This window comes from Pholis gunnellus (assembly GCF_910591455.1).
Source record: "Pholis gunnellus genome assembly, chromosome: 5".
NCBI lineage: Eukaryota > Metazoa > Chordata > Actinopteri > Perciformes > Pholidae > Pholis > Pholis gunnellus.
The window spans coordinates 22127692-22196311 of NC_136531.1; the positions used below are offsets into that span (position 1 = coordinate 22127692).

The following is a 68620-nucleotide window of genomic DNA, read 5'->3' on the forward strand; positions in this document are numbered from 1 at the left end:
GAAGTCGGAGCTGACTTGGCTTTTGGGACGGGCGGATCAGTCCAGGTGAAATAATAGACGCAGATAAATGAAAAAGGTGTGCGCACTCCAGTTAGTCCCAGCGCGCTTCCACATAGAACGGGCAAACAAATCTTCACCAGCGGGGGGGGGGGGAGTTGATTTGGTGATAGTTCAGATATAGTTCAGGGCTGTGAAGTCCCTTAGCGGTCTCACGCCACCGTCCGCCTCACCGTTAAGTCAGCATGTGACAGAGGTTAGTGCGGGAGCTGGAGAGGAGCCTGGGGCGTATTTTGCTCTCCGCGAACAGAGAGGCAGCGGTCCAAGTTTGTGAAGCGGCTGCATTGGGGACGCACGTTTGCAGAGCGAGTCTCGTCACCCGGAGAGACGCGACGACAACGCATCAGCAGCGGCGGCGGCGGCGGCAGAGCGCAGATCCATCTGAAAGAAATAATGACATCATCAGACACTGCCGACAACATGAGACGTAGCACAGAGATGACAACCCGGACTAGATGGCGCGCGGAGTCTCATATGGCTGCTCCGTAGGGGAGCCGCTGCAAGTCGAGTAAAACAGCGTGGGCACCGCCACATGGCAAAGAGAGAAGTCTCTTGTTGCCCCCCAAAAAAATGTTTTGGTGCGTCATGATACCTGACACGCACGGGGGGGACAGCCGTCTGCTTTTCCCTGGCGCGTGCCGACAGGAAGCCTCAAGGGAGAAGGGCACGGGGGGGGGGGGGGGGGGAGGAGTAATATACCGACCGCCTGCGTTGGGACGTTACTCGGTTCAGCTCCAGGAGACTTCGGCACTCTGCTCCAGCCGCATGCGTCCCTCCAGGCACAGGGGGGAGAGAGGTGGAAAGAGGGGGTGGGGGGGGCGGGGAGAGAAGGGAGAGATGGGAGGCAGGGAGAGATTTGGCCGGCGGTGAGGGAGGGGATCACCAGCCCCTCCCGCTCACGGGGTTTCGAGGAACTCCGTCTCCCATGGCTGAACAGCTCTCCGTCACTGCCTCAGAGGTTGACTCGTGTGTGCATGATGTTGAGTTGCAGCAATTATTACACTGTCTAATATTCAATAATGTAGCCCCTTCAGATACCACTTTTTTTCAATAAGGCACGCTTCATTGAGAGTTCAAAGGGTTTACTGATAAATGGTGAATACATAATTTGCCAATATTCACGAGAGGATGAGGAATGTTTCGTCATCCCTTTGGTTTATTCTTTCTGTTTGATATAAATGTTGGTAATAAACCATTAATAAAGGGACATGAGTTCCTCACTTTCTAGCAAGCTATCTTTCACATACATATTCATGTATTTGGTCCAATGACTGTTAAGTAGTCTCATGGAGGGGGCTTCCTAAAAGAAAGGGATTAGTTAAACCTTAAATGCATTAGAGATGGTGTATCACATTAAAGTGGTCAAAGGTGTCAATATTCTACACTGTTTTTCTTTTTACTAACTTCTCAGTGGCGTTCATTGACATTTAATGCAATCTCATCTCGTGTAATACATTATTATTCATCATGTCTCACAAAAATAACAAACTCTTTAACAGTGGTTAAGGAAGTATAGCCTATGCAAAAACAATACTGTAGTAAAAGTACTGACACCACCCTGTAAAAAATACAAGTAAAGTCCTGCAAAAGTATGTCAAGACAATTTCAGTTTTGCAAGTAAACATACCCAATGCAGAAAAAACCTCAAAATGATATTACAAATATTGATAAAATAAAACAATTAAAAGGAATAGCATATATTTACATTTGTGAAGCTGGAACCACAAAATAGTTTTGCATGAAAAAGTTGCCAGTATAATTTCTGTCAATCCACATATTGATCCAGCTGTACTTACATATACTATTGGGTAGTTTGATCTAAACAACACACTATGTTACATGTTCTTCATATGTTTTGTCTGCCATAATCTTGTAAAGTAAAATATTTCCCTCTGAATTAGCGTAGTAGAAACATAAGTGGTATGTAACGAATAAGTACGTACCTCAAATTATTTAAGAACAGTGCTTGAGTAAATGTGCTTTGTTACATTCCACCACCGAACTTACATTGCTTCAAGGCTCAGAGAATAGGGAGTGTTCGAGGCTGTAAACTGCCCCCTCCTACTCTGCCGCTACAATCACCCAAATGATTGGGTCCCATTTCAGACAAATAGCTCCCTATCACCTCCAGAGACATCAAACAACACTAATAACAGGGTGGCAGTGATGCATGAGGAGGAGCGATGTGATGGCGGTGTGGTCTGCAGTGTGTAGGTTGAAACACCCCCAGGTACAGTATATGCGATAGCATTGCTATGGAAACAATGTTGCCAGTTGATATTTGTAAGCCTTGGGGTCGTTTCCTGATTCCCACACAGCAGTGCTGGGTTAAAGTTGGAGTCTGATATATTGTTTAAAAGAAGAGCCAGCAGCCATTCTGTACAACATGTACGCGCAGAGATCAGCAAACCAAGGCCAAATGTTGAGATTCCCTATTTTCATGTGGTCTTGTGTGGATGGGAAACAAGTTTTATGTCATTTTAGGTTATTGTGGCCTCACCCATAATTCTGACTTGTGCAAAGCCTAAAAATGATTTACTTTTACCTCTCAAATATTGATAATCATTCAAACATAAACTGACTGAATATAAGGACTTTAAGGCATTACGCTGTTGGGATAACAGATGTTATTTGCATAAAGTTATGAGTTAACCAGAATCTACATTTGTATCTTTAATATTAACAGAATTTTTCAATTGTTCCTGGGAAACCTAAAAATAAAATCCTTCATATGACATCAAAGAAATTACAGGGTGTAACCGCACTAAACTGTATGGAGAGAATGAATAATACACTGTAACAAATTGCTGTAAAAATACAAGAAATTCTCAACAGCAAGGTACTGTTCTTCGTAAATACAGTTGAATACAGTTAAATCCAGCAAAAGTTGAGGCCTTGGAAGAAAAAAAAAATTAACAGCAGCTACTGTCCAATCTTGCAGTATACTACAGTATTTTTTCCTTTTTCAGTTGACTAAGCCCGCCCCTTACTCTTCAACAGCACACGGCATCAAGTATCTACTGCTTAGTTAGCACATAGTCAACCTAAAGAAAATGAACAGAAAGCTTTAGATATCATAGACCGGTGATTTTATTCAGGATGGAAGAATAATAATAAGAGGGAATTTGAGAAGACGATTTTCAACGGACTCTGACCGAAGCACCGAAGCAGACCGAGCACCACCTGCTGCTTCAGCTCGCCTACAAACACGCAGCGGACACCGTCCATCCTGCCCCTGTGGCTCACTGAACAAGGTAATTTAGATGTTATCAAAGTTAGCATGACCGTGTTCAGTCATTTTGTGTTGAATCTACATTGTATTGTACTGATTTTTTGCCGATAACGTGACTTGTTGCATGCTAACATGCTAACGAGCGGTGCTTGCAGGACAGCGACTGCTGCAGTAGCTCACGCGGTTCACTGTGCATACGTGGTGACCCGTGTGTTAGAAAAGAATGGCATGCGATCTACCGGCGTTACCAGCGAGAGTTATTTCATTTTCATAGATACCTGATTGAATTTCTCAGCAATTGAATCAACAAGCTGAGTTAATATATATATATTTGATATGGTTTCAGAACATTAACTATAATTGTTGTCTGCATTAGTTGCTGGTGACGCTGCTTGATAAGCATTGAAGCCACGTCGTCTGTGAAGGCATCCAGCCAAGCTTCATCACGTTGCTGCTGCGGTTTTCTCGAGCTACGATGTGTTCAACTTGCAATACCAAGAGGAAGCTGCAAGGACACTGGAGTTTGTTCAAAGGTAAATCTTCTGCAGTCTTAAATATTATTTGGATATTTTTCTGAAGGTTAATATGTTGCAACATGATTGAGCTTGTAGCCTTGATGTGAGAACGTGTAGAACAAAAATCAGACCTTGTATGTTCACATTTTTTGCTTATATGAAATATTCACACATATGTTAGATGAAAATAAGATTATTCTCTCATTGTTAGTAGACACAGAGGTCAGAATACTTGTAATTTGTATTTGTTTATTCCAATGGGGTTTAGTATTAAGTGTGAATATTCTTTACATACCACACCTAATATATATATGCTTTCTCTGTTATTTAGGCGCTTCATTGGTCTCAACCTGGAAAGGGGGACAAAGGCCAACCAGGGGAAGGTGGTGTCCAGAAAGACAGGGAAGCTGGTCCAGAAGAAGGCAGGAGCTGTCAATCCCCATGTGGCCACCCTCATAAAAAACCTCCTGGACTTTGAGTGTGGCTTTATGTAGTCCACAGCACATCTCCACATAGGAGGAAGGAGAGATCGCCCACACTGCTGGTGTTCTTTTTTCCTTTTAAGGTAACAAGTTTCAAAATTGTGTTCTGTTCAGTTCTATCGAGTTGTCTCAAATGTGCAGTTCCAGATTTGTTCTTTTACTTGCTTTCTATTACACTAATGACCATAACTAAATAAAAAAGTGATACTGAAGGCGGGGTACATTTAGTAAACTATAAGAGTTGTATATAGATTGTTGCGAATCTGTTTAACATGATGCAGTGTTCTGGTCTGATTGTATTGTACAATAACGTAATTACTGACAATGTTTTTTGTTCTAATTTACTTTAATGAATACAATTTTATATGGTGCTTTTAATATTTGTATTTTGCAAAAATGTGATCACTGTAAAATTGTCAGTTATTGAATGTGTTTGACACTGCATTGGCTTTAATAAAAGCTTTTTAATGTAAGGCCATCTCTTGTTTGAGTCGTTTCTATGCTCGCAATTTTCAGGGGTTTTATTTTGAAATGTAACATTTTAAATCATTAGCTTCTAGCAGTGTCATACTGTAAATACATTCTACGGTAATGAACTGTTCATGCATTTTCTATACAGCACTGTACTGTCATACTTTTTTACAGTATGAAACCGTTGTTGTACATTACAGTAGGTATGCTGTAGAATTACAGTTAGAAGCTGGAGCCTGTAGCTGCCAGCTCTTTACTGTAATTTAACGGGGAAATTTGTTACAGTGTAGGACTGACGTTGCAAAATTTAAATCCTAATTAACAAAGATGAATCCATTAATAAATAAACCGTGTCACAGTCTCCCAAGGACAGATCACATTCCATCTTTCATATTACCAGGGAGCAAAGGGAATTATTGTCTTGTTAGCTACAGGCACCAATGGGAATTTCCATTAAAAGCAGCTAATTGGACAAAATAAGCTTTGACGTGGCAGCTTTCACAAGTCATCTGCAAACGTCAGCTGCACATGAGAGGCAGAGGAGGCAAGAGAGTGTGAACACAAAGGAGAGAAAGAGACAAGATATACAGCAGGAAGAACACCTGCTATGTGGGAAAACTGAGCTCGTGTTGACAATAAATTACCAGCTGGGGAGTGTTGCCTCTTTCTGACAGGAGTCTGTCTCGGGTGTATTTGGCACTAACTGTTCTCGGAGCCACGGCCCTTTACTGATGAACTCGGGTACTTTTACCAACAACATTAGCGATGTTTCACATGCGTTCACGTGTATTGATTGTAAGCTGGATGTTGTTAATTGTGTAGATTGTCACAATATTTCTTTTCATTTACACAATTGAACCGTCAATGCTTTGGTCCAGTTTGCATTTGTGCTACTATACACTTAGAGTAGCAGAAGCTGGACATTTCAACCATTACCTACAACTTATAGACAGTTAGTTCAACCGTTTATCAATTATAATTTTAGTTATTTCAGCCAATTGCTATACAGTAGCTTAGCTATATAACAGTTTATCAACTTCAGCCATTTATCCACAACTCATAGCTAACAATTTCAATAGTGAATCGATTACTTTTAGATGACTATTTCAACCATTACTCAATGTCTATAGCTTTAGCTGCACTGCTATTACTGTTAGCTAGCCTTTCAAACGATTCATCCCTCACTTTTAGCTAGCTGTGTCAGCTTCTCTGCTTGTGTTACAGCTGATACTCTTTGTATCAACCGCACACACACTTCTTTAGATTACTTTATACCAGTATCACCAGAAAGTAGGTATAGCGCTGGCAGGGACTTCATTTTCATGGTTAAATAGGAGTTCTCATGCAGCACAGTGTCTGACTGTCTCGCATAATTACAGATGCTCATTAGTGAGAACCAGTGGTGCTTTAAATGTCCTGACGAAGCAGCTGCACCAGATGTCCAAATGCAGTCTTTCTTAGAACTTATCGATTTAACAAGCCCAAATTACAATTGGGGGTCTTTTACGGTCTCTTGACCAGGGTACTGCTGCTTGATTGAACACAATTTTGGGTTGTGCTTTTAAAAAAAAAACCTTTGTGGGTTAGTCAGTCAGTCTAAGGTCTGGAAGTGATGAAAATTCAAGGTCAACACTTTGAGTAAACCAGATAATCCGCTCAGCCACATCCCTCGTGAAGTCCTCCACATTCCGCCCATGTTGGTTTAACTAAAGCTGCTCCAGACTAACATGCTTGTGGAGAAAAATGTCGGACATTTTTATAGAACATGGTTTGAGTAAATTAGAATCAGAATTTAAGATGTACCAGTTTTTAAATCACCCAAATTATTGGATACTCTGTATGAACTAAAACATGCTTTAAATACCATCTATGTGGGTCAAATCCATTATTAGTCCAATAATAAAAACACACTGACGAGCCAAGGGTGCTGTTGATTTACAGAGGTATCAGCTTGATGAGCACAGTTCACACATTGTAATTTTATTTTTCTTAATGAGTGGCTTTCATTTGGAGAGATAAGGCCTTTTTGTTTAAAAGCTAAATGGGTTTCACACCTTGATCATATCTTTGTACTGTGTTGTATAAATACAATAAAGATACTATATCTTAGCAGTTTCACTGCATTTTAAAGTATACTTTACATGGCTGCCACTCGTCTTGTTGGTGATGTATTTTTCAAGCAATGCTGCCCTCTTGTGTCAGCTTGTTTCTTACAATTTGAATTTACTAAATATAACCTATAATCTTGTCAGAAGAGGATAAAAAGAAAGTTGATTTAGTGGGGATTTATCAGATACAAAAGCATATTAAAGAAGCGCCGACGGTCACAAATAATTTGCAACGCTTCCTTTTCGATATTTAAAGAACACTGTCGGCATCACTGTCCCACAGCTGTTAAGAATAACAAAGAGACAAATTACCTTAATGTATTCACACGAAAGCAGGCCATTGCTTGGCTAAATTGTTAAATCTCTTAGAAACTGAAAGGAAATTCCATCACACCAGATGTCATACAGATATTTGTTTATTGTAAACTTTTGGAAAGGCAGGGCTGAGTGAAAACATCACACTGAACCAATTGCATGGAAATTAACATCTGGGGCCACATTATTGCATTTTCTGCGAGGGCTGTCAAACTTCACCAGTCTCTTTCTCAGCACTCCTGTCAATAAACTTGACTACTACTATCCCTGGATTATTGGGAGATGGAAAGCAACGTGGAGAAGTTGGCATGATGGTTCTTTTGTACAGTAAGTTGTAAAACGCTGGAATGTGATCGGAAATTCAGAAGCATGCAAATACAAAATGTACAGAGTGAATGAAAAGTGTTAAATGTTAAATATCTTAGCACACTGAGACACGCATTCACACACACACACACGCACACGCAGACGCACACACATGAGCTGATGAAAAAAGTGAGCAAGATCGCAGCAGACTCTTCCACACATCCACATCCACTGATCAAACCCTGACCTGCTGAGACGTACAAATGTTAAAAATAAAGTGTGCATCCAAGTGTTTAGGCCTTAAAAGGCAAACGGATTTCTGTCATTGTGAATATCATGTGTGATTTCATAACCATGCTGTTGAGCTACTTATACCTTTGCATTCAGTGTTTTGAGTTTGAATCAGACATGGCTCTTTTGAACAAAGACAAACAAATGTACATTCTACTATATTATATATACTATTTACACACAGTTCAGTCTAGTAAAAGCATCGGTGTTATTGCAAACCTCACGTATCGCAATCCCCATCGCAGCTGAAATTGTTCATTTCATTCAGCAAGCAACCAAACCGCTATATACGTATGCAACTCCCTCATGTTAGTCACTACAGCTCATCAGCAGCTTACCCTCATTTTAATATAAATATAGATATATTACTTTGCAAACAAACAGATTCAGGAAATTAGCAATTTTAGTACAAAATTAAATATTGTTCTGTTTTTATTCCCACGAAGAGAAATCGACAATGGAATGAAAATGCAACAAAAAAAAAAACACAAATGTTTTTGACACGTTTCCCCTTCCCACCAAAACAAAACAAAGACAGATTTTCAGTAGATTTTCATTTACTAAATGCAAGATGGACAGCCTAATGCCGTGACAGGTCAAAATAGCTCTGTATGTACCAGGGGGTAAAGAGGGTTGGACACGGGTGCCTGAGAATCACCGTGGTTTGAGCAGCACCCGGTACATGGCGAAGCCCAGCACGGCAAACACCGAGGCCCCGACGCTCGCTTTCAGCCAGAAGGTCGAGCTCTTCAGGTCTGCTTGGCTCACATGTCTGTTAGACAGAGAGAGAGACATAAATACAGAGAGGGGGGTGAAGGGAACGACAATAAAGAGTACGGAGATATAGAGACGACGCGTCGCTGGGAAGGATGATGTGAAAGTAAATAAGACGAACCAAAAGACAATATGGATGAAATGACGGAGCAGGGATGCAGCCTTGAGACATGCTGAGGAAAAAGCCAGTCGAACAGATGACGGACATGCAGGATTATAGTTATGACATGAGACAGCGAGACCAGAAATTAGCTGTGACATGTTAGATGAGACGGCGGAGGCGCAGCGACACGAGCAAAGACGACGACAACAAGGAAGTTGACACCGACCGAATGACAACGAGACTGAGATCAGAATAGAGAAGTACATGCTGTCAATCCCACTGTAGTACAGGAAGCAACATCCAACGGAAAATGAAGATATCAGAAGGCGTTCTTAGATGGGAAATGACAAAGTCAAAGGACTGAAGTCGGTGCCTAAAAATACAACAGCTTTGCAAAGAAATGGAGAAAAATGAGGAGAAATGAACGTGACAAGCGTGAGGCGACGAAGCCGACCAATCAAGAGACTGATCGGGTGTAAAGAGAGGGTTGTAAAAAAAGGTAAGAAGGACCTTCTGAGTACAACAGCGTAGAGTTTGGCCCTGACCGTCTGCAGCAGCTCAGAGTTGAGGAAGTTCTGACACAAGCAGAAGGTGCACCGGTTACAAGTGCACATGCAGCGCAGCCGAGCGTGGCTGAGGAGAGATATGGGAAGGACAAAACACCAACACGCAGTTTAGATTTAAAACACAGAAGAGGAAGAAAAGCAAGATAAAGAGTTTTAAGATGCCACCAACAATGAATGAGTAGCATGTGGCTCATCGCCAGGGAGCCAGAATCCATGGGCGACAAGGAAATCAAGTACACTAATACAATCCCTGGATTATTCTCAAAATACAGTTGAATAATGCATAATAATAATACATCTTGAATGTGTGATGTGCAGAGAGGCACTGCAACCCGTGAGCCTCTGGGAGAGATCAACATGACTGCACAGCAGGGAAACACGTTTACTCACAGAGCTAAACGCTGTGCCATCAGAGAGTGAAAGCACCGTGTCCAGAGGGCAGCGCAGTGGATTAATGTAGACTGAAGTGCATCACGTCTGGTACGGACACTTGCAGAGAGTCGGAGCTTCCCCCCAGAGGGAGCGGCTTTATCCACAGGCACTCACTCAGCAGAGCTTTGTATTTAAACTGTAAACTAGCACATAAGGTGGACTGCAGAAGAGGAAGAAAAAAGGCTTCCCATCTGCACACAGGACTTCCTGTCATTTGTGACCCAGCTGCAATACCCTTATTTACACACTATTAGGAACAATAGTGAGTGATGTACGGAAGCCCTGAGACAATTTTCAAAGTCTGATCTGAATAGTTTTCTCTCGTGCGTTTATGACTTAAGAAAAACGGTTTTGGCGAGTGATTCATGTTTTCTTCCAGGTGAGTTTTAATCTCTGCATGCGCTCTAAACACAAAGTACATATATTGTGTGCGAGAAAGTTATGAAAATTAAAACTAACTTGGCAGCCTCTTGTGGCTGAAATGAGTACTACAACAACAAACACTTGAAAGTATTTAGTCAAGTTTTTCCACACTTTTCACAGATAATGGAACAAATAAAGATTATCCTGGAAAAAAAACTATTATACTATAATTCTGAATTCATAAAACACACAAGAGAAAGCTATTTAGATCAGACTTAGATCACCAGAAGTCTTTTTTTTTTCTCCCCACTCGCCTCTCAGGGCTTCAGTAGTGATGATTTGTACCAACGGTCATACAGAATCCTAACATCATAGTTCTTAATGAGCTGGTTGCTTTACCAACAACACATGTGATCATAATAAAACACAACCTTCATGACCACAAACTACATCCCCCACAACTAAACATTGTAACCTTCATGAAGGTTTTATTGTATTACACAGCATCAGCTTTAGCTGGGTGTATACGATACATTGGCCAGCAAAGGACTGTATGTCCTGCTGTGACTCTAGAACATTTTAAACCAGAAGGTTGGGCCTATAAACAGAGAGAATGGTACAACTTGACTTCTTCTTTGCTTGGGCACCTGAAGTGCAAAAATGACATGTGCAAGTTCAACAAATCTAGATCAAGAGTCTCCATACTTACGGGTACATGGCCATAGTGGTAAGTTTGGTGTAGATGTCTCTGCTGGGTGCTGCTGCAGTGTTACAGGTGAAGGACTGGGGAGGTGGCATCTTGTGCTTCCTACAGAACTCCAGAGGACTGCAGCCGTACGTCTGTTTGATCTCGGGCAGGTCTGACTTCGCTGCGATCATCATACACGGGACCTTGCTGTCCATGAAGTATTGCTGAGGAGGGAAAGAGAGGGGCGACCGTGTTTAAGGTGTTGTTTGCCTTGTTGATGTAATGTACGCAGAGCTTTACCTTGAAGACTTTGGCGCAGTACTCAAAGGAGTACGGGTTGCTAACATCATAGACCAGGCAGACAATGTCACAGGCCAGATCGGCATCAGACAGGTAGTCGAAGTCAGGGAACACTTCATGAAGCTGAGGGGAGCGGAGGGCAGAGAGTCAGAAGACCACGGCCGAGTTCCAGCAGTTAGTCACATGTCAGATAGTTGCCAATATTCTCTGCGTTTACAATCACGGCATTTAAAAAAAAGAAAAGAAAAAAGGGTTGTCTATGAGTGTCATAGTGCTGCAAGTTGTTTCATTTTGGACGCCAGCATAGAGAGTGTGTGTGTGTGACGAGGTTATTCAAAAAGACAAAAAACAAGCGACAACAGAGAGGAGTGCAGTTGATGCGTTAGGTGCTCGAGTAAACTAAGACTATGTTTGAACTTGCTAATACTATTTCAACCATTGCTAAATGTGCCATTCAATGTTTTTGCCTAAACAATACACAAACGCATAAAAGTTGCCATATTTCATTCATGTGCTTTCAGTAGTAGTGCGCTGGTAAAAGCATTGGGTGAACATGAGAAGAAGATTAGATGAACAGCCAGGTAAGCACAGCCACCCTCAGGCTGGTGCACCACCTCTTAATAGTGATACATACACGTATGAATCATGTCTTTGAGTTGCAATTGCAAAAATAGTTTTTTTTATTAGTAATTTAAGTAACACAAGGGGTATCTATGAAACTCACAAGAAGGTATTTCTCCTGGCCGTAAACATAGGTTGTGCTGATGGCATAGTAGGATCGGTGTTCCTCTCGGATCGTTTTTTGGCGCTGGGAGGAGAAAAGAGACGTCACGTAAAAGCAGATCAGGACATAAAACGGACCGTAAACTATGATTGAAAGCAGCAGTGGGCAAATGCTGTTTGAGTCTGTATTGATACTTCTCCCAATTATACAAGAAAGAGAAGGATGTTGCGATAGTACACGTCTGTAATCCGGTTTTTATTTCCGTTTACCGTGTGGTTTCTACCCAGGAACGCTTGCAGGAAGCCGCTCTTGCCGCTGCCGATGTCTCCAAAGACATTACAGCGGAAGACGCTGCGCTGGGTCTGCTTCTTCTGCAGGTCAATCTTCTTAGCTCTGGTCACTGTGCAGGTGTGGGGGGGGGGGGGGGGGGGGGGGGGGGCATTAGAGGATCAGTTCAGACTGCTGCCGTCCACAACTCACGTCAGTCAGCAGCAACATTCAGATTTAACTGCCGTTTCAACTGTCCAATGGTTGGTGTTATGACAGTGTTGATTTACTGCGTTTTAACATCTATGTCAACTATATTGCAAGAAACTTGTCCACAGATCTGCAACTCAATTATTTAACACGAGTATGGAGAAGAAGATGTGATTCACCTGTAATTCCTGATGCGTGGGACTCCTGCTCAGCAACTATTGAGTAGCCGAGGTAACCCAAATACTCCAGGCATCGTTGGACATCCAGATACGTTGTTAACCTGAACAAACGTTAAAGGCAAAAGACACAAAACCAGAGATTAATTCAGTAAAGAAACCAACGTGACTGAGATTGTGTTGAATACATACGCAAAGGGAAATACTTGAACATTGGTGTTTTCATGATAATAACGTTGAAAGGTTCATTATATACAAAAATGTGTAACATTATTTTAGGGTGATGGCGTCATAAAAAAAGGACGACAGACATTCTAAGCTTTGTTCGAACACCTAAATAGAAGCTTTGAATGTAAAGTAATGACATCGTGCACAGCCCTAAACTCGTCGCCACTTACGTCCACTGGGAGAGATATCCCTGGTAGGTGATCCAGCCCTGGTCATTAGTGCAAACTGTATTATTGACATCTGGACCCCAGGGCATGTAGGGGAAAACATCAAACAGGTCCCTCGTCTCCTCCGGTGACAAGGCACAGTCACGGTCCTGATGAACGCAAAAGTCGGTTACTGAGAAGAACGGTTGCTCGGGCCGGGAAATATTTCCCTTAGTTTGCCGCCCGTCATCTCTACCCGAGTAAACAAACATGATGGGACTGGAGCACGCATTCACAGTTGGACATTAATCACTACAACAGAGCGCAGATCATGGTACAAGCTGACACTTTCACTCTTTTGACTTTCACTCTAACCTCGCGGCTAATTCTGCCGTCAATCCCTCCTCAGTGACAACACCTTAAGTCTCAGCAGGTGGTCAGCGCCGGCTGTGTGGGTGCATTTCTATTTCTTGTGCCGTACTGAGCAGCTTTCTGTGAAAGCCTCTCCGGGGCAGAGGGTAAAGCAAATGCAGAACCCGGGTTAACAGGATTATACCTTGTCATGTTTGTCAAAGATGCTCTGGAGGAAGAGGTAGGCATTGTGGTTGAGCTCGGTGGTGCAGTCTGGAGGGAGCTTCAACCTAGAGACAAGGATATAGATATATAAATATATATTAAAGTGAAAGGTACAGTCAATGAGCAGAACACAAGATAAACACAGGAAACATTTCTACACAAGATTAAATAAGAGGATAAATGTTATACTTTGCTTAGTAGTCCTCAGTAGAAATATTAGTAAGTGAGGTGAAATTGTGCATATTAATCCTTCCTTCCTCATAACTACAGTGTTATGTAAGGTACTGAATCTATTACCTCCTTTAAGGGCTCAACAGTGCTGACGGTTTAATCAAAATGAGCAAAAAGGCACCAAAAGTGAAAGAAGATGTTTAAATTGAACCAAAAAAAAGGGAGCATTGGGTTTGAGGAAAGTACAGTATTACCCTTGAAAGAGTAAGAGTGAGTCCCTAACCACAGTGAGGGAAATAAAAGAAGAAGAAGACTGAGACTCACGGGGGGAAGAGGTAGTCCTGATTTAACTCCAGGTCGTCGTCGTACCCAAACCTCCTCAGCACTGTCCACGTGGTTTCATGGCGCCCTCGCTGGATGAACAGGGTGTGGAGGAACAGGAAGCCTGGAGGAGAACATCACGGAAACACTGAACGACACAATCAGGACTAACGTGACCAGAGAGAGAGAGTGTGAGTGTGTGCATGTAAATGCGAGGAAGGAAGGCCGATCCGTGCATTCCTACCTTTCAGAGTGAGTCCGTTGTCGCACACTCCGTCGCTCATATTCTTCCTCACCACATTTTTCACATCCTCCAACGCCTGAGACTCCAGCGGGGTGTTGAAGCACGTCCGCTGTGAGCGATCAGACAGTCACATCATTTTGTATTTATTTGAATAAACCCATTGTTAACTCTGTCAGCTACAGCAGTCATCGGTCAACTCACCTGGAAGAAATTGAGCTCATGATCGTTGAGAATCCCATCATTGTCCAGGTCAGACACTTTGAAGATTCGAGTCAGGGCTTTGACACAAAGTGGCTTCATCTGGGAATCAAAAAGGAAAACTGTAAAGTTCCTTTAACAAAATGATTTGGTTATTCACCTGCTGACATTCGGTGATGTATTCCGCTTTTAGACATAACTCTCTCAAATGGAAATTCATACTTTTTTCTGATAACCACAGAGTTCACAGTGTATTTCTGCTCTTACGTCTTTCCTCTCCGGACAGTAAAGAGGACCTGTGGGGTGCAGGACTGCCTTTTGGGCGTAGTAGAACAGCTCTGAGATGTTCTTCAGGTTCTTTGCTGAACACTATAAACAAGAAAAATAAGAAGGGGGTTTAATAATAATGTACACATATATACAGGACTGTCTCAGAAAATTAGAATATTGTGATAAAGTTCTTTATTTTGTGTAATGCAATTAAAAAAACAAAAACGTCATGCATTCTGGATTCATTACAAATCAACTGAAATATTGCAAGCCTTTTATTCTTTTAATATTGCTGATTATGGCTTACAGCTTAAGAAAACTCAAATATCCTATCTCTAAATATTAGAATATCATGAAAAAGTATACTAGTAGGGTATTCAACTAATCACTTGAAACGTCTAATTAACTCGAAACACCTGCAAGGGTTTCCTGAGCCTTGAAAAACACTCAGCTTGGTTCAGTAAACTAAATCACACGTATGGGGATTATCACAATATTCTAATTTTCTGAGACAGTCCTGTATATACACCGTTATATACCTTTGACCTCCTTTCTACAACACTGTGTAAATACCCTTGTGGCATTAAAACACCATTGCAACCCTGTGAAAATACCGTGTCCTGGCAAAGCTCGGCCATCCCTGTCTGTGTGTGTGTGTGTATATATACTGTACATGTGTGTGTTGGAGCTAAGTCAGGGTATTAACAAACAGGATCTGTCTGAGCGACAAGCCTGGTTTAATTAACGGTCAGGTCACGGCGGGTGTTAAGTATTTAAATCCTCTTGGACAGTTGTTGTGCTTCCTCGTTGTAAACACTGAACAGGAGCAAAAAATAAAAAGCGTCTTTCATGGAAAGTAGAAACTAGAATCATCGCCTCGGTGAAGTTGCAGTTTACATCCATGTCTGTCCAAAATGTCATTACTTCATCCTATTTGACATTTGGGGCGAAATTGTCATAATTATCATATGAAGTCTTGCGTTATGGCCCCAAACAAGTGACCTTTGACCTTTTTGGACAACTTCAAGAATCACATTACCGACAACAAAAACGTTGTCGGTAATTGTACCGACAACGAAAACGCCATAAAGGGCTTTGATTGTAGTTAAAAACAACTTAACTCCATTTATTGAGATATTCATGTTTTTACACCAACTTAAGTTGTCGTCAGTAAAACACCACCAATAAAGTAAAAACAGTGTCTGGGTGTTAACTCAAAAACAATCCTGTTACTCTGGGCTCCTAAAATGTTTACACCCAACAGTTATTGTTGAACAAACTTCTTCCCCTCTTTATGTTCCGTTTATTAACGATGGAAGATATAGATTTCCATTTGTGTTTACGTCCCTTTCGACTTTGTGTACCGAGCAACACATCGATAGTCCGTCTGCGGTCTGAACCAACAGCGTTGCATTACTTGAATATTTAAGCATTCATCAGGCAAATGTAAACAGACCAGCACTCTCGCAGCATTAACTGCAATGTTTTACTATTCAGGAACAGTGGGAACAGTAAACAGAGCCACCGCTCTCTCTCTCACCTCGACGCAAGTCTCTATCTCACTGTGCCGGTTCATGATGGGCAGTATGGTCTCCATACTGCTGTGTTCCACCAGGTCAGACTTGTTCCCCACCAGAATCAGAGGAACCCTGGCGCGCGCGCGCACACACACACACACACACACACACACACACACACACACACACACACACACACACACACACACACACACACACACACACACACACACACACACACACACACACACACACACACACACACACACACACACACACACAGCATTTCATTTACAAGAATAAAAACATGTAAATCTAACAGTAACCTTTTGTTTTGTGCAAAAGAACACTTTTCTTTTCATGGATTTTTTGTATTTTCCTTTCAGAAACACCGTGACTCATTTCACCCTGAAAACAGCGCAACACAAAAGGCTGAATCTGCTCGTTTTGAAAAAAAAAAAATGCTGCATTTCCACTTCAGCTCTCCGCTCACAGAGAAGCATTTGTGAGACATTTTCCACCCCGTGACTGGAAGTCACCACTTCAAACCCGACCAGAAGGACTCCATGACTGGCCTCTTTCTACAGAAAACGGTCTTTTGCGGAGAAATTGAGATATAGGCGCCCTCGTCACCTCATATTTCATTGTCCAAAACTGGGCTGACAAAGAAAACGCAGTTATTTTTTCAGACATGTTCACACCTGCTGTCCTTGTCTGTGTTCTCAGTGATGAGGGGGATCCAGTGGCTCGTCACCTGTGGGAAACAAAGAGGGAGAGCAGATTCAAATGGAATAGATCATCACCCTCCAGTGTGCCACAAGTTTTACTGTTCAACAAACCAATTATGGAAATGCTAGGCGCAGCGGTAGCTCACCTTTTCAATGGAGGTCTTGTTGTTGACAGAGTAGACAATGCAAATCACATTTGCCTGTGAGAGAGACCAACACAGACACGCATTCGGTTTACAGCTGAACTCAGCGTTTCTCTCGAGGGTTAACAGGAAAGCACAACGCACTGACTGACCTTGGAGATCTCCTGAAACAACTGCTCGTCGGTCTGCTCGGCCTCTGCAGGACAAAGATGTGTGTGCACTACAGTTAAAACCAGGATCTTCTTTCTCAATGTGGCACACAAATATACAAACTTAGTATATGAATGATTTCACAACAAATGTCCCCACAATTCAATGCATTTGAATCCGAAACAGCCGTGGGCTTAACCTACCCGAGTAGTCCACAATGTGTGTGGGGACTCGCTCTGGTGTGACATCTGCAGGTATGGTGATTTCCTCAGCTCGGTAGGGAACCTGGGATCAACGTGAACATGTCTATGAGATACGCACACACGTTTGCAACCAGTCACAGGCACACACATCAATGGTGTCAAACTCCACAGAGGTATTCAAGGTACACATCATCAAGGTCTCTCCGACTGCCGACGTGATAAGCATTTGTCCTCACCACGGTTGGGAACTCCTCGCTGACCAGCGACATGATGAGAGACGTCTTCCCCACTTTGGCTGTCGAAGGAGGAAGAGGAGTGAGAGTTCAGTGCAAATGAGACAGATGCTGAGCAAAAACACGGCAAACTCAGAACAATTCATTCAATATTGTAGCTTTTGGGGGGGATATCATTTATTGATTTAACATGAAAATGAGTTATTGCGCTTAACAAGCTATGCAGGCCATGTGCCTGGGACACAGATTTCCCATTACGGACATCACAAACGCCACATTAGTTTCTTTATGGGCACAATCTATGAATTGAAGCATTCATGCCGGCTCTGTTTTTAAACCACCGGCCTTCTCCGTGTCGTCCTAATACTAAGCCGATAAAATACAAACTGTCCTGTTAAGACTTCAGAAAACAACAATTGTGAAAACAGCTGGGCTTCTTCCTGTGGAGAAAAACACACTTTCTTCAGGTGGAAAGAAGGAAAATAAAACTCTCTTTTCTATCTGGAGGTCACTTCCTGAAAAACCCAATGAGATTCCATGACTTCATTGACCAGAGAAGACCGAGATGTCAGAGGTCACCTGACAGAGCAGGAGTTTAACATGGCTTTCTTCTCAGCTGCAGACTGTGTTCACTACATGGGGTAATACACTTGCAACATCTTTTTCAGAGGTCGACACCTAAACATTAATTTAGAAGGAGCAACCTATTCCTAGTCTAGGTACAAGACACAATAAGGTGACTGCAGATAGTCGTGTAATGGGCCAATTAAATATCTACCCACTGGTTTAGAAAGCTGTGGCTGATGCAGGATGCATTTTATTTTGTCCTGCAATAACACTAATTGACAAACATACAATGTAAAACCGAATAACAGCCGTCACGATAGCAGAAGTTAAAACAATAAGGACGAGTGAAGTGACCATCGTGAGACAGAGGTCTGGCTGTCAGAGGTCCTCGCTCAGCTGGCAGGACCAGTGCAACGTGAACACGGACGCTGCAGACCTAAACACCGTCAATGCATAGCTTTACTTACGCTCTCCCACCAACAATATCCTCACGTCCTTGCGCATCCTCTTCAGCGTCGTGGAACTCGGTTAACTGGCTCGTGATGAACATTTACGCTCCTGTCTGGGTGAAGGAGACGAGCAGCCAGCGCTCCTCGGCCTGGCTCGCTTGCTAACGGCTACATTCGCATGTCAGCCCCGGTTTCCACTGGTTCACAACAGACGGTAGGTGCACCGTTCACACAGCTTTTACAAACCGTTAGATATACGGGATACGGACGCGGTGTTTTCACTAAACTCCACTTGCGAGGCAGGAGTCAGTCAGGCAGTCACTGCTGCTGCTGTGTTGAGCCAGCTAATATCCACTCCAACCTGACTGGTAGAGCATCAGAGGGCGCTCGCGCTTTACCCCACGCCCCTTCTGACTGTGATGGGCGAGCAAAGATCGTATATTAGTAACAGAATCCCACACAAAACAAAAACTCGCCCATCCATCTATTCCTATATGGTTCAGTCGCGCAGGTGAGAGCGTTTGCAGTAAGGAATACTATATAATAAAACTGTGACTTAAAATCAGTGGTGTATTTGTCTCATATTTGTCTAAGTAGCAATTACGTTCTATAAAAATGTTTTGAAACAAATTAAAGTCCTACATCCTGGATTTCAGTGAAAGTACAAGTAAGGGCAAAGTGTGCTTAGTATGCCCACAGTGGGCCAAAGGTGGGCAGGGCACACTCAGCCCACACTTTGGGCTCGGTGGGGTCTAAAGAAACTATCAAGAACCTCCAGGGAACATTCCCTTAAAATTAAGTGTTGCTGTGGGACTTCTAACAAAACCTCAAAGAACTCAGAGAGAACATTTCCTGAATGTTCTCTAAATGTTCTCGGAAGGGTTTGAAAACCCTTTTAAAAAACGTTCAGGGTTTGTTCCCTGGAGGTTCTCTGGTTTGTAAACCTTTAGACAACATTAAGAGAACCTTTAAGGAACGATCCCTGGAGGTTGTGTAAAGGTTCTCTGAAGGGAATGTTCCCTTAAGGCTCTCTGAACGTCTCTAAAACAACCTTCTCTAAAACAACCTTCCTAGAACCTTAAGACAAGCTTAAGAGAACGTTTTCTGAAGGTTCTTTAAATGCTCTTTTGAGGGTCACAAAAAACAACCAGAAAACATTTAGTAAACAGTCTATGAACCTTTTCTGAAGCTTTTTAGAACTTTCAGGAAATGTTCTCTGAGGGTTTTCATCCTTAGATTTTTACAGCCATCAGGTCTTCTAAAAATCCTTCCAAAGAACATTCAGGGATTTGACTTGAAATGAGAGAAGAACATGTATTTATTATTAGAGTAGGTCTGTGTATTACTTATAATTCATTCAGTTCAATTAAAAAAATATCAATAAATATTGTTGTCAATTGAACTTTATTTGATTTGACAGTCAGTTGCTGACTACATACAGACGTTAATACAAGGCATGCATACTTCAATATATATGGCACTAAATCATAGCGCAATTTAGACATTCAACTGATGTTGCGGACCTTTGCATGAGGAACTCTAACTAGACCTCGTTGAATTTTAATTGAATACCCAAAAGAAAGAAAACCAACGGGTCATAAAAGGGCTCAAGTTACTGTGCTGCTTGGCCTGGTTGGTAATCTGCCCATCAAAATAACCTGCCTACGCCAATGAAGGCATCCAGATAAAGGCCCCTCTGCAATGCCTGATATAATCATCAACTGTCATCTGTGATACATCACTAAAGTTTACTGTATCTTTGTTACTGAAGAGGAATATATATATACACCTCTATCTAGAATTCCTAAAAGCAGGAATCAACTGTGTATACAATGTATTAGACATTATGAAAAGCTTTCACGAAACATAATAGTGAAAACCAGTGTGTGGACAACATGAAACCTATCTTTTCAAAATGTGCAAATTGAGTGAAATATAAAAATACAAAACAACAACAGAACAATTGTACAGTCAAACTTATTCTCGCCTTGTTTTTTAATAAATACAACATTTGGTTCCAGTGTATTCAAAAAGTATTGCAAAGGATGATTTGATGTGATGTTATTCTGGCAACGACAATGCAATAAATTCAAGCCTCTGAGCAGCAACTTCTCGTCTGTGCAAAGTGTTGTTAGTGTTGTCGAGCAGTTGTGTCATTAAAAGTGAGAGTTTGTCTCCAACGTTTTCCCTCACCGACAGGTTCAGGGGTATCTTTTGGAAGCAGAAGCTTTCAGTCTGTTATGTCCAAAAATTATACTTGTTGCATCCTGAACTCCTGCAAAACCAACAGGTAGAACTGCTCCAGTCATTTCCCCCTTCTCATGTTGGCTTCGTCTATATCAGAGAAAGAAAGGAAGGAAGAGTTAGGAGTGGGTATTCACACGTGGGAAACACTGGAAGATCCTTATTGAGAACAACAGTATCTCACTCGCGTAGTCCTCTGGTGTCATAGGTTGAGAGATGACCTTTCTGAAGGCCTCCAACCACTCCTTCTGCTGCTGCTCCTGCTCGCACATAAAGACAAACTCTCTGTCCGGCGTGTGCAGCGTGACGCCGCAGTGCCACCGGCCTCTTCTCGCGCTCCGCTCGCTGCTCTCTGAAGCGGAGTAGCTATGGCCCTCCGTGCCAATGAAGACAGCACCCAACTCAGTGGCATCCTGACGGGGGAAACAAACTATGTATTCTTTCATTTTTATAATCAGGCAATTCAATATCTGCGTATTTTCCTGGAAATGTTGTCCACTTCCAAGATATTACCCTACATTTGATTTGAATGCATAAACGTTGTAAATATACACGTAAATGTAGTTGTCCAATTATTTACACAGTCGCTTTATACAGACATTGTAGACTATGTGGTTATCAGTTAATTACCAGTGGACTTTTAAAATATAGAAGCTTTCTGTTCATTGAGCACAGTGTGAACCACCTCTTCTTAAATGGCTCCCGATGCTGAAAACACACAAATACACACACAGAGAGAGAGGGACAGAGAGACAGAGAGAGAGAGAGAGCGAGAGCGAGAGCGAGAGACAAAGTGAGAGAGAGGCAGAGAGAATTGATCAAATTGTCAGGTACAAAAATGATAAAGAAATCAAATTTATTTTTGTAACAAACTCAGATAGTTGACGAACCGTCGGGCCAGTTTTCTCCATGTACCCCTCCTTCAGGCAATGTCCCGTTATCTGAGGTATTAACTGTGCAAAGAGACGCGGGTAACAATGTGAACGGAACAAACGTTGCACCTGGACTTCAAAAATATAGCCAAGACTTTAAAATTTCGTCTCACGTCATTGTCTTGAAGAGTGGGATGTTTCTTCCGGAGGTAAGCCAGGCGCGTTGCCCGAATAGCATTGAACAAGGATACAATGACCTATAAAGAGGCATCAGATATTGAAGAGCATGTCAGGAAGATAGAATCTGCATCCATGCAAGTATACTGTCTGGACAGTTAATACAATTTAGGTTGAATAGAAATAGAGCTTTCAAAACCAGGATAGCTGAACATAGAAGCTATATTTCACTAAGACACACAACTTCATTAACTGTACAACTGCATTTGTTGGTGTTCTGTCAATGTTGTGATCCATCGCCTTTGCACTTCTCACTTCAGACGAGAGATTCAAAATGCAAGACATTTAAGTGCAACTCCAGCTCACCTGTCCATTCTCGTGATAAACAAACAGATTCCTTGTGTGTTTGTCGTGCACGTAGGAGATTTGCAGGCCGTGAGCGTGACTGATCCTCTCTGGCTGGAAGACTGCGTTAAGATCCTTCATGGAGATGACGGCTTTGGGAAACTTGGACTTGGCGTTGATGAGAGGGTCGAGGAAGGATTTCACAAGATCAGAAAACAAAAGAGTGTGTTTGACTGTAACCCATGTTACAGTATGTTACATACAACATTGTAGAGCACATGGTGATGTGGCAAAACTCACGTCCTCTTTAATAAAGTATCGGAGGGTGAAGTCTTTGCGGGACAGCAGGAAGATCCTCTTTAAAAACTGTTTGTTGTCTTTGCCCTTCTTCCATAGTGTTAACTCAAACTGGTCTGGGTTAGAAACATCAAATGAGTAAAAGAGATGAAGAGCAACTAAATTTCTTGTAGAATCATATTTATGAACAAACAACAATGCACAAGTCATTTTTTTTATGTTCATATATGGCAGTTAATTACCTGAGCAATACGCTTGCTTGTTGTTGTTTTCTCCGGTGAATTCTCTTCTTTCATACTTTGCACGGATCCATTGATCCTTAAGAACACTAGGACAAAGCATTACTGTTTCCTCATGGATGAAAGACAAGTGTTTAAATAAATTACCAGAAAATGTGGAGACCTGTCACCGAGTATGAGTCACACTGCCCGTAATAATAGCTCCACCTTGGTACCCAACTCAGTGATTGTTCCTCTTTCTACCTCTCCACACCCATCAACTAAAAATACACTTCACTTTTCACTTCCATTGTGCTGACGAGGTGAGTGGAGGGCGAACGGCGGCCACTTACATGCAGTCTTTATGTTGCGGCTGATAGAAGAAGGCAGGGACACACTTCTCATAAAGGGCCTTGGCTGCAGAATTCCCCCTCTCCCGCATGAACTGACACCACAAGATGTGAGACACAAGAAGACACAATTCTTATTGATTCCATTCAATTCTTTTTTTTTGTAGATTTGACATTATAAACAAAACGTGTACAGTATCAAAGTATACTCTTCAACAATGACTGTGTCCAAAATAGAGCATTAAAAAGGGACAGCTCACCCCAAAATACATATTTTCCTCTATACCTGCAGTGCTGCTTATCAATATCAATTATAACAATTTCAGGTAGGAACTATTTTAGTTCCCACACACACACACACACACACACACACACACACACACACACACACACACACACACACACACACACACACACACACACACACACACACACACACAAGAATTTTTAAAAGTTAAAACTCATAGATTAAAAAATATGTCTACATAAGAATATTCTCCCAGTATAGGCTGTGCAATTTTCAATATAAAAAACGTAAATTGAATAAATGATCATCCTTTTTTATTAGCTATCCATTCAAAATATGTACAAACTACACAACTATACCTGTACTAGGGAATCATCCCAGACATCCAGACGTATGGATTTCACTCTGCTGACATCAGGCAAATTACGATGAATCCCCGAGCAATTCAGGCACACAAAGATACCAAGAGTGTAGGAGGCCCAGTCAGGCTCTGTGACCAAAACGAAGGCAACAACAATTACAATACATGTGTGTATGTATAGATATAACGAGGTCATACCACAGAAAACAGCCACCACTTCCCCCTTATAAAAGTTGATTATGAATTATGAAACCTGACTTGGCTATGAAATATGACACGGAGATCGTTCTGTTAACAAACATCACGTGGCCGGATGGCTCAGGTTACTGTTTATCATTCTTCTAACTTTAATAAAAGAAAAACATGTTCCCTGACACAGAAATCAGGTATGATGGTTTATGACAAAACATTGTTGGACAAACAAACTATCATATCAAAATTAATATATTGTGGTGAAGAATCTTACTCACCAGGAACTCCACAGTCAGCACACATGTTGTTACCTGGCTGTCGTATCAAACCGAGCAGGATTTTGTTATTTCTGTCCAGACTGGCCATAGGTGAAGGTTTTTTTTTGCTTCGCTCAGATTGACAGTCGAGTCCCAATTAAAGAGCAACTAGGTATTAACTCCATACTGGATGCACACATGAATGGTAGAGTGCTGCTCCGCTCCGTAGCAGGTGAAAAACATCACTTCTTCTCACTGGCCAGTGGCCCAGCATTTCCTCTTACCAGCACGGCATCATGAAGTTCATTGTTCTGCACACAAACGCAGAGCTCCAGAAATAACAGAGAAAGGAAGTGAAACGAATATCACTGTGTAACAGGGTGCCTGACTTACACGGACTGATCGACTTGTGTGTTGCTCACAACTTTGAGTTTGACTGGATGTCAACATTTAAAAAATATTAAATTAAACTGATTTAAATGAAACAATGGAAGACCATTTTCACCAGTAAAAAATAAATAAATAAAAAACGTTGTACTTTTTACATTTTTGCTGCTGAAATGTGCTTCCATAGAATTCAAATGCAGGGTAGACATTACAAAAACATCTCTACACTATAGGAAGCTTCTAGATAAATACATTGAAGCAACAAAAAACACTCTATAAAACCTCTAATAATATATTATTTAATTGTTTTAGAATGTGAAGTTCTAAAAGGCTCTACACATTTGTAGTCCACCACCCAAACGTGTTAGAATTATTATACCTGATTTGACCTCTCATCAGGACATGACACTAATTAGAGCTTTACCTTTTTTTTAATGGAAGTGACCTCATGTAAATCCCAGTAGAGCTCCATTCAATTTCAACCCGAGCTGAGGTTTTATCAGAGACCAATATGAACGAACTTGTGTGTGAGTGTAGCTATAATCAGCCATATGAATGAGTGCAATGGCTCTGTAAACTCACTTATATCAAGTGGCGGTATAGCTGTTGTGTCGAATACTTTTTGCCCGTCGATATGTTTGCCCCCCTCCCTAAAACCTGAACCAATCCTTTAAATATTATATTTAAATATATATTTGTTTACCCTTTATTCCACTGGAGGGCGCTATTACTTTATCAGGAGGGAAACACAGACTTCCACATGACACCGGAACCATTGCAGTGGTGTTGTGGTTTGACGCCGGTGGGTTAAACCCGTTGGACAACAACCAAAAGGGCAAAAGTTGTGTAACCTGTATGATGTTGAAGATAAAACAATCGATTATTTATTTGAATTAAAAATGATGTGGGTCGCCAGGCGATTGCTGTCGTCTGTCGCTCAGAGAAGTAAGCTTTAGTAGAAACGTTTCATCCGCTGTTTGCGTTCATGTTTCATTGACAGACTAGCAGTGTTAAGCTAATTCAACTTAGCTACGTTTAACTGATCCAGGTGATGACAGTATTTCTGTTTTAGACAATGTTCTTGAGTTTACACAGCCTTTGAGTCTGTCTGACCAACTCACAGTAACGTTAAGTTAACTGTCACGAGGGACCTCCACTCACTAACGTGGAGAGCCCGCCGTGTAACAGATCTTAATCCACCTGAACAAAGTCTGAAATGACTAGTCGGCTCCCTCTTGTGTTTCCCTGCAGGTCAGTATTCAGGCTTGTTCCGTCGCCCTCAGCACGGCTGCCTCCCGGACCTAGAGCTGCGGTATCTCCAGTGCACGTGTTGCTGGCGGAGCCGGGTTCCCGTGGCCGGCTTTGAGACCCTGAACGCCGCCATCTCCTCCACTGCTGAGCCCTGCAAGGACGACAACAGGTCCCTGGACGCCTGCTACACCTCCGAGCAGCAGGCCACCATCCTCCAGCTGCTCAACACCGCCACGCCGTCAGAGCTGGCGGGCGTGAAGCTCCTCAGAGGCCGCAAATCGCTCAACCTCGTGGAGTACAGGACTAAAAACGGACCTTTTAAAACCCTGGAGAGCGTGGTGAACGTGCCGCTGCTGAAGCACAAGAGCGCCGTCACGGTGTTCAACTCCATCCTCAACCCGGTGAAGAAGGAGAAGAAAGTGAGGATCCAGTTGGCCAAGTTCATCAGGCCGGAAGTTGACAGGTCCTGGTTGGAGGTGAGGACCTGGTCCATTTTCACACACCTGCCCCTTGACTTCATGTGAGGGGGGGAAGCGCAATGTGGCGCCAGAGTTTAAGTGGGGTGGCAAAGCAGAGACTCTTTTTCTTGCAGTCCCTAGATCCAGCATTTGTCTCATTTCAGTTTCATTCCAGTTGACCACCTGTCATGCCTCTGTTTGTTTACTCAGGACACCAGTAATATTGTGTCACTAGTATGTGGGACTAATAAAATCGCCTGGGCTCAAGTGGACCGTGGGATGACCGTGCTGGAGTGGCAAGAGCTGGACTGTCCAAATTTCTTGAGGGGAACATACATGGCTTCTGCTTACTTGAATGATGTGAGTATGAATACCAAATGTTCATGTTATTGAAGTTGTACACAGCGAATAGTTGAGTTCAATACAAACACCTATTGTCCATTTGTTTTGACTGTTATTAACATAAACGTGGAACTCAAAAGAATAGAAGCCCATATACAACTGCACAATGTGTCCTTTTTCTTTTCTTGCATTAGGTTTCTGCAGCTGTGGCACTCCTCCCACCGGCTGACTTCTACATAATAGAGAAATCCTCCATCTCGGTGCAGAACACGGCCCTGTTCCCCGTCATGGCCCACATGAGGACCGTGGAGGCCATGCTGTTCGCTCTGCTTGAGCCCAGAAACGTACCACCCGAGTCCAACATTCCTCCAAGGTGGGGGGAGAGGGATTTCATATTAATGAATTTTTAAATATGAAAGGCACACAAATATTGTACAGACACGCAACACGTTTTTTGAAATATGCTTAGCCTTTGATATTTTTTATGGCAACTGTTTGAAGTCGGTGACTGTTCATCAAATGACCTTCTCCTTCCTTCCTTCCTTCCTTCAGAGTTTTGAACATGATGCGTCCTGCTGTGGGACGTCACTTCGGTCTCATGGTGGGCGAGTCGCGGACCAGTGGTGCTCAGACGGTGCGACAGCTGATGACCGAGTCGGTGACACAGAAGCTTCCCAGGATAAACTTCCCCGCAGAGCTGCTGGTGAAGCACAGGAATTCCTTCCAGATGGGCAGCAGAAGAGGAGGCGAGGAACTCTGTGACGCTCTGCTTCAGGCTGTGGCTTTTTACGAGCTGCTCAGTGAATCCTCCAGTTAGCCGCCACGCGGACCGATGTCTAACCGAGCACTACGTCCACCAGGACAAACATCCCGGGTGGCACTCTGAGCCCTTCTGGACTTAAAACCAAACATTTACCTCTTGGAACAGATTTGGCGGTGATTCATGGTGCATTTAAAGTCTTGAATATTCTTACTATTACATGTTTGATTTGGACACTTCCATAAAGTAAATGCTGTCAGTCATCTTCACATCTTTCACTTCGGTTCGTTTGTATTAAAAGTCATGATAAACACTGCAATGATGTCAGTACACCAACAATCAAAGTGCTTTACATTCTTTAAATAAAATGGTCGACAACATTTGCAAAAATATATTGTTTTATTTTACTTTTCATGATAAAACTGTAAATAAATACACACTTTCTCATCTCAACTGCATTCAATTCATTTGACAGTATTTAGGTGGAGATAGTATTGAGGTTAAATAAATGCTCATTAAAGGTGAGGTATGTGAGGCTCTATGAGAACTCTTCTGCCAGGAGTTGAATAGTTGACTTTGAGAGGCCCAGGTGTGTGCTGCTGAGGTAGTCCAGACACCTAATGTGAGGGATAAACCATTTGAATTTAGTATTATCTTGATGCACTAACATTTTATACTACAATTATTCAATTAGAAGACTTAAATGACAACAGTAGTTGGATCTAACAAAAACTTAAGGTGATTAAGTAAGGTTACAACGTCTATCGTCTGCCTTTCACTGCCACACCGACTGCCCTGATGGGATTTAAAAACGGTGCCACGATTCTAAACGATCCACTACTTGTACTGACAACAGTTGTCCTCCTGAGATGGAACTTTATTCAAGTCTGTATTGGGCCTGGCTCACCTGACTGGCTCCTCTTTCTGTTCCTGCGCTCTCTGTAAGCGACAGATGTGGCGGAGGACCGGCATGTAGTCGACACCGACCGCTCGTCTGTTCCCCAGCAGGCTGAAGGACGCGCTGCCAAGAAGCGTCCTGCTCAGCTCATACCTCCTTTTGGACACACTGGAAAGAAAAGACGAGTGGTGGTGAGAAACAGACATTTTGTGTTTGGTAAACAAACATACCAGACGGTCAACGATCAGACTCACCTTGGTGCGCACGGTGGATGCGCACTAAAGGTGAGGCTCTGGCTTTTTGAAGAGGCAGGTAACACCACTCCCTCCGTCAGCCTCCCCCACTTCGTGTCTCCCAGTTCCTGTCTGTGTTTTCGAGCTTCGGTCAACGCCTCAGACATTCGCCGACAGCACCCGTGACAGCCCAATCCCTCAACGGCAGCCCGAACATCCGACAGCCTCGCCCGGCTCCAAACCCCGCCCACCTCCTGGTCCTCGCTCACCTCATCTAACAAGCCGTCCTTCATCTCAGCTCCTGTCCAGACAAACGCCTCGTGTCGGCATGCAGCAGCTGGCGTTGTGGAATCCAGGTACGACATGAGGTCAAAGAAGTCCGTCAAGGCCTCCAAACAGTCGGTCGCCGCTTTGGCTGTGCTTTCTTCCGCCTCGTCTCTCGAGCTAGAGGCCCCCTTCGGTGATGATGATGCTCTTTGAGGATGTCGCGTCGAACTGGAAGACGACGAGGCGTCGAGCGTCGCTGGGATATGTTTCCTTCTGCTGAGTCGAGATGCGTTCTTAACAGATCTGCCGTTGGTGGCTGGTGCCTTTCTGTTAACATTTGCGTCCAGCTGCCTGATGCGAGGATCACGGTCAGAGGTCCCCCCGGCCCCGATGGGTAGAAGAAGCTCCAGGTTGGAGTACAGAAGAGGAACGCCTCCTCTCCAGCTCTCCGCTAGGAGCCCCAGGAGCCTGTTCATGTCCATTTCAGACCAGTACTGACGCTGGAGAATTAAAGAAAGTATTGACAAACAACGTTTTTTCATATATATACATATATATGGGTGAAGATATCAAAACTTGCCTTTAGTAGGTTCAACAGTTGGTGTTGGGTCACATGGTGGAGACCCAGCATGCTAGCAGTGCAGCCTGGGTCACGATGAGGATGTCGGGAGTCTTCACCGTCTCCTCTTTCAGGAACACTCGAGTCTAGTTAAAGGAAAAACAACCCTGCAAATTGGTTGTTTTTGGTCCTCGTCTATTTAGTCAGAGCAACTTACGCTGCACACGGGAAGGCTCCTCAGACGCCCGTCCTCCGCCCCCGCGCACCCAGAGCTGCAGCTGCAGCAGGCAGCGCCTGACGTCCCCCCTGGACAGCCCGAGGAGGCCGCGGACGTCGTCCAACTCCAGCCGCGCGTTCTCAGCCAAACTCACCAGCTGCAGGTAGCTACAGACGTTCACCTCGGAACAAACAGAAGGAGTACGTTTACGACAAGACTCGAGCTCGCTCGAATGATTCTGCATGTGTGGGGAGCCTTTATAAGCACACCGAGCAGCAGCCAGGCCTGTTGAAATGTCAGACGTATGCATTTCATCCTGAAGTTGTATTCGAGTGTGGACATAGAAACCTGACTCACCACCGGTGGGGTTTTGAAAAGGATCTCCTCCAAGCTGCAGTTGAATCGCTCTCTGAATGAAGGATCTGAGGAAGACATTTCATTTGCGTCACAGCTCGTCCTTCGATGCATTTCTCGTCTAAAGATTACACAGCGTGTGCATTTACCACTGGTGGTCAAAATGACCGGTCTTTTAGTGGTCGTCATGAAGGTCTTGATGGCTGCGAGGAAACCAACGTCATCATCAAATATGACATCGACCTGCGGGGGCAGACAGTCAGGGGGGGGGGGGGGGGTCAAACCAGACAGAATTTATGCGGCCTCCATTAACGTCTATGTCTCACAGCGCGCTTTACCTCTTCAAACAGAATGAGGGACGTGGCCGTCTTTCTGTTCTTTGGCGCCAGCTGTTCGGAGTCCGCCGATGGGTCGCCGGATCTCTCGTCGTCCGGTTTTTCAGACGGCGACGGACCCCCGAAGTGAATGTGATCCGCTTTGGCCTTCCTCTTGAAGTAGTTGGCCAACGTGACGGTGGCTGGATTGGTTTTTCCCTGGCGACGAGAGGGGCCAAACCTCCGTGCCGCTCTGCTTTTTGAGGTGGAGGTGACATTTTTGGGACGCACCGCTTTTCCTGTTAAAGAAAAAGAATACAACGAGGCCTCCGTTACTGTTATATGCATGTAAACTCCACACACACACCTGACGACATAAGCTGTTCACCTTTCTTACAAAACTCTGTTGAAAGAGGTTTTTCATCATCATCATCATCTATGTCGTACCAGGTAAAGTCTCAGATTTAGGAGTGCAGCTGTTGATGGCGTAGTTGTTGAAGTACGTTGGTTTCAGTGGGTCTTTCCCCGACATCTCCACCAGGTGGGACTGGGTCGCTTCCTTCAGCTGGGACAGAACATGGCGGCCACTGCGCTGCGAGGAGCAGTTCACCTCAAATACCTGTGATTGAAAAAGGAAAGGACAGATGAAAGATAATTCCTCCTATTTAAAGTGTGATGTCCAGATTATTCTGTAACCCGAAAGCAGCCTAGAATCTATTGAAACTCATGATTTGGTACTCTGGGAAAGGGCCACAAAATATTAACATTTAAGTAATTCATTTCAACCATCAATTTCAAATGGACTCGCTTTCATTTAGAATTCGCGGTGTGGTGATTGTGGATTTGTGCGACTACACGATGTACTTCAGATTCTCTGAGCCACAGAGCAGTGTATTAAACGATATGAATATGGATTAAGATTGGCAGCATGGCCACAAAGGCATCGGTCCAGTTTGAATCCAACCTTGAAGCCAAGCTCCTGGGCGCAGGCGTACACTGAGGCGGTCTTGCCCACACCTGGAGGTCCCGTGATCAGCGTGGTGTTGCACAGCGGCGCCTCTCTGTCGTCCTCTGGCCCAGCCTCACCCTGGAAGTCTCCATAGTCCCACGAGTCTGCACAGGAGGACACAAATCCTGAGTCATTAGGATTTGTGTCGTAATGTGCAGATCTTTTTTGGGGGTCAAGGCTCATTAGAAACCACATTAAAAATGTAACCCAGTACAGAAGTGTGCAAAATGCCAGCTCATACATACTGCTGCTGTTTTCTTCTTGTTTCCTCTCGTCCATTTTTCTCCTCTCGTCACAGTCGGCTCTTAGTTTCCATTTCTTCAACCAACTGAATTCCATTGAGGAAAAACAATAGATTATGCTCACACCGATTTCAAGTCCAATATATCAGAGAAAGGGTGAAGGCAGTTCATTGTATTAAACGAACATTTGCAGTTTATTCACAGAGGCAGAGTTGCCGATGACTTCGCTTGAATGCTGAGGACTGTACTTGTCTGTCCAGAGGACGTCCTCGAAACAGGAATCTGGACACAAAGAGAGGAAGAGGGGGAAAAAGTACATTTCCTGCTATCTAAAAGGGCATAAAACATGTCAATGAGCAATCATCATGTGACAAGTGTACCTCTTTGGGGGATGCCAGAGGTTTTGAGCGACTGGCTGTGAGATTCTGCATGACCCATCCCTCCAGAGTACGGCTCCGGGCCTGCTGGGCTCCCCCTCTGCCGCCTCAGTCTGTGGGGGCGACTGAGCTCGTTGCCTCTGGGCTGCTTCTTCACCGTCGGGACGGTGCTCTCCTGGACGGCCGACACGAGGCGGTGACCCCCGCCAAAGGCTTCCTTTGCTGGGAGACCACACCTCAGACGTTTGGGCAACCTCTCAGAGCTTTCGTTTCCTCGTTTCCTCTTCTCTTGTAAGATGTTCTGTAGGGCGCTTATACTTTCTGCTTTGGGAAACCAAAAAAGAGGCATAACTGGTCATGGCAGCACAGGTTCAGTTGGGTGGCTCAATATAACCTTCATCCCTGCTTGATGAATGAATAAATTAATGATATGAAAGCAGATTCAGAATCTCACCTGTGGATCCAGAGTCCTGCGGCCTTTCGCACGCTTTCCTCTGCAGAGTGCTGAACACTGCTCTGACTGGAAATGCTGGGTTGGATGTTTGGATTTCCTGCAGACAGCTGTGCAGAGCAGAGGGTGACAGCTGTCCTCTCCGGGACCTCGTTCTCTCCGTCAGCGGAGGAACTGTTGATAAAAGCTGCCGACCCGTCACCAGCTGCACATCTGGAATCTGGGGAGGAAGCACCGATTCCTGCAGCTTCTCCACGGGCCGGTCCAGCTTCCCGTCGCTGCTCCGTTTACTTTTGCTTTTATGGAAGACAATTGGTGCAATTTTAACGTGTTTTGCGCAAAAGTTCGTTCTCTGCTCCTCCTGAAGTGATTTTCTGGTGGAGATGCCTGCAGCAGCAGCAGCAGCAGCGACATGCGTGTCTTTTGCTGGATCTCTTTCTGGTGATGTTTCATCGTGGCAGCAGCTGGACTCTGACAACACTACCGTTATCACTTCTTTGCTCGGGCACAAAACGTCTTTACACGTCTTGCTCCGTTTGAGTTTATTTTGCATCGCAAAGAACTCGAAAATTCAAAGACGTTTGGCTTCGGCGCTCGAGCGGCTGTAACGCATGACGCGTCGGTGACGTCAATTTGTGCGACGTTAACTAAAGGCGAAAGTGTCCCGTTTTCTTTTACACCAACCGAGCTAGCTCTTAGCTAACTCAGACTTTTAGCGAAGTTCATTAAAGCAACGAATAAAAAAACTTCTAAACACTTAAACGGCGGGTGTTGACTAAAGAAACGTCCCAAATGTTTTTTGAAATGACGTTTAAAACGTGCGCGGGAAGGATGGGCGTGGCCAAAGATCGTGTATGTGCAGACAAATCACACGGAGGCTCTCGTGCAGTTCAACAAAATGAACCGCTTCAGATGATGAAGCCTTTAGAGCTAACTCACCACACGAGCCTACACGTTGTTATAAAAAGCTGAAGAAACTTAATGTTAATGGTCACGGAGGACATGATTGATCTACATTCTGTGTGTGGAGTGGTAGCTCTGCTGCTGCTTGTTGCTTTTGTGTGATCGTATGTGTGTACATCTTTTTTGCTGGTTTTCATAATCAGCCCCCGAATAAGGTTCATTGTCATTTTACCTACTAGAAATGTACCTTGGTGTTTGGTGCTTACAATAAACATTAAGAGGAATGTTTATAAAATACAGGCAGGGTACTGCACAAGACTAGAACATAAATGTAGAATAGAAAAAAATACTATAAATTACTAATATGGACAGCATAAGAAGAAAACAGCTTGTCACAACGTCTAAAATGCTCTTTATCCAGCTAAGGCCAAGTTTACATGTTGTCTCACACTACAGATGGAACTAAGATCCATCTTGAAAGAACACAGTTTAAAGCACAGGGAATAGAATTGTATGTTCTACTCTAAAGCGTTCACTACCACCATGACCAGTATCAGCTCTTTACATTTGTGACCCACCTCAATGTGTTCGTCACAGGGTAACTGTGGAAGATGGAGCATCCCCTTCCATCCTCCCCATTAGGAACCACCAGGACTCTGTTTACTGGCCCCAGGCTTTAAATGATGGGGATAGTAGAGGAACCTTTGGCAAGACAACCCACATTTAATCATAGCACCATCTGTGTCAAGACGTCCTCAGAGTCACCTGCAGAGAGAGCTGCTGACTGACCAAATTAACACGAAAGAGACTCAGGAGTTCTGGCTGGAATTATATCAGCTCTCTTAGAATATCTACTCTCTTAGACAAACTGTGCAGTGTGAACTTCCATGAGTCGGAGAGAGAAAAGCTTTCCTCACACTTTTGGGGAACGACAGACTCTGAAGCAGAAGAGCTTCGATACTATCCATTAAAAAAAAAAAAAAAAAGGAAGTCAAACAAGAGACAACTATGCAGAAGAGTATGGAGCATTTGTTCCCTTTAGAGGGAAGACACTTCATGTCTCTGCACTCTGGTGAACACTTTAACCCTTATTTTCTCTCTGTATCCATTCGAGAAATTCAATGTTTCATTTAGCATGAAATATTCAGTGCTGCCCTGTGTGAACGTGCATTATAAAAAACAGGTCTGATTTTGAATCCTCATTAAGAGGACTTCAGCAAAATGAGTGAACTGAACGTTTTTATAATTAAATGAAATTAGCTTTGTGTTGACTTGACCGTTCCTTCTTTACCTCAACAGTTGAAAACAGTCCTAACTCAATCTGGTGAGGACAGTGTGACGCGGTCAAAAGCCTGAGAAAAAGTGAGTAAGTGACTGTTAAGTTATGCTGGTCTGGATTTTGTCAACCAAAAATACTTAAAACCAAATATTTCATTCCGCATGTGAAATAACTTTTTTAATTTGTGGGGCATGAATTGTTCATATAAAATGCATAAACGGAGGTTTTAGCCTTATTCAGACGAGTGGACCATGAAGGAGAGAGTGTAATGATGCAATGGGTACAACATTACAGCCGCGAATAAGGACAAATTCATTTTATTTCTTTAAATATAAAAGTCCCCCTAGCCAGAGTGTACAGTTAACAATTTTGAACAGGGTGTTTTTCATAATAATGGTGAATATGTCTCCCTTTCTCCAGATGAATACAGAAACCTTCCATGAACAGCGAAGGAGGGAAAAATATATTGTTAATTTGGTTTTCCACAAAGGAAATCGGATGAAACTACAAAACACTACTGCGGTTTTTTCTTTCTTTAAAAAAAAAAACACAACAACAAGTTATGGAATGAACAAAAGAAAAGATGCTAAATAATATACAGAACTAAGAGACTGGTGAAAATATTCGCCTTTGGCATAAACTGCACCTAAACAGGACAGACGGACTGAGAGCCAACCATCGAATAACCAGCACATTGCTTTGAGAGAAGAACTGCAATCTGTTAATTATTGGATTCAGAACGGGGCACGGCTCAACATTTGATGCGATTACACGTAAACACAGTTCTGTCAATAGCTTCCCATACGCAAAACACACGAGGAAGGAAAAAAAAAACAAACACACACACACAACAAAAACAAAAACACACATTGCAATTGCAACATGGTGGAACCTGGAAAAGAAAGCTACAGGTGATGTGACGAGGTGATGTGCTGCTGGTTGTTTCAGTAAATAAACATTTCATTTCCTTGAGCTATTATCAATGCAGGCCAGAAGGCCATCGGGGTGATGAAGTAGGTTTTTTTAGCACGGACCCGAATCAGAATTTATCCTCTTGTTTCGGGATCCAAGGCTTACAGTATATCACTATTGTCATGGCAACCTGCCAGCAAAACCCACGATCCATGTCGGGGGGGTCCGAACACAAGCTTTATACACTCATATACTCTAGACGTTGATGCCAATAGTGTAGGTTTTAACTGCAAACGTATGCAATTCAAATCAAAAGTCAGTCACAACAGTGACAAACGTTTCTCCACTGACAGCAGTGGAAACGCTGCATTTAACATTTGGCGCAGCATGAAAGAAAAAAAAAGAAAAAGAATAAGGTTTCTAAATACAAACACACCAAGTGCTAAAAATAATCAGCTAAAAGGATAAGATCTCAACAAGGTTAATGTGTACGTGTACACAATAACCAAGAGTGACTTTAAAAAGTACATTTCTAACTGTAGTCTGGATGCAGCGGTCTCTGACGTGGACATGTCAGAGGACTCTTTGTTTGTTCACTCCCTCACCCAAAGACAGACACTTCAGTGGCTCCTACAAAAATGCAGGTTAAGTAGGTTCGACTTACATCAGCCAGTCCTCAAATCCCTGGATTGTGGAGATGTCGGTGTTTCACTTTTTATATTCGTTCATATTTGGTTCAGTTCTCATGTTCCGCAAACTTGTTTACCTTGTGTAACTAGCCTGCTTCAGGTCAGATCCTCCAGTTCTTGCACCTATCTAAGCACCAAAGGGATTGGTAATGTTCAATGAAGAAGGAAAAAAGAAAAGAACAGAACAAAAAAACAAAAAAAAAAATCGATAATCGTTGTTCCATCCGTCCTACATCAGTCTGTCAGTGAGCTTTTTGTCCTCTTGCCCTGTTTCCCCCCAGTGGAGGTGACGGCATTGCCGTTGCAGGCCCCCGCTGAGGCCAGAGTCTGGTCCTGCTGCTCCTCCTCCTCCACGGCGTCCGGGAGCTCTTCCTGGATCTGCCGCAGGCGGGCCATGGCGCGGTCAATGGTGGCGGTGCTCACCAGGTTGAAGTCGTGCATGCTGACCAGATGCAGGAGGAAGTTGCGGCAGAGGTTGCGGCGGACGATGTGAGGGCCGGCGCTCTCCGCGAAGAGCATGATGGCCTGATTCATCTGGTTGTCGGCGATGAAGCTGGAAAGTGGAAGACGGAGAAACAGAAGAGCTTAGAGTTTCAAAAAGTAGGATGGGGCGAGAGGAGCAGGGACGACGATGTAGTACAACCACACTGTGCATACGAGAGATTACAAGTGCACTTCTCAGGGCTTTGGCTTTCTTTTCTAAAGTCAAACCCTCTTCAAGAGTTACAAAATAAAAGCTTTGTAAATATCCACATTACACAACCACTGCTTTTAATCTCAGCATCAGGAATATTGAATGGAGGGAAGGAGGCAATGTTCACCACGTCCCACGTAACCGTACTTCATAACATGTAGGTTCCACAGCTTCATCACTTCCTTCTCTCCCTCGTTGACGTCGGTAAACTCATCCAGTTGCTGTATGTAAACAACAACAAAAATATTCACAAATTAAAGATATAATTATGGTGACGCAGTCTACCACAACCCTGAAGAGGAGCCAACTAGCACGGCCCCTGTGGCGCCTAACGGCACAATGCATGCCATGTTTAAAACCTTTGATGGAGCTATTTTAATGACCACCAATTCCTTTTAGGCATTTCCTGTTGGCCCCGAGAGTGACTTTGCTGTGACACTGATGGACACTACAGCAGGTTGAGTTAGCAGGTGCAGGAAATCAATACGGCAGTGATAAAAAAAGTGTTGTGAACGGGTGTAAGACACCGAACAAGAGCACCGTGTTGGCAGCAGTTTTTAGTAGCTTTAAGTTATTTATGGGGAGCAGGGCTGACCCAGATGCTTTTGACCCTTTGTTGCCATGGTAATCCGACACCAAAATCAGTACTCCGGGCTAAATACCCCCCCCCCCCTTCATTCTCTGGGCACTGCAGAAACACTCACACACACAACCACTTATACTCCATTTCAAACACAGAGTCTGATTGCAGTAGTTCCCTGGCCTCAGTCCGTTAGTACAGTTTCTTCCTTTCATTGATTTCATTACTGGCTTCTTGTGTTAGTGAAGTAAATGTACCGTCACAATATCTGTAAATCTAGATTCAATTATTATTAAACAAAATAAAATCATAAATATTACAGCATAAAGAGAGACTCCTAAAGCAATAGATACATTGAAAACAAAAAAGGTACTATATGGGAATAGTATGTTCACTATAAACTACACAGCATGATCCTATACTACAATACTGTCTAAACTGATAGATACAATAGATCAAAATGGCAAAAAGGAGAGTACAGTCAGTATACATCTTACTGTACTTTGTGGTATTTTATGTGCTGTTGTATCATTATAATACTTCTATTTCTAAAGGGAACTCATAATGAGCCTGTGGTACCTTTAGAAATAGAACTATCATAATGATACAACAGCACATAAAATGCCACAAAGTACAGTAAGTTCATATTAAATTTACAGAGTGCCAGAAATATACTATAGGTAGTTAAAAATATATGTATTAAGAAGACACTAGCAGGACATCTCGGCACACTGCAGAACTACTGTGCCCCTGGAGAAAGGACACTATGTGACTGAAAGGCCCCACCGAGCAGATGTAATTCAGATTTACAGGTTGGTTTTTTAACCACCATGTGACCCTGGAGGGGCTCCTTAGAAATGCCATCGATTGGAAAGATGAACGCGTCGTCGTCGGTCTGAATCAATGATAATGACTGATAAGTTACAGCTTTACAGGCGCAGCGCTTCCAGCCAATCTCGAAGTATGCATCTCCACAAAGTCTTATAATGGAAGCTGAATGAAAAGACAGGATGTAAAGTAGACTCTTATCATAAAAATGTCACACAATGCTTCCTCATGTCAGTCTCGACTAAACTTTAACATCAAGTCCCAATAAAGGAGGGTGAGATTCTATGTTTGCGTCACTAAGTGGAGACGAAACTTGAGGAATTGACCTTTAAGGGCGTCTCCATGAGTGGTGGGACAACTTAATTCAACAGTGAAGCCAGAGACAGAACTACGCAACGGGCCTCTCACCGTGCCGGTCTTCTCTCGGAGCCACTCCGGGTCCCTCTCGTCCTCGCTGTCCTCCTCCATCTCCTGGGGCCGCAGCGGCATGCAGCTGTCGCTGTGGAAGTAGAGGCGGTTGTGTCCGCTGACGTACGTCCTCTGCTGCTCCAACTCTCCGTCCTCGGTCTCCAGGAACTCGGACAGACTCGGTTTAGTCCTCTTGGGCCTAGAGGAAGGGGGACAGACAACAGATCCTGCTTGTGCACTACGAACGCTGGTATCCTCAAATCTTTCTTGCCCTCATTTGTCAGAGATCACGTGTAATGATGCGGCAACAACCTCAACACTGGTTTCTTCATTCCTTTTTTGTTGATATATTCTTGTACGCATCACCTGTTCTAGACTAGTTCTAACCCAGCTCACTGCTTCATTTAAGTTCATTCAAAACAAGTTAATGACGCTGTCTGGCAATGAGTTCAGGTGTACCTGCAGACCAGTATGTGAGTTACAGCGGTCCTCTTAACTGGGCCGTTGCGGCTGAAAGCAAAGCCCGGTTGGCTGTGGATGTCCTGAGGGTTGCCAACGTACGATCCGTCATAGCACTCATTGATGGACACGTCTATCCTGGCTCCTTTGGGATGAGGCTGCACATTTAAAAAGAAAATAAACAAAAAACATCAGTGAAATTCTACTGGAAATTGGACAGACACTTTAAGATTAAGGGGAACCCTGCACTAGATGCCAAAGTTACGTCACAATGGGTACCAGGAAAGAGAACAATTGGTATTGGATCTCTCTGTACTTTAGGTTTGTATACTTAAACATTGCTTGAAATCACGCGGCATCTTGGGAAGACACACGACTCGCTCGGTTGCTTACCACATAGTTGAAGATGAAGCGGGAGTGGGAGAGTTTGAGGTGTTTGAGCAGGCTGTAGAGTTTGCTGCAATTCAGGGTACACCAGGGACAGTGAAGATCATCTCTTGCCTCTGTTTGCTGCCGTGTGTTATTGTTGTACAAGAACTGAACACGGACAGACGACGTTAGTTACAAAGCAGATGTAGGAACCTTTTTTCTTTCTACGGCCTACAAATGTGACAGTAATTCCAAACATGTTTGCATTTCAGCCCCCTCACCAGAGGAGTCATGTAAGTCAGTGTCCCAGGCCCAGTTGTGTTTCTTACTGTACCTGATAAAATATACGGAGCTTCTGCCGCGGCTCACACAGGACCTGCTCTTTCCTGGTCTGAACGTCGGTGCTCACCGACTCTTTCACTGCTGACGGGAACAGACGGAAAAGGGTTATTTCTTGGAGAATCTCCAAAAATCGATTTGATACATTCAACATGTATTTGGGGAAAATGTAGAAATTGCCCCGCTGCGCCCAAACAGGACAGGTCTTACATATTGGGCTCCCTCCTACCACGGCAGTTGAAATGTAATAGGAAGGATTTCATGTATTTGAGTGTTTAGAAATGGGCTGCATCAGTGATGGATTTAAAAAAAAAAAACATATATTTCAGTTGAATTGAATGTTTATCTGTTGCACAATTAATGACCACCACAGCATTGTGAGAGCTGAGACTTCTCACTTACGCCTACAGTAAGCAACCCTGTAGGGTTTGTTTGCATTTCTTCATTAATTAGGTTGAAAGAATTCTGCTCAAACAGTCCCTAATTTCAAGGTAGGGACTCTATGCTATTCCTATTTCCTCACATGCAGCGTGCAAACATTTTGCTTGACACTCACACATACTTCATGACTTGCACAGAAACATGACTCAGGGGGCCTTGTTCAAAAAGGGTGGCCGCCATGTTGCCGGCACATTCGTGGAGTCAAGTGCAAGTCTCAAAAAGGACTCAACAGCTATGACTCACTGGATGACTTCTGACGCATTCAGTTATAAAGAGAACTCATCCCACACCAATATACGACCCATTGAGCTTCACTCGGAGAATCTGGCATGAAATGTTGAATGTTTTGTTGTAATTTTCGAAGACTTGTACAGCACTTTAAATCAAAGCAGAATCATTATAGAAGTATTTATGTCCCCTCCCATCCTTCATCAACTATGGATGTCTTCTGCCTCCTGCTCTTAAATTTAAAAACAGGGCTAAATGTAACTCACAATGTAATAAAAAGGATTTTAGCACATCACAGCATGTTTCCAACTCAGCTTGGTCTTTAAAAAAGGCAGAGCTGCCCTGTGCTGTTTTCGTACTCACTCATGAGGGCGGCTCGGTGGTTGCTGGTTCGGGTCTCCATGGGGCTGGAGCTGTCCGAGTTTCGCGTGGCGAGGGGTTTTGCCACGGGGGCAGTGGACTTTCCGCTGGCATCGCCTGTCCAACGCAGCATGAACTGCAATGTGGGTCCCTGAGAAAATGTCTCAAATGGTGGCAGTCTCTGTGGGAGCGTCACACAGAGGAACGATCAGCGGTTAGGACAACGAATCCTGAAGATATTTAAAGAGAGCCCAACGCTGCGGCCGAATCAAATCAGGCGCCGGATTTGATGCGGATGCAGCCAAAAGAGGAAAGAAAAGTCCTCAGGCGCTTCATGCAGACACATGAACAACCCCCCGCCCTTACCTTTCCATCCAGAATGGTTTCCCACGTAGCTCGCTTCTTGCTGACGGGGCTGTCCTCCATCCCCTGCATCGACACCTCGTACTCCCCGTCCAGCAGCTGCAACCTCCTGCAGAGAGCAAATCAAGAGCTGTGACTTTTACAGGTCCAGTCAAAGGAACGGCAAAGAAGTGATCCTAAAACCTGAGTGGAAACCTTTACCTGTTCTTATCAAAGACAGTCATCTGTGCAACAAAGGTCTCCGTGGTCTCTCCCGCCTCTCTGTGGGACGAACTTCTCTTCTTTCTACTCGGAGTCTCTATTACATCTTTGCATTAAAAAACAAACGGAATGAAAACACACAAAATAAAGTGAGAAATTTCATTTTAGAACCAGCAACTGTTTCCGTTACATCTCACATTATTGATCAGATGCTGTGCCCAGACGAAGACCGGCTCCTTGCAACCAGCAGCCTGCTCATACATAGTCTCCCTATTCTGATCTCATAACAAGCTGTTAAATAATTCATCCCAAACTGTACTTGTGCTGCAAAAACGGAACACAGAAGGCTTGGATGGGGCTTGTCCTACCAATGTTCTCGTTGGCCTCTCCGTTGACCAGACCGTTCGCGTCCCTCCGCCCCGTGCGCGACACCCTGAACAGGAGCGAGTAGGACTTGACCATGTGGCTGTTGCTGGGCTCAAACTCGTTGCTGGAGACCAGTAAGGAAGGGTAGGATCCATGCTTGGTTTGGTTACTGTCAGGATTCAAAGGCACCTGCTTTTTACCTGTAGGCACTTGCTTTATCGGGCAGCTGACATCCTGGAAAAAATATATATAACCAATCTTAAATTTTGACAAGACAGAACCACTCGTAAGTCAGATTTAATTACTTGCTGCTGAAGCGACAGACTGTCTCCAGAATATTTGACTTTACCTTGCGTTTTTTATGGCAGACTTTGACAAGTAGCACCTCTAAGGACACAGAGTTTTGTTCATTTTCTGAATTCTGAGATGGCTTTTCTGTACGGCAAAAAACAAAAACATAGGGTGTCAATCCTTCCGTCCATTTTTGTTGCACAACAAAATCCCAGATAACATCAAACTAAAGCATTGCGTGACTTTCGTAGTCATCTCTATGTAAGGCCGATGCTCTATTGGTACACAAAACATTGTCCGCGTCGCGCCACTCTCTGTCCCTAGGATCAGTGTCAATGAGCGTGTTCACATGTGTACTAATGTCCTGGTTTGGAGTTTTATTGTGGTTTTGATCTTTGAATCCTGTACAGTATCCAGGTTTCTGATCATCTGTGTCTTGACCTCTCACCACATCAGCCATGCAGGAACCGGATCAGGGACCTGAATAAGGGCCTTAATGTCCTGCCACAATAATCCAGGTTTCTATCAGAGTACTCCGGGTAGCATATCCAGGTTTCTCAACAATAGAATACGGTCTTATCCAGGTAACAACAACAGTATGACTAGAAGTTTAAAAAAAACAAACACTAAACATATTTACTCAGCCCTTTTTTGATCCATTTGTAAGTATTTCCCTTTGCACAGATATGTTACACACAAGCACTTGAGTAGAATCTGCTTACCATCCTTATGGAAGAACCCAGTGAAGGTTAACTGTAGATGTGATGACAAACTGAAGAACCAACAGACAAATGCACAGGTGAAAATCGGGTAATACCACGTGCTCCAACTATTAATACGACTGGTCGTAAATGAAGTCGATGCGGTTTCTCTGGTGTCTTAGTCCTTAAAATCTACCCAGCAATAAAGAAAAGAGGTGGAGCCGTGTTACCTTAGAGAATCCTGCTCTCCTTTCATCCTCTCGACTGTCTGCAACATATCATCCACTTTGAATGTTTTCCTGGGAGGAAGGATTACAAGTCAGACAGGTTCAGAATGAATTCATTAATACTGTGGCGGGAAAAAACAAATGTTAGATTCAGAACATCATCGTCTGAATACCTTCTGGCATTTGATCGGCCGTTTCTGTGAGACATGAAGGTGAGCGTCCTGTGCAAAAATATGGGCTGGAAAGGGGAGAAAGGGAATTCATTAAAATCACTCTTTTTTTTTTTAGTGGGCTAGCGAATCACTATATTGACTGAAAAGAAAATGTAGTACAGTAGTTCACTTACTGCAATCAAATTCCTTGTGCGGAGGAATCTGTATATCTGAGTTGGTTCTGGAAATAGAAAAAAAAGAAGAGTAATTGTGATATTTACATCACGTCACTATGTTTTCAGGATAACTTTACAATGAATCCACTAAAATCTGAAACATGAGCGCAACAACAAAAAAGATCATCGCATTATACATCCCGATAAAAAGGGGTGTTAACAGGTGGTGGCTGATTTGGCAAAACACCCACCAACTTAAAAAGATTTGACAATATAAGAAACAATTTACGTGTTTTGAAGTTAGCAATTAGCATGAGATCCGTTTCGTTAAAGACAAACGATATGAGGAGCTCCCTTCAGAGTGCCAGATAAACTAGGGAGGCCTGTCAGCCATTAGCAATCATAGAAAACAAAATAAGTCACCATAAAGTTAAGCGGGTCACCTGTTGCCCGCAGGGGAAAGTTATTCTGGTGTTATAAAAACGGGGGAGGGGGGAAGAAGTAGCACAACAAAGTGAAGAGAGTTAAAATCTCACTTTCAAAGGCCTGCAGGAAGAGCTCATGGTCGGCCTGAATCTGCTCCATCTTCGGCTTCTTCACAGAGTTCATCATCGCTGATGAGGCGGGGTACACGGCGCCGTTAGCTTTGCAACTCGCCCCACTCATAATATGACCTGAGTTCTGCGCGTGAAACAATGGCACATATTAACACACACACACACATCCACATTATCACAAGACAAATGGTGGCAATACATGTTAGCCAGTTGGCAAACACTCGCGCTAGCAGTCGCGCTAGCTAGCTCTGCTACAAGCACAATGCTAACATGTTTAGTTCGCTTGGTATTTCAGCGTAGTAGCTATTCGTTTAATCAGACCACGAACTAACAGAAATCCGAAAATCAACACGTCGTAAACATTGGACGTAAATAAAAGCAACCCACCCTGGCCGATGGCATTAATTACTTAGCCTCGCTGCCTCCAGCTCAAGCCTGGCAGACTCAACAGCAGAGACCCATGAAGATGAGGAGGAGGCGACGAGACGCTGGCTAGTTAGCTAGCAATGCTAGCATGGTTCACTAGAAAACAAACCTCCGTCTGCCTGAGGCTCACAAATCACAGTCACAAATATCGTTCGATATCGGAGCTGCTTAGAGTATTTTGGATGTTATTATTGATTATCTATCTGTAATTTATTGTCGGTGTGGACTCCTTCAATTTGTACTGAACAACAGAGCAGTAGTCAGTTGTGAGCCAATAGGAGACGGACTCGGAGAATCCGGCGCTGTGATTGGCTGCTGACCTCCGGAGATGACACACAACCCGCTCTCGCTCTCTGCGATTTTGCGGGAAATCGAGTTGATCAGAGTTCTCATGAAGACGACCGTGCAGCTAAAACTCTCATTTTCACAGAGAGAAAAATGGATTACCATATTATATTGTAGACTATAGGTATTCCAAATCTACAATACATAGTCAAGAGCTTAACACAGACAGTACTATTTAGTAGTGATATTGTATTTGTTGTATCTGTATAATACGTCCATACACTTAAAGAGAGTTCTGAAGAGTTTTATTTTGAAAGTACTGAGATTAAGCTATTTTGTGCTCAAGAAATATCTCCAGTAATACAGTAACGTAAATAGGGTATGCACTCTCTACTCTTCTGCGAATCTCTTCCTGTGGCAGTGATTGTGTTTTTGTACAAACATTTGCAGTAAAGTTCTTGCTGAGGAAAAACCATCACATCACTCTCGTGATTATTTATCCCCCTTTTTCAGGGGCGCAATATCTGCACCCCGGAGCGCAGAGAGAGAGTGAACTATCTACACTCGTGGTCAGCTCAATAATCTTCTAATGGTGTGCAGATATATCACTAAGTACGATTTTTAGTTGTGTGTTTGTGAGTAAAACCGCTGCAGTGAACACGATATTATTAATGTATGGTTTATATTCCATAGTGACAGATACAGCATTCTGTACACAAACTGTAAACAGCTGTTTGATGAGAGCATCAGAGCTCTCTCAGAGGAGTCCCCACGGTGACGTCACACACATTCTCCAGTTACCTCACCTGGCAAACCACCTGCAAATAACGACTGTTTAAATTAGCAAAGAGTGTAAATGGCCTAAAGCCAGCGACAGCTCTCGTACGATCACACCATATCGTCATTATCAGTCCTGATCATAATGCCAGAACAAAACATAAATAAATAAATTGTGTTCACCTATCAAACTTCCTTTTTTTAAATGAGTGGTGGATACCACCAATCGTCGCGATCATTTTGGAAGCAATCAAATCCTATGGTGACTCTCGTGATGTGTTGTGCTGCACGATAGATACTCTGGCACTGTTCAGACGTAAATGGAAGAGTTGGGAGTGAACGTTCTTCCTCTCGGCAGTCTCCGTGATTCTCCGTAAAGACTCACTGACCAGCAGCTCATGTTTAAATGCATCAACATTCATGAGACGCTTTGCATTGACCATTGATGGTTGAATGTGACCGTGTAGAGGGCGGGATGTGAGGCTGAACCAGCTGTGCACATTTACAGGTTGATTTGGGATTTATAAAAAGAAATTGCGCAGAGGTTTTAGAAGTCAGATTTTGTTGTTGGCGTACGCCATTTTCGGTACATATACACTTTATGAATCCTATACACTGTTTTATAAATGAGACCCGTAGATACTGTGTGTGGAGCGGACCAACCCGGACTCCTTATTGTCCTTGGTGACTTTAACAAAGGCAACCTCAGCCATGAACTCCTCAAATACAGACAGTTTATTAAATGCTCTAGTCTAGATGTCTCCCTTGTCTGCAATATGATGACATTATATGGCACTCGGCTCGACTTAACAGCCATGTCTCTTTTCAGAAATCATGACCCTTAATCAAGATAATCCACAGAACTTGTTGTGAGCAGTTTCGTGTAGGAACTAACGGAAATATGTCCGATTTCAATTTACATGAAAACAATCTAGATTGATAAATAGCACCACAGGTAAGTGGGAAAATATAATAAGTAAAATACAGCAAAGTGCTCAAAAATCAAAGAACACACAAAATCTTCAGTTATTACATCAGTTAAATACATTTCATAAGGTCCAGTATACTTCACCAATACCCCAACGTGTTTTAGTCTACTTCAGTTATTAGAATATTTCTGTCACAATCAAAAGACACTTCTACAGTTGGCTATATCATAGTATACATGCATATAGATCATTTCATAGTGTTTCTACCATCAGTAACATAGGCAAGCGATCAATCACTACTTCAAAATTGACATCTCGTGAATGAAACTTTGACATTTCATGTGTAAACACAAAGATCATTGTTTGTTTAAACCTTGGAAAAACTGTAACTTCATGTACTTTTACTTCTAAGAACCTTCCAAAGACCATTTTTCGTAAAGACATTATAACATAGTGAAAAGATGTTGTAAACTTTTCTGGAGACCATCAATGCTCTGTGCATTGTAAAATGCTCTCGTGTTCGAATTTACATTGACACTTTTTTCCCCTGAAATCATTACTTAGTTTATGTTCACACAGAAAAACACACACACACACACACACACACACACAGCAGCATAGCATAGCAACAGTTGTGATGTAACGTATAATTCGTTGGCATTTGTGGTTAATGTCACTGAACCAGTTTGGGTAAACCCCAACATCAACAGGATCAGTAATGTAGTGTTAGTTCCCTCTCCATTAGATTATGGATGATTTATCACTCACATTTTTAGTCTTGGAAAGTTAACGTGTGCAGCAGGGGAGTTAGTCTGAGAAGAGATGTCTCTTGAAGGCTTCTTAGTCTTGTTTTGCTTTGTGAGTGATTCACTATCGAGGCTTGAATACGTTAAATGCTGAGAGAAAGATCAACACCCCTTGTAAAACTTGAGTATTTGATGCTCAGCTAGCTCCAGGATCATTTTATACTCTTCATTTCCAGGATGTGATCCCGTTTTTAAGTTTTTGTTCTTGAGTTTTTCGAAGTAATGACTCCAGTTTCCATCACTGTCTGCTCCAAAACCGAACACATGGATCTGGGAAAACAGAGGCAAACAATTTTAGAAACAGATAATGTGGTAAAAGCTTTAATAAATCTCGCTAAATGACACAAGATTACATGTTGTTTCCTTCATCGTCATTAGCATCCTCTTGTCAATCATTAGTGTGTAACAACATTCATTCAATTTAAAAATAAACCTACCTCGTCACAAATATGCAGGGCAAGAACCAAAGTCATGAAGCCAGTGGATGGATAGCTGCCCTTCTTTTGCAGCCACACGTCATGAACGTACCTCATGAAAGCTGGGTTAAGGACCATCACCTGTTATGAAATCAGAATTAGTCTTTAACATATTTTATAATAATTTGGAGCCAATAATGTTTATCGATGAATGCATTAACACAAACCAAATCCTTGTTGGCCTTGATGTTTGATTTTACTGGCGCATATGAGCTGTTGAAAAAAAGCATGAAATGTTAAAGTCAACATCAAACGAAATCAAATGTACGTTAGTAAAATGATTTACCAGGAATTTACACAATGAAATAGCTTGTTTGCCTTGCCTACATCACCACTGTCAGTCAGGGTTTGCATTTTATGTAAATTATGCTACATCATTTTCGTGGTTCAATAGGGAAGCTCTTGCTTCGTGACAGGTTGTCACGAATAATAACTTGATTGACAAGTATTGCCGTTGCTAGCACAGTCCTGCTCTGCAACCTAACAACTTAATAGGATACAGCCCAACAAGAGGGTCGTAAGAACAGTATAGTTGTAGTAGTGCTATGTTTAAATTTCACCCTGCGGTCCGTCCGCCTCACTCCCTACCGCTGGGTGACTTCACCAGGATTGAACGCCAGCTTCAGAGGACGGACCGTAGCAACTTGGCTTGAACTGAAATAAAAAACATGACTCACCTTCCGGAAAATCCTGTGCTGAGGGCCTTCGTAACCCAGTCAAGATCCAGTATCTTAAATGGAAACAGCACAAGACGAGTGGTGTTATCTAAATCCACAGCACTCTCTGGATACATGACATGATGAGTTGTTTTGGTCCCAACATCTGCTTCATAGCCTTTCGTACAACCTCTGTTCATTCTAAAAAGTACACAGGGATATATTTCATGTCACTGTAGTTGTCAGGAAAAACAAGTTGTGAATTTTGACTTTTAGTTTGTGACATTGAGGGAAAACAACTTTCATGTTTGGCTAGACTCTTTTACCTTATGACAATGTCCTGGAAATCTATTAGAGGTCCGTAGTGTGATTTCTTCAAATTACCAGAATTTCCCACCACAGCACAAGTCCTGCAGCGCTCAGGGCTGGATGCTTCAACATAAGCACTGGCTGGGAACATCTGAAACATCCTGTCCACTTTATTTCTGTAGGTACTGATATAACGCTTTTCAGCCTGTAGACGCTGTCAGAAACACCAGACATTGCATACAGTTAGACCACATGAATTCTACCAATTAAACAAATTGTCAGTCGCTGTCACCACAGTGATTGTCAAGTCAAACAGGATTATTCTTTAAAGCAAATAGAAGCAATATAAAGGATTGAAAAGGATTTGAAGATAATTGTAAATAAAATCATAAGTAAAGCAATTGGTAAAGTAAGAAGATTGATGAAGGGAACCCAGGATGAGTCCCGTGAGTAGTCTGTAAAATAGTTTCCCACTGGATAAAGAAGTCGGCGTATGGATACGAGTCAGACACCTTTCTACTGCCCACATTGAGAAAGAGTGGTCTAACTAAGACCGGACTGAGAAGTGAAGTTCAGCCAACACAGTGATGGTGACTGTTGAATATGATTGCATTTTACTGATCCTGATTTGACCTGCAGGTTGAGAGACTGTTATCTTGCAAGGTCACAACTTACCTTCCACCAGTTGAAATTATCCTCTGAGAGACTGTAGTTTACTGACAAAAACGGTTCATCAAATTTGCTGAAACGCTGCATAAACAACATATCATTTTCAAATAAACATCGGTCACAAGCACAGGGTCTTTCATCCCAAGGCGGGTAGTATGGTGAGATGTCTCCTCTCCAAAACAGTCCGATGCCAATCACAACCAGCAGGAAAATGAGAATGCTCACTCCTGACTTCATCTTGAACGTGCGACGCTTGTGAAAGGAAGGCAACCTGTAGACAAAGCATGTGGTGAAATTCACAAGAGTAAAAGATACAAAGATACAAATACAAGAGAGTGTAGTCAGTGCTCGAATGTAACTAAGCAGGTTTAATCAATTTGTGATACTTATTTCATTTCATGCTACTTTATACTTCTAGTATCTGGGGTCTCATTTGTAAAACAGTGCGTATTGGATTCATACTAAAAGTCTATGTGCCGAATATGGCGTACGCCAACAAAAAAATCAGACTTATAAAACCTTGCGTATGCCTGCCTCTGCGCAGTTTCCTTTTATAAATCTCAAATCAACCTATAAATGTGCACAGCTGATTCAGCCTCACATCCCGCCCTCTACATGCCCACATTCAACCATAAACGGCCAATGCAAAGCACCTCATGAATGTTGATGCATAAACATGAGCCTGCTGGTCAGTGGGTCCTTACGGAGAATCACGAAGACTACTGAGAGGAAAAACACTGGTTCACTCCCAATTCTTCCATTTACGTATATGAACAGTGCCAGAGGTGCCAAATGCCTTGCTTCTTTCATAAAGTACAATACCTTCCACATATGAGCTCAAATGCTGAATACTAACTTATATTATCAATGCAGGACATTTACTCGTAGTGGAGTATTTTCAGTTTCTGGTGTTGATACTTTTAGTTAAATAAATGATATGAATGTATCTTTCACCACTTTGTAAATGAGGGAAATTCTCATTAGCTGTCCTATTGGTTGTTTAAACATATAATCATCAAAAGAAAATAAGGAAGTTTTGGGAGAGAGCTCAATTTATATACACTTGTCTTGATATCAGGGGAATACAGCTGCCATTACTAAAGAAATATCACCATATGCATTATTTCTCTGAGGATTGGGCTTTTATAAAATAAAAACTTGTATTAATGTTTTAGTTTTGTCCTACCTCAGAGAATAATTCCGTTTCTACAGTGAGAATAAAGTCAGACCATAACCCCCAGAAAAAGTTCTCCAATAGAAGGATTGGCGTCTCTACCAATACATGAGGAAACTCTGTCTCACGATCTTCGCCGTGAACAAACACACAAAGCAGCAGAATAGCTTGTTGACTGTCAGCTGTCATTATATGACATATTTGCTCTTTCAAAAATAAACTAAAATGTTATCAAAAAGACTTAAAGTCTATTAAAAGTTTTGAATTCAGAAAGTTGTATAGTATATAATATATATATATATATATATATATATATATATATATATATATAAATAGTGAAATATAAATAAGTATAAAAGGGAAGTAGCTTTTTACCAATAATCTGAGTGAGAAAATTCAAAGTTCATATACCAGTTACTCCAGGTCCTCCTCATCGTCCCTCCGCTCTAGACCGTGACAATTTGGCAAAGTCAACAAAAAAGGGAAAAGAAAAGAACTCCACCGTGTAGGTTACTCTACAAACCCAAGTTAAATCGTTATCCAGTTAGGAAAAGTAAATTGGAATAACAGCTGCGCTTTAACCTCTCAGTCCAACAGCGCTGACTTCACATTCAACAATTAAAAGTTTGAGGCTTTAATACCACTACTGTAAAATTTGCCTAAAACACCCAAGGCCATTGGCCGCTGGCCAATAGAGAGCCATGGCGCCTGGCCCCACCTTGAGCCACACACAAAAAATAAATAAATAAATATAATATAATAAATATAATAAATATAATAAATATAATAAATATAATAAATTGTCAATATTTGTGTTTTTGAACTATGGAATGTACCCAGTAATATGTGTAAAATATGATATCTGTGCAAATAGATTCAGTTTGGGGCCAAAGTCGTTTGGCCCAAAGCTGCGCGTTCTCGTCAGGAGAACTATCTACAGGCGAGCGCGAGCGCCAGCGCGAGCACTACTCCTCCAAGACCCGTTTGAGAGGAGAACTTTGGCGGAGAAACTTCAGGCCAAAGAGCTGATCCCAGATCAGACTGACCTCACAATCAGACAGCAGACTAGCGGGAAAGGAAAGCAGTACATGAAGCTTCTCTACTAGTTGTACACCAGACAGGTTTGGCTAGCTGGATGCAGTCATGCTAATAACTTAAAACAACGGGGACAGATCCAACACGGACAGTGACGGGAGTGAGGGAGGAGGAGGTAAGGAAACATGAGAACACCAGGGCACACATGGACAACTCTGTCAAGCTACATATTAGGTAAAGTGAACATTTTTTCTTCTACATAGTTGTCCTCAGTCTCATCTACTTAACTTGGTCATGGAGGCATCAACATTTAATTGAGATGGTAAATTAACAGTGAAAACTCATCATAGCTTATATCTATGTATGTGTGTTTTATATTATACTGAATATTATTATATGATATATATATATAATGTAGATATATATTATACTGAATTTCCTGTGATGGTGACTAAAATAAGATGTCCTGACGTGTTTATCAAAGTGTTATTTACTGCTTTTTTTCGTGTTGGAATAAATGTTAAATATTTAACTGCAAATACTGCGTGTTTGATACCTTAATTTCTTTGCATTAAATCATACTGGGATGTTTGCTGAAATTGATTGGATGGCTCTAGAAAATTTTCCACCAGCCGCCACTGCCCAAGGCATACCCAAAGTAAATTGAAAGCTGTTCTTGAACAATTTGCAGTACTACATGCATGGTTTTGATCTCTTCAGAAAGCTAAGCCTCTGAAGTTCCTTCCCCAACACATGTAAGTGCTACTGGCATTGAGTAATAGAAGTTTGAACACACTGAAGGAGAAGGTTTTTATTTCCGCCTGAATATTTATTAGCAAGCTGATGCCTGCAGATGACTATAGCTGGGACTTATTCGCTGGAAAACACAATGGGGCCACTGGGGTAACAGGTTTTAAGCAGCCAGAATGCATGGAAATCTGATACAGCTCATTGATATGCCCGAATTATAGAATATGACGTAGGAAAGCGACAGTGTAGCTTATGTGACTCGCTGCACTCCAACTTGTTTGAAAAAAAATGTGTTGGATTTACTTAATTTTTTTATGTAAGTGGTTGCACGAAATAAATGTATCTAAATCCAGATATATATTTTAAGTTGACTTTACTCAATTTGTATTCATAATTTTACCTCAACTATTTTGAGTAAAGTTTACTCATTATGTTCATGTTCAGGATACTAAAATGCATTATGTAACCTCAATTACTATTTACCTTTTTTGTTTTTGTACATTCAGATAAATGTAATGGTTTAGTTTCTACAAACTAAAATTAAGTTTGATCTAGTTAAATATTTGTAGCTATTACTAGTATCTTAACTTTCAATACATTCAATGTTTACACAAATTATTTATCTTTATTACCAGCAATTTAATTTAATTTATGTACATTTACTCAAGTATTGTACTTACGTAAAAATATAAGGTACTTGTACTTTACATGAGTATTTCTATGTTCTACTTTCCGCTTCTCCTCCCCTACATCTCAGAGGTAAATATTGTATTTTTAACTACATTTGTCTGCATTAACTGCACAATACTTTTGATTGTGCAGTAAATGTAAAAATACATTTTGATGAGAATACTTGCTGACAACACTTTTACTTAAGTAAGACTTTGAATGCAGGACATTTACTTCTATCAGTGCCATTGCTAACACAAAAAAACAATGCACCAGTACCATAGCTGCCAGACAGCGAACACGTATTCATCAAAAGGATGTATTGAGTGAATATAATACCCAATGTCTCACAAAAACAAGCCACTATGTTAATACTACAGTTCAACACACTTTTTTTCAGCTTGCAACATCTTCTTAAGCTGCATTTCACAATATAGTCAATGTTCTCCATACCAAACCAGTGTGGCGCGCTACGTTTTCGAAGCTATACTTCCGCGCGCCTTTTGTTATATATATATATATATATTAAAGAAAAATTTTAATTAATAAAAATAAGTTTTTATTTTTATTTAAAATTTCTTGTTTTTCCCTTTTAATCAGAATCCAAGTTTTAATCACAAGTATGGTTTACAAATGAACAGAGGCTCTCCGTCCGAGACGGACAGGGGTTGACCAAGGATCTTTCGGAGTGTCTGCATGCACCCTTACTCGGATCCTCGGCGGCGAGGGACAGAATCCCCGTCTGCCCTCAGGGTGAACACGGATCAACGGGGCTCTTGTCCCGAGGTCCGGTCTCCCCCGGTGAGTGGCTCCTGTGCCGCAGGGGTGCGGCGAGAAGGGGGAGGCGGGCCGGAGCCCCTCTGATTTACCTCTATATTATTCCACTCAACTGACCTAAGTTTTATCGTTGGCCTCTGTTTGGACTGATAGTTAAGAGAATCCCCGACGGGATGTCGCTTTCACCACAAAGTAATAAATCACCAATATGAACCTTTTAACCTTTGTGCACAGTTATTTGATCTCGCCAGTTAATTACCTTAAGTTAACAATGAGTATCTGGTCTACGATCAACTTCTCAATTTTAATCTCAACAGTCAACTGTCTTTTTAGAAATTCTTAATATCTTTCCCGGTTCTCATAAATTAGAAGCTGTTCTTAATTTATTACCCCCTGGATCAGAGCCTAACAGATATTAAGCTCTAGCAGGTATCCTACGGATCTCTCCCTACTTTTTTTGGAAACAGGTTATGTGGTGTGTGCTGAAGGAGCAATCAGTCGTGTGGCCGTGCATGGATCCTTGCTTACCTGCTGTTGGTCTCTCGTCCCCGAAGAGGTGTCCCCTCTCCCGGAGGCTGGAGGTCACCGATGGGATGGAAAAAGAATCTTTGACGAAGCGCTAAAAGTTTACTTATTTATTTTCTGCCAATTACAAGTTTCCTATTTAGGTCCCAATGCATACAAAAATGATAACAAATAAGGTAAAGAACAAAATTGAAAAGACTGAAAAACCTCTGACACTCAGTGAGACATGGAGTTTACAAAAAGTCCTGAGAAAATTAAGGCTTATGCCTTCAAAAGACTATATGTCTACCTTCCCTACTAGTGCCCCGAACATTTAAAAATCGAGATTTTTTATACTCTCAAGAGGGGGATTTGTTGTCCCCTTCCTTTCTATCTTAGGGCCAGATCCTCTTTTGGCAGTTGCCTTTTGACAGCCGTCTTGTGATTTGACGTATGTCTCACACCGCAACTGCCCTTTGTCTGAACCCTGACTTCCTCGTTTTCTTGTAATCAGGTCACATTGTCTGCATCCCTGTACCCAGGACTTCTTGCACCCCCCTTGCTCCCTCGTGATAACTTCTGCACAAACATATGTTTAACAGTGCTCAGGGTATGACATTAATCCATTTCACTCATCAAAGATCAAGAAAGGACAACATCATAAAAACATAATATCAGTCACAATACAACTCATAATACAAAATCATAATATAGTTTGTTGCCCAGCCTATGATTAAATAATCGAGTATTCTTGTTATATGTACTCTCTTGCCTAACTCGTGCCCGTTCCCTTAATGGGTTCGGGCCTACACGTTGAAGCCTCTATGGATGTACTATTAATCATCCTAAATATTGATCGAGCAATCTTAACACAGTGGTCCTTATTGATATGTTTCAGCTTGTGGGTGTGTGTGTGTGTGTGGGTGCATATGTGTGTGCGTTTGTCAGTCGGTGTGTGTGTGTGTGTGTGATCGGCCCCCTGATAAGGGGAACTGTGGCATGAAGCCGGGGTGTGTGTGTGCGATCGGCTCCCCGATAAGAGGAACTGTGACATGGGGCCCAGTCTGTGTGAAAGAGGAACTTCTCCCTCAGACAAGGAACTTTAATATAAAAATAAGGAACAGCATCTGTGTCCCCTTTACATTAAGTGGAACTATATCTGTTCAAGCAGCCTTTACACCGGCTGGCGCAGTCTTACGAAAGCCTCAAGGTTTGAACCCTGGGGTCATTCAAAGTTAAGGTAGAAGGAACTCACAATTTCGCAGACTCTCCAACTCTTTCAACACCCTCTCTTGCGAATTGTGAGCTGCTTCAACCGGCAATCCGTAGGCCACAAATATACGCCTAACACTCTCCTACACTGAACCAAATCTGTCTGCACTGCCTATCACAGTGAGATAGTTAATTTCAAGATCAACCATCGTCATCACTATCCGGGCTCATTCGCTAATTCTTCTAACACCCTCTCTCGAATAGACCCGGATACATGTAAAACAGAACCTCATATTCATATATATAAAATCGTACAGGAACCGAGTTCACGGACCCCTGACCGATAACCTTGAAATATCCAGAACAGGAATAAGAAGATAAAAAGTTCAATAGAAACAAAGTATGAAAGAAAAGAAAAACAAAACCACAACCTTAATTCGGTAGACCAGTCGTCAAAACCTCAGTAAAGGAAAAATCAAAAAAACACCTCATCCTTCATTGAAACAAAATCACAAAAATACAACCCATCGTAAATTACAAACACAAAGTAAACAAGCATTATTTTTTACCATCTGGGATTCATTTTTTTTTTTTTCAAGCGAAAACAAAACAAAAGTAAGTTACTCACCACCTAGATAAAATACATACATTGTTCCAAGGCAACCCATACACCATCTCAACAGAGCAGAAAAGTCAATGTCCGGAGCTCCATGAGCGCCAAAACGGTAACCCGTTATTGTCAATAGTCCAGAATCTCATGTCCGAGACGCCACATTCGACCACCAGGCTGGTGTGGAACCCGTACGAGTACCGGCCATGCTGCCTGCGCTGTCCTTCAAGTGCCACGATACTCACGCGATCAGGGGGCCAGAACAAGTCAGATGTACCCACTGGAACGCTCTCGTTCACCTCTGCAGCATCTCCTCCACCGTTGACCGTGGACACGGTCGAAGCAGAGTCTATAACAATCGGAGGGTCCCGACATCGGACTCAATGGGTCGGAGCTCCTCGTCCCCTTCCTCATCTTCTTCACTGGGTGCGCCCAGCAGTACAGCGGCCAATTCCCTCAACTGTTCCCCGCTGAGTGCGGTGAAAGGGTTTGGACGTCCTCCAAGGCACGCGTTCCGGTAATCGTTTGCTTCGTCCCCCGAGGGGACAGATGGTCCAGTGGGTGATTCTGGTGAATCCTACTGGATCTGCTCTGTTCTAAGAGATACGGTGTGTTCTGCCTGGAACCATAGGGTGGGTGAGAAAACAGAACCCAATCTCTGCATAGGATGAGGGGCAAAGTATCAACAAAAGAAAAATGGAAAGTAACAAAGAAAAGAAAATCAACGCTATAAACTTCTTTATCCTGTCCTGTCTAGACCGACGGCGTGCTGTCACGCAGCCGATCCGGTTTTGTACAAGTAAGGAATAGGTTTCTGCGCTTACGCTGACCGCGCCCTTCTGCCTGCCATATAAAGGCACATATCAGGAACACGCTAGACTTCTGGAGTTGAAAACCCCACTCAACGCATCTCATTAAAAGTATTCCAGCTGTAAAAACAGTAAAAGAAGTAAGCAGTTTCTTCATAGACCTTCGGGCTGCCCCGGTCATTTGTCCTAACATTACTTTCCACATAATCAACAAGGTAAATATCATGACCATTACGTCAGCTAGAACCACCATCAAGGGATGTATCTTGAACATAGGATGAAGAGAAGCGGCCACTCCGGCCATCCCCATAAGCCCTCCCAAGCTCGTTAGCACAATAAAGGGTGTGTTTATAAACTCAAGGCCGGCTAAAGCGACATAAATAGGTACAGCCCAAAATTAAACCCAGAGTAAGGGGCCATCCTCTTCTGTTAACTAGCCATAAAAGCATAAAGATAGAGGTAAAGGTCTGGCTTATCGCAATTCTTGTCAACTCAAGGGTCAACAGCTTGAAAACTTCTGAATCCGAGAGATTTCGGGGATCAATAGAGAAATTACCAGCACGCTGTGTCATGTTCTCTTCCATCCCGGACCCTCGGTGGTCAAAAAAGAAAAACTGGTAAAAGTGCTATATTCGAAACACTCCAACATAAAAGCGAGAAAAACTTTTTTAAAGCTAAATTAAATCAAAAGCTCGTAAAGTGGCCTAAAACCCTTTAACCGCGTATAAGTATTTATATATTCAGCAAAGTTCTTTGGCTATAGTAACCAAAACATAAAACTAAATCTTCTAATGTAATAAACGGAAAACACAAATTCGAGCAAGGCTACTGCTCATAACAATTATAAAGTCGGGTCCCAAACTAAACCCTAATTATATACAAAAATCTTAGAACTAAAAAATTCTACAAAGTATCAAAGAAACTTAAAGCTAAAAGCTAAAAAGTTTTCTTCGTAAGGCAAAGTCTAAGTCTAAAAAGTCAAACTGTGCGATGAGCATAAGCTAACGATTGCTCCTGTCTCTAGAGTCTGAGTACTGGAACTAGCGTCCAGCAGACACCTCTGTGCAGTATATCTGGTACACTCCACCTCCCTATATGGCTTGGTGGAATGCAGAATGCAGTATTTCAGTAATTTAAAACAGATAATCAGAATGTATTTGATCACTGCACATATCCCTTTAAGGATTTTACCCACAATATAACGGGCTAAGGGCAGGAAGAGCCAATTAAGAGCCAATTTATAGTTATCTAGGCTCTCACCTAGCCAAATTCTATCCCCTGCGCAGCTGAGGATCCATACGGCTTGTGAAGTGTACAGTGTGAGATCACAGAAGTCAACATCAGGTTCAGGCTTGATGGAGTACGGGCTCACCATGTTAAACTATTTCCTTATTTGTTTTGGATGCGTCTGGCCGAATCTTTTTAGATGCTAAAATGGAATTCAGGATTCTTGCACAATATTCTAAGTTGCTCTGGCGTAGCCTTCTTGAACCCATCAACCATCGCACATGGCTGACATTGTGACCTCACTTGTGTTGTATGTGTTCTAAGGTTAGGAATGTGAACTAGATTTTGTTTCAAAAATCTATTGATCTTTTCGTGTCCTACATGACCTAATCCCTCGTGCACCTCAGTAACCACTTGAGAGGCTTGGTCAAGGGTACTTCGGTGAGTGCTTCATTCCCTCTCCATCCAGCTGGAAAGATCAGGGAAAGTTTTGCCACTTTCGGCCTGGCCTGGGCCATTTTATCCACCTCTCTATTCCCGTTGTGATCGAAATCTCTGATTTCAGTGTGGCTCTTCACGTGAGTCCATTCTATATACATCGATATATGTAACTGCAGCTCTATGGCAGCAGCGTGATTCACAATATAATTATTTTATACTGAAATAAACAATCTGATCCCCTCCCCTGTTACGCTAGGTTGCGAGCCTATGGCGGCAACCAGTTTCATTGGTTTGGGCCTAATTTATTTCAGGTTCTTTAATCACATTTACTATATAATAGTGATTATATTTTAATCTGAGCGAAAACATCCGATCCCCGACTTTCTGCGGGCCTAATTTCTCTCAAATCTTCCACCAGGAAATATTAGGAGTATATTGCAGCAAGATACCCTAATCTAAGAGAACAAATCAGATCCCTTACTTGTCCTTCAGGCCTCAGTTCTCTCAGTTTTCCTGTAGGACACCTGAAATGTATTATAATAACAATACATTTTAGTGATGTGATGATATTACACTAATATTATCACGAGCAATAAATTGCTAGGGGAAGGGTTTTGCCTTTTTCGCCTCTTCAGTCCTTAGGCCCTATCTGGCATTGAGTGATCAACTCAACTAGGCCATCACTGTGTGCCAGGTTACGCTATCGGATTCAGCTGGCGTTCGACGGGGAAGTTTCTACAATACACTTTTCGTTACGTAGTATGATTCTTGCCCGGCTTATGTTTCAACAAGCTAGGTACCCTTTAAACCTATGCGCAGTGATTATATTTAATGTCCACTAACTTTGCTTAAATGCCCTCCCGTGAAGTACTTTTAGTTTAAGCAGTTTTCTATTTACTTAGTCTATAACTGATGGTCAGTCTTATTGTCCCTTTTTACTTGGACGACTCCTTCTCCTGTGAAAAGGACGGCCAAGTTTTTAGAGGATTTTGACAGCCTCGACCTAAGTTACAGCTCTTAAGGTAAATAGCTCAGAATAGTTAGACTCTTTTTTCTGACTACCGGTTCAGGCCTACGACTGTTACGAGCGCCTGTCAGAAGTTATCGAAGTTTACTTCTCCTGGCAGAGTTCAATATATCACCTCAGCTTGATTTCGCTGGTTGAGCAACACTTCTTAATCCTCGGGAGGGTTCGTGTAGTTTAACTTGAAAGAAAACATCTGATCCTCTAATTACTCGTCAAGGTACACATATATACTGATGACTTATTTTCGTAATTAGGACCTAATCTCTTCAAGTCCCTATTCGGGCGCCATGTGGCGCGTTACGTTTTCGAAGCTATACTTCCGCGCGCCTTTTGTTATATATATATATATATTAAAGAAAAATTTTAATTAATAAAAATAAGTTTTTATTTTTATTTAAAATTTCTTGTTTTTCCCTTTTAATCAGAATCCAAGTTTTAATCACAAGTATGGTTTACAAATGAACAGAGGCTCTCCGTCCGAGACGGACAGGGGTTGACCAAGGATCTTTCGGAGTGTCTGCATGCACCCTTACTCGGATCCTCGGCGGTGAGGGACAGAATCCCCGTCTGCCCTCAGGGTGAACACGGATCAACGGGGCTCTTGTCCCGAGGTCCGGTCTCCCCCGGTGAGTGGCTCCTGTGCCGCAGGGGTGCGGCGAGAAGGGGGAGGCGGGCCGGAGCCCCTCTGATTTACCTCTATATTATTCCACTCAACTGACCTAAGTTTTATCGTTGGCCTCTGTTTGGACTGATAGTTAAGAGAATCCCCGACGGGATGTCGCTTTCACCACAAAGTAATAAATCACCAATATGAACCTTTTAACCTTTGTGCACAGTTATTTGATCTCGCCAGTTAATTACCTTAAGTTAACAATGAGTATCTGGTCTATGATCAACTTCTCAATTTTAATCTCAACAGTCAACTGTCTTTTTAGAAATTCTTAATATCTTTCCCGGTTCTCATAAAGTAGAAGCTGTTCTTAATTTATTACCCCCTGGATCAGAGCCTAACAGATATTAAGCTCTAGCAGGAATCCTACGGATCTCTCCCTACTTTTTTTGGAAACAGGTTATGTGGTGTGTGCTGAAGGAGCAATCAGTCGTGTGGCCGTGCATGGATCCTTGCTTACCTGCAGGGGTTGGTCTCGTCCCCGAAGAGGTGTCCCCTCTCCCGGAGGCTGGAGGTCACCGATGGGATGGAAAAAGAATCTTTGACGAAGCGCTAAAAGTTTACTTATTTATTTTCTGCCAATTACAAGTTTCCTATTTAGGTCCCAATGCATACAAAAATGATAACAAATAAGGTAAAGAACAAAATTGAAAAGACTGAAAAACCTCTGACACTCAGTGAGACACGGAGTTTACAAAAAGTCCTGAGAAAATTAAGGCTTATGCCTTCAAAAGACTATATGTCTACCTTCCCTACTAGTGCCCCGAACATTTAAAAATCGAGATTTTTTATACTCTCAAGAGGGGGATTTGTTGTCCCCTTCCTTTCTATCTTAGGGCCAGATCCTCTTTTGGCAGTTGCCTTTTGACAGCCGTCTTGTGATTTGACGTATGTCTCACACCGCAACTGCCCTTTGTCTGAACCCTGACTTCCTCGTTTTCTTGTAATCAGGTCACATTGTCTGCATCCCTGTACCCAGGACTTCTTGCACCCCCCTTGCTCCCTCGTGATAACTTCTGCACAAACATATGTTTAACAGTGCTCAGGGTATGACATTAATCCATTTCACTCATCAAAGATCAAGAAAGGACAACATCATAAAAACATAATATCAGTCACAATACAACTCATAATACAAAATCATAATATAGTTTGTTGCCCAGCCTATGATTAAATAATCGAGTATTCTTGTTATATGTACTCTCTTGCCTAACTCGTGCCCGTTCCCTTAATGGGTTCGGGCCTACACGTTGAAGCCTCTATGGATGTACTATTAATCATCCTAAATATTGATCGAGCAATCTTAACACAGTGGTCCTTATTGATATGTTTCAGCTTGTGGGTGTGTGTGTGTGTGTGGGTGCATATGTGTGTGCGTTTGTCAGTCGGTGTGTGTGTGTGTGTGTGATCGGCCCCCTGATAAGGGGAACTGTGGCATGAAGCCGGGGTGTGTGTGTGCGATCGGCTCCCCGATAAGAGGAACTGTGACATGGGGCCCAGTCTGTGTGAAAGAGGAACTTCTCCCTCAGACAAGGAACTTTAATATAAAAATAAGGAACAGCATCTGTGTCCCCTTTACATTAAGTGGAACTATATCTGTTCAAGCAGCCTTTACACCGGCTGGCGCAGTCTTACGAAAGCCTCAAGGTTTGAACCCTGGGGTCATTCAAAGTTAAGGTAGAAGGAACTCACAATTTCGCAGACTCTCCAACTCTTTCAACACCCTCTCTTGCGAATTGTGAGCTGCTTCAACCGGCAATCCGTAGGCCACAAATATACGCCTAACACTCTCCTACACTGAACCAAATCTGTCTGCACTGCCTATCACAGTGAGATAGTTAATTTCAAGATCAACCATCGTCATCACTATCCGGGCTCATTCGCTAATTCTTCTAACACCAGAAATAATAATGCAGCTTAACAGGGTTAGCATGAACAGCTAAAGAAATCCACCAGTCCAGCACTGATTTTAATCTTTGGTCAAAATACTTTGAGGGAAAGCAAGAGCAGTGTCTGAATGAATTCACATGTTCAGTGCATAGGTGACTCCTGGCCTCATTGTAAGGAGCTCGGGCTACGGATCCAATGTTGTCCAGAATGAGTACTCCTTCAGCATTAATGTAATCATAACGTCCAGCTTCTCCACCCTCATTGTTGATGACATGTATGCATATGTAGAACTGCGATGAGACGGGGTTTCAGCTGGACTCTACAAGAAGGAATGTCATCGTGCCCCGGGGGACTAAACATGCTTATAGACAGGCCCAGGGAACCAGAGACCACATCACCGTCTTGGCCTGCCTCAACGTGGCTGGGGAGGATGTCCCCCCTTTAATCATCTACAAGGCCGGATATCCAGGGGGCCCCTATAACAAGGAAGGGGTTTCCAATGCCCTCTACGGGAAGTTGCCAGCAGAGTGCATGGACAGTGAGCTGTTTAGGAAGTGGTTTGTCGGGCACTTCCTGAAGTTCGCCGTGCAAGAGCGCCTACTGCTGCTCATCATGGATGGACATCAATCCCACCTGGATCCAGAGCTGGTCCGGGCGGCACATAGGGAGGGGGTCATTCTCTTGTGCCTGCCACCACATATGTCTCACATCCTTCAACCTCTGGATGTGAGTTTCCTCGGACCCATGAAGGCAAATTTCTCTGGTGTTACAGGAGATCGGTCGGCAGTGAGCCACTCCTTCTTGGTTTCTAAGAAGAAGCTTTCAAGGGTCCTAAGAGACTCCTACCAGAGGGTGAAGGATCGGAGACTGGTGGTGGCTAGGTTCAAAAGCCTCTGGACCCAATGGCCATCGACTGGTCACGGGTCATGCTGTCCTGGCCGCGGCATGGGGCCTCCTCACCACCTCCGCCAACCCCATCGGCATATTCCTGGGCTGCGCCTGATGTGGCCCTTGTCCACAAACTCCTTCCTCTCACGCCCACTGTAAATGCTTTAAATAATCAGAAAAAATATTATAACATGATGGTGTCATTAGCCATGATGAAGAGTAAACTAAACATGGTTATGATTTTTCTGGTATTTATATAGCCTCCCAACCTGCAGAGACCAGACTATCATCATCCAGCTCCTCGTCTGCTGGTAGTGTACTTAATGTTAACTTTCTTTGGATGCCAACCCATGAAAATCTGATAATTTTCTTTAATTCAAAGTAAAAATAAAATTCTGTTAATAGGTCACACTCCTGAAGAGATGGAGCAGACAGTTTGGGAGTATACAACATGTGTATAATTGTTCAATTCCATGCACCAGCTGGTGTTTTGCCAGTGATTGATATGAAAAGAGTTTAACAAAACATCCAGCAGGTCGTGGTATACACTCAAATGGAAATTAAGGAGCTTTTATTGCACAATTTGGAGTTGTTGAAGCGTGATATCTTATTGTGAAGGACAGAACTACCTTCCCGAATGTGTTGACAGCATTGATGGTACATTTGGCGACCCTGTAACAAGCGAATATCCCCGAAAAACCAGCAGCCCCCAGTGTTTACAAGCAGGATAGAAGTTAGGCCAGACTAGGACAATAGCGACGGGCGGCTAATTGACCGGTGTTAGCGTCCTTTTAACGACTCTGGTAAAGGCAGCTAACTTTTAACAATTAAAACGATATTTATCAATATTTTAAGTGATTTTTTATTGGAACGTGAGCTAAAAACTGTCCGGTGTGGTTTCCCAATCCATCAAGTCTCGTGTAATAATACCACTTTGATCCCACTTTGTTGTACTATTATTATATGCGATAAAGATCATTGTTATTTACACAAAATACTTTTAAAATAATAGTGGCATACTGTGTCATATTAACTGCATCATATTCATATGTTACACAATACGGTCTCATTCAAACTGAACTTTACAGCAGAATACATGAAGACACTGTACGTACATCAGTACAGTACAGGCTACATAATAAAACATAATATTTATATTCGCCAGATAGACGTATGCGCTCGTTTAGCAGCCTCTTCATTTTCCTATACCTTTGATTAGGTTCAATAACAATTTCGAAATTAATTTTCTGAATTAACGCAGCTGTTTTCGAATCTCCATTAGAACCCCTCCATCAACAATTTTGTATTTACTTTTAAGTGCTACACTGATATACAAATATATCAGTTATTTCGTGACATTTACAACCAGTAGAGATGGCGCGTGTCTCTATATATGTGACTCCTGAATCAGTAGCAGCTTTGAATTTGTTTCTTCGTCACTCACGCCTGATCGTGTTTCCCGACGGAGCTTTTTGGCGACGGAACCGGAAACGCGGCCAATCACAACTTCCACACATGTGTGGAGGAGAGAATCGCGCTAGTTGCCTACAGTCTTATTGCACTTCAGTACAACGTTGACATTAATACATTTAATAACACCAAACAACAGTCGGACCTGAACCCGTAACGGCCGCGTGGTCAAGATGGCGGAGGTCGTTCAGCACCGGATTGAGGAGAGAATCCCCGAGTTGGAGCAGCTGGAGAGAGTGGGACTGTTCACCAAGAAAGAAGTCAAGTAAGACGACATCTGGCAGAAATGTGGAGAGAAACCTGACAAAAACACTTATCACTGTGTCATTGATGTTAGTGGGTCTAATGGCAAATACATAGAACTGTACAGCCCAGTTTTGATTCGTGAGATTTTATTATTATTATTAATATTTCAGATCCATAATTAAGAGGGCAACGGCTCTGGAATACAAGCTTCACAGGTTGATCGTAAACAAAGAGGACTTCATTGCATACATTCAGGTAGGCTGCTTTAATCATGTTACACGCATTGTTTTCTATTTTTAATTAATAAATAAATAGAAGCTATGAACACTAACATACTTTTTTTTTTTTAATTTACAGTATGAAATCAACGTTTTAGAGCTGATCAAGAAGAGAAGAGCGGTAAGTGACGCTAATACTCACTCTAGATGGGATTCATTCGACGGCAGACACATTTCAGTTTATACTCTTGCCGTAAACTGTTGAACGTGTATGCCCAACCGTTTACTTTGAGGCGATGTTGCACCATTTGACCGTGCCTCACTTTGCTTCTGCAGCACATACATTACCATTTCAAAAGAGACGAGATTGAGTTCGCCGTCATCCATCGAATAAATAGCGTCTTCAGAAGAGCAACGAACAAGTGGAAGGTACTGTACCAAGCATTTATATTGTACCGTTTATCAATTAAAGCATTGCATCGACTATCAACTGTGCCAAATGTGCTGAACTTATTAGAAATGATCAATTTTATTTGGGATGATTCGTTCTCAATCAAACTAATCATGACTTTTGAAGAATCTCTTCTCATCCATTTTGTTTCCCTCCACTTAAAATGTAAACATAATGAGATATAAACGCATTATAGTTAGCTTTAACTTACTGAATCATATGTGAGCGACATGACTTCTCTCCCCACAGGACGACGTGCAGCTTTGGCTCTCACATGTGGCTTTCTGTAAGAAATGGGTACGTCGTTATCTCACCGTTTGCTTTAAGCACAACTTGGACCCAACACTGCGTGTTCTCGTTCTAATAATGATCTCCCGTCTGCGTTTCTCTCGCCAGGGGACCAAAGGCCAAATCAGCAAGGTGTTCTCATCCATGCTTGCTATACACCCCGACAAACCAGGTACACAGGATTGCGCTTTTCAATCTGTTGTAACAAAGTCAATATTAACTGTAACTAACAGTGACGTTGTACTTTCCCTCTTTAAGCCCTGTGGATCATGGCAGCCAAGAGTGAGCTGGAGGATAGAAACTCCTCTGAAAGTGCCAGACACCTGTTTCTGAGGGCTCTGCGCTTCCATCCCGACAACAAGAAAGTCTACCAGGAGGTAAGAGAAGCAATGCGCCATCGCATCCATTTTCAAACAATGAAACCCGTTCGAACGAAATTCAGTCTAAAAGGAGCGGTAGCCGCTGTTGGAAGAGCGATGGTTGTGTGTTCGTCAAATGATTTACTTCCAATTGTCTCCAACGGCTTCTGTGTCAGTACTTTCGTATGGAGCTGCTGCATTGCGAGAAGCTGAGGAAGCAGAAGGTAGAGCTGGAGAAGGCCGAGATGGACCTGGTGAGTGTGTCGCAAATTGAACTCGAACTGTGGAAAGTCATTAAAAAAGAAAAAGGTAAATCCATACATGCACAGAAGCTCTGGCTTTGTATTCGGTGCCTGAATACTCTTATACTCTTCACTGCTTCCAGGGTGAATATGAGTTTTCTCCAGAGATCCTCAGTGGCAAACTGGCTCAGGTTGTGTACGGCAATGCTACAGAGAAACTCAAAGGTAGGCAAAAATACCAGTAATTGTATTTCCTCATTTCAACAACAATTCAATTTCTATGGTTTATTTCTACATTTAGTAACTGATGCATCTTTTTTTTTTCACTTGGCAAATATATCACACACAGCACCTCGTAAAACCACAAACTATTGTCTTTTTTAGGGATTACACAAATGTGTTTTTGTTGTCTTTTGGACAGAGCCTGGCGAGCCGTTTTTCTGACTTTTTATGCTAAGATAAGCTAACGTATTTATGAAACAGTCATGAGAGCGACTCTCTGCCAAATGTCCGACTATTCCCTAGATCTGGTCCCTTTACCTTTTTGTATCACTGCTCTTTTGTTTGTTTTTTGTCCAACAGAAGCCGAGTTTGTCATCTCACTTCTGAACGTAGCAGCTATCTTCGACTTCACTAAAGAGCTCCAGGACTCCATCCTGCAAGAGTAAGGCACCAGCTTGCTCACCCATCTTTCAACTCAAACAGGACTTCACTGCTAAGCATGAATGTACCCCCCCCCTCTCCCGCTCTCCCCCCCTCTCGTTGTATTGCAGCTTACAGGCTAACTACACAGCAGACAGCTTGACGTGGGATTTCATGGCTAAGAGGGAGCTGGAGGCTCCGGGGGCCGGGGAGGAGCTGCAGACCGCCAAAGGCCGAGCCTCGGACGTCAACCGCAGAGAGGAGCGCTGCTGCCAGGTCTACGAGGAGGGAGTCAAGAGCCTCAACACCGGTAGGTGCTCAGACACACATGCTATTTTCAAAAAAAAAATCACTACTTGAAACTGAGGTATTAAAAGCAGTAAAAATTTGAAATACAGTTGAGGTTTTATCACGATGCAGTGACACATTTCTTCCCGTTGCATGTGCCTTAGAATAAGAGTTTAAGTTTTATAATATGAAAAACTAAATGTATTACCAAAACCAAGACTTTATATTACTTATTAATTCAATTCCCGTAGTCTATTTAGCACGTCCTGTCAAAGTCGTTTCCATTGTTGAATTTGAAGCAAGAACGCTTTTACCAATTAAAAAAAAAAAAAGAATTCCGATCCAGGTAGCCTATAAAGTTTTTAAACATCTAAATTCTGGCGTTCTAAAAATCTACAGGTGCCCTGCATTATTACACTGCTTGTACATTCCTATATATGTGTGTGAATATATAATAAACCTGTGTTGTGCTCTCTAGAGCCCATGTGGTCTTGCTATGTGACCTTCTGCTTGGAAAGGCTGAAGAGAAAGACCAACGTCGAGGAGCTGAAGGAAAAGGTTAGTGAGTGTACAACGGACAAAATGTCACTGGCTTCTGTGTTCTTGGAGGTGTGTTTACGTGTGTGTGTGTGTGTGTCACAGAGGCAGCAGAGGCTGCTGGGAGTGCTGCAGCGTGCCCACGACTTCTCACTGCTGAAGGAGGATTATTACAAGAACTGGGTGAGATAATGGCTTCATTGAAATGTGTAAATGCAATCATAGGGGCCCTTAAGCCTTAATGGTACTGAAAACACGAGATCAAGGTTTACATCGGAAGCCGTGAGTCGGTCGTTACTCGTTCTTGGAAATGCAACCAGACGGCCGTCTACACTGATGTTCAAGATCGGAGACGGTCGATAAGAAGAGAGTGCAAAACGTCTAATACCATGCAGCCATCTTGGTTTTGAAACCACATTTCCTGTTGATCTCTATTGTTTAATTATTCTGTGTGTATTTAACTGCAGAGGCAAAGCTGAAATGATAATATAAAATAAAAAAGGGTAAATGGAAAACGGGAGGACATCTCATCTTGATGCAACTTTCTCTTTGGTTTTCAAATAAAGTTGCACATCCTGCTCTCCACCGGAGATGCTGAGGGAGCGGCCAGCGTTGCCATGGCAGCCACGCAGCGCTACAGCCAATCGGTGTCAGTGTGGAGCCTGAGCCTGCAGACGCTGATGCAGCTGGGGAGTGGAGACGTGGGCAGGCTATTCCAGGAGGCTCTCACACACGTCAATCCCAAGGTACACCGAACACACACACACACACACACAGCTGTATAAGTGGGCCATCTTAGTGGCCCAATTAGTCTCATTATATTAAAGATCCACAAATGGCCTCCTCCTCCTCCTCCTCCTCCTTCAATGTGAGGAAAGCTTCAGGCACTTAAAGCAACCTTGCCAGACGAAGCCCAGAGATGAATAGTTTGTGTAATTATTTATCATTAGAGGTCACACTCGCATGTTATCTTAATTTAACATGGCAGGTAAATTGGCAGGATTACTGTTTAAGTACATACTCTTAATAGAATTATAAGCTATGGATGGATAATAACCTAATCCTTAGAAATGTGTGGCTTAATTTAAAAAAACAAACAAACAGTAAGCCACACATTTCTTTCCTTGACTTTGCGTC

General features: G+C 42.7%; 8 protein-coding genes across 11 annotated transcripts in view; 2 read left to right on the forward strand and 6 right to left on the reverse strand.

The window, feature by feature from the left end:
* Positions 1–7291: 7291 nt before the first annotated feature.
* Positions 7292–18884, reverse strand: rhot1b (ras homolog family member T1). 2 transcript variants are annotated; one of them, XM_079160323.1, is made up of 20 exons: positions 18543–18884; positions 17512–17570; positions 17276–17357; positions 17075–17118; positions 16926–16979; positions 16753–16805; positions 16075–16183; positions 14532–14633; positions 14268–14366; positions 14067–14175; positions 13826–13946; positions 13311–13395; positions 12779–12924; positions 12384–12484; positions 11997–12127; positions 11728–11811; positions 11004–11126; positions 10725–10927; positions 9165–9287; positions 7292–8549 (listed from the first exon to the last, which is right to left on the reverse strand). In XM_079160323.1, the coding sequence occupies exons 1-20, from the start codon at positions 18577–18579 to the stop codon at positions 8432–8434; spliced, it is 1983 nt and encodes a 660-aa protein (XP_079016449.1). In that variant the 5' UTR covers positions 18580–18884; the 3' UTR covers positions 7292–8431. The 2 variants fall into 2 exon arrangements, with proteins under 2 accessions (XP_079016449.1, XP_079016450.1); XM_079160324.1 differs by lacking the exon at positions 9165–9287.
* Positions 18885–19925: 1041 nt separating this feature from the next.
* LOC306696633 (arf-GAP with dual PH domain-containing protein 2-like) lies at positions 19926–24303 on the reverse strand. The gene is made up of 11 exons (XM_079160293.1): positions 24106–24303; positions 23634–23764; positions 23031–23122; positions 22702–22787; positions 22463–22575; positions 22184–22330; positions 21814–21897; positions 21659–21721; positions 21399–21476; positions 20953–21181; positions 19926–20858 (listed from the first exon to the last, which is right to left on the reverse strand). The coding sequence occupies exons 1-11, from the start codon at positions 24191–24193 to the stop codon at positions 20830–20832; spliced, it is 1140 nt and encodes a 379-aa protein (XP_079016419.1). The 5' UTR covers positions 24194–24303; the 3' UTR covers positions 19926–20829.
* A 980-nt stretch (positions 24304–25283) lies between these two features.
* Positions 25284–27701, forward strand: tefm (transcription elongation factor, mitochondrial). The gene is made up of 5 exons (XM_079158946.1): positions 25284–25416; positions 25723–26198; positions 26391–26540; positions 26717–26895; positions 27075–27701. Exons 1-5 carry the CDS (start codon positions 25371–25373, stop codon positions 27337–27339), a joined length of 1116 nt encoding a protein of 371 aa, XP_079015072.1. The 5' UTR covers positions 25284–25370; the 3' UTR covers positions 27340–27701.
* A 47-nt stretch (positions 27702–27748) lies between these two features.
* On the reverse strand, positions 27749–28744 carry LOC306695647 (ATPase family AAA domain-containing protein 5-like). Its single transcript, XM_079158947.1, has 3 exons — positions 28435–28744; positions 28190–28348; positions 27749–27899 (listed from the first exon to the last, which is right to left on the reverse strand). The coding sequence occupies exons 1-3, from the start codon at positions 28704–28706 to the stop codon at positions 27821–27823; spliced, it is 510 nt and encodes a 169-aa protein (XP_079015073.1). The 5' UTR covers positions 28707–28744; the 3' UTR covers positions 27749–27820.
* On the reverse strand, positions 28728–32756 carry atad5b (ATPase family AAA domain containing 5b; the record flags this gene model as incomplete). The annotated part of the gene is made up of 12 exons (XM_079160246.1): positions 28728–29180; positions 29294–29385; positions 29457–29637; positions 29814–29878; positions 29960–30053; positions 30149–30423; positions 30572–30743; positions 31089–31237; positions 31379–31461; positions 31561–31657; positions 31756–31974; positions 32207–32756. Coding segments are annotated over 12 exons (2430 nt in total), but the record flags the coding sequence as incomplete, so codon positions are not given.
* Positions 32757–34686: 1930 nt separating this feature from the next.
* suz12b (SUZ12 polycomb repressive complex 2 subunit b) lies at positions 34687–44413 on the reverse strand. Of its 3 annotated transcripts, none has more exons than XM_079159503.1 (17): positions 44114–44413; positions 43706–43850; positions 43188–43234; positions 43015–43079; positions 42845–42913; positions 42636–42685; positions 41972–42057; positions 41625–41856; positions 41257–41362; positions 41059–41164; positions 40696–40873; positions 39659–39744; positions 39349–39492; positions 38956–39113; positions 38497–38695; positions 36828–36901; positions 34687–36539 (listed from the first exon to the last, which is right to left on the reverse strand). In XM_079159503.1, the coding sequence occupies exons 1-17, from the start codon at positions 44126–44128 to the stop codon at positions 36221–36223; spliced, it is 2079 nt and encodes a 692-aa protein (XP_079015629.1). In that variant the 5' UTR covers positions 44129–44413; the 3' UTR covers positions 34687–36220. The 3 variants fall into 3 exon arrangements, with proteins under 3 accessions (XP_079015629.1, XP_079015628.1, XP_079015630.1); XM_079159502.1 differs by having other exon boundaries at positions 39659–39747; XM_079159504.1 differs by lacking the exon at positions 36828–36901 and having other exon boundaries at positions 36249–36539; positions 39659–39747.
* Positions 44414–45936: 1523 nt separating this feature from the next.
* Positions 45937–48720, reverse strand: LOC306695699 (CMP-N-acetylneuraminate-beta-galactosamide-alpha-2,3-sialyltransferase 1-like). Its single transcript, XM_079159005.1, has 5 exons — positions 48408–48720; positions 48103–48282; positions 47593–47638; positions 47387–47506; positions 45937–47219 (listed from the first exon to the last, which is right to left on the reverse strand). Exons 1-5 carry the CDS (start codon positions 48548–48550, stop codon positions 47052–47054), a joined length of 657 nt encoding a protein of 218 aa, XP_079015131.1. The 5' UTR covers positions 48551–48720; the 3' UTR covers positions 45937–47051.
* A 15542-nt stretch (positions 48721–64262) lies between these two features.
* Positions 64263–68620, forward strand: part of utp6 (UTP6 small subunit processome component) — a 7842-nt gene continuing 3484 nt past the window's right edge. The window contains exons 1-14 of the mRNA XM_079159709.1: positions 64263–64477; positions 64629–64713; positions 64816–64857; positions 65013–65105; positions 65377–65424; positions 65524–65587; positions 65674–65792; positions 65951–66028; positions 66160–66241; positions 66599–66680; positions 66790–66968; positions 67425–67504; positions 67589–67666; positions 68050–68229. Of these exons, the coding sequence (XP_079015835.1) occupies positions 64386–64477; positions 64629–64713; positions 64816–64857; positions 65013–65105; positions 65377–65424; positions 65524–65587; positions 65674–65792; positions 65951–66028; positions 66160–66241; positions 66599–66680; positions 66790–66968; positions 67425–67504; positions 67589–67666; positions 68050–68229 (1302 nt within the window). The 5' untranslated portion in view covers positions 64263–64385. The remainder of the gene's footprint in view (positions 64478–64628; positions 64714–64815; positions 64858–65012; positions 65106–65376; positions 65425–65523; positions 65588–65673; positions 65793–65950; positions 66029–66159; positions 66242–66598; positions 66681–66789; positions 66969–67424; positions 67505–67588; positions 67667–68049; positions 68230–68620) is intronic.

What these genes read in the sequence shown, in the direction of transcription:
- rhot1b (XM_079160323.1), bottom strand. Translation starts at nt 18,579, where the DNA reads ATGCGCAAGGACGTGAGGATATTGTTGGTGGGAGAGC. An exon ending in ACAAGACCTCCATTGAAAAG is followed by an intron (nt 16,806 to 16,925) that starts GTGAGCTACCGC and finishes TGTTTCCCACAG; the next exon opens with GTGACGAGCCACTGGATCCC. An exon ending in TCTTTGACAAACATGACAAG is followed by an intron (nt 12,925 to 13,310) that starts GTATAATCCTGT and finishes TGCGTTCATCAG; the next exon opens with GACCGTGACTGTGCCTTGTC.
- LOC306696633 (XM_079160293.1), bottom strand. Translation starts at nt 24,193, where the DNA reads ATGGCCAGTCTGGACAGAAATAACAAAATCCTGCTCGGTTTGATACGA. An exon ending in GATACTTTATTAAAGAGGAC is followed by an intron (nt 22,331 to 22,462) that starts GTGAGTTTTGCC and finishes ATCAACGCCAAG; the next exon opens with TCCAAGTTTCCCAAAGCCGT. An exon ending in TGGAGAAAACTGGCCCGACG is followed by an intron (nt 21,477 to 21,658) that starts GTTCGTCAACTA and finishes GTGTGTTTTCAG; the next exon opens with CATCGGGAGCCATTTAAGAA.
- tefm (XM_079158946.1), top strand. Translation starts at nt 25,371, where the DNA reads ATGATGTGGGTCGCCAGGCGATTGCTGTCGTCTGTCGCTCAGAGAA. An exon ending in TTGACAGGTCCTGGTTGGAG is followed by an intron (nt 26,199 to 26,390) that starts GTGAGGACCTGG and finishes TTGTTTACTCAG; the next exon opens with GACACCAGTAATATTGTGTC. An exon ending in GAGTCCAACATTCCTCCAAG is followed by an intron (nt 26,896 to 27,074) that starts GTGGGGGGAGAG and finishes TCCTTCCTTCAG; the next exon opens with AGTTTTGAACATGATGCGTC.
- LOC306695647 (XM_079158947.1), bottom strand. Translation starts at nt 28,706, where the DNA reads ATGAAGGACGGCTTGTTAGATGAGGTGAGCGAGGACCAGGAGGTGGGC. An exon ending in CATCCACCGTGCGCACCAAG is followed by an intron (nt 28,349 to 28,434) that starts GTGAGTCTGATC and finishes TTTTCTTTCCAG; the next exon opens with TGTGTCCAAAAGGAGGTATG. An exon ending in CAGAAAGAGGAGCCAGTCAG is followed by an intron (nt 27,900 to 28,189) that starts GTGAGCCAGGCC and finishes CCCTCACATTAG; the next exon opens with GTGTCTGGACTACCTCAGCA.
- suz12b (XM_079159502.1), bottom strand. An exon ending in AGAGGCCAACGAGAACATTG is followed by an intron (nt 41,363 to 41,624) that starts GTAGGACAAGCC and finishes TTTAATGCAAAG; the next exon opens with ATGTAATAGAGACTCCGAGT. An exon ending in AGCTCCGTATATTTTATCAG is followed by an intron (nt 39,493 to 39,658) that starts GTACAGTAAGAA and finishes GTCCGTGTTCAG; the next exon opens with TTCTTGTACAACAATAACAC.
- LOC306695699 (XM_079159005.1), bottom strand. Translation starts at nt 48,550, where the DNA reads ATGTTTCAGATGTTCCCAGCCAGTGCTTATGTTGAAGCATCCAGCCCT. An exon ending in TTCCAGGACATTGTCATAAG is followed by an intron (nt 48,283 to 48,407) that starts GTAAAAGAGTCT and finishes TGTACTTTTTAG; the next exon opens with AATGAACAGAGGTTGTACGA. An exon ending in AGCACAGGATTTTCCGGAAG is followed by an intron (nt 47,639 to 48,102) that starts GTGAGTCATGTT and finishes TTTTTTCAACAG; the next exon opens with CTCATATGCGCCAGTAAAAT.